The 70,574-nt window shown below is 37.5% G+C and overlaps 13 protein-coding genes across 13 annotated transcripts in view; 5 read left to right on the top strand and 8 right to left on the bottom strand.

Annotated features, from left to right (window-relative positions):
- Cbr-gck-1 overlaps positions 1-5,271 on the bottom strand; it is a gene marked incomplete at both ends in the record, with an annotated part of 6,215 nt that extends 944 nt beyond the window's left edge. The window contains 7 exons of the mRNA XM_045237925.1: positions 59-263; positions 338-435; positions 484-672; positions 748-1,175; positions 1,265-1,454; positions 1,485-1,709; positions 4,753-5,271. Coding sequence (XP_045096695.1) covers positions 59-263; positions 338-435; positions 484-672; positions 748-1,175; positions 1,265-1,454; positions 1,485-1,709; positions 4,753-5,271 — 1,854 coding nt within the window. The remainder of the gene's footprint in view (positions 1-58; positions 264-337; positions 436-483; positions 673-747; positions 1,176-1,264; positions 1,455-1,484; positions 1,710-4,752) is intronic.
- A 5,419-nt stretch (positions 5,272-10,690) lies between these two features.
- On the top strand, positions 10,691-14,747 carry CBG19137 (the record flags this gene model as incomplete). The annotated part of the gene is made up of 10 exons (XM_045237924.1): positions 10,691-10,753; positions 11,107-11,184; positions 11,235-11,336; positions 11,971-12,201; positions 12,710-12,857; positions 12,957-13,109; positions 13,207-13,741; positions 13,793-13,905; positions 13,976-14,598; positions 14,652-14,747. The coding sequence occupies 10 exons, from the start codon at positions 10,691-10,693 to the stop codon at positions 14,745-14,747; spliced, it is 2,142 nt and encodes a 713-aa protein (XP_045096694.1).
- A 644-nt stretch (positions 14,748-15,391) lies between these two features.
- Positions 15,392-18,075, bottom strand: Cbr-unc-23 (the record flags this gene model as incomplete). Its single annotated transcript, XM_002637380.1, has 5 exons — positions 15,392-15,586; positions 15,952-16,222; positions 16,408-16,559; positions 16,606-17,349; positions 18,064-18,075. 5 exons carry the CDS (start codon positions 18,073-18,075, stop codon positions 15,392-15,394), a joined length of 1,374 nt encoding a protein of 457 aa, XP_002637426.1.
- Positions 18,076-21,027: 2,952 nt separating this feature from the next.
- CBG19134 lies at positions 21,028-22,565 on the bottom strand (the record flags this gene model as incomplete). The annotated part of the gene is made up of 7 exons (XM_045237923.1): positions 21,028-21,070; positions 21,117-21,203; positions 21,247-21,424; positions 21,639-21,822; positions 22,113-22,229; positions 22,277-22,390; positions 22,434-22,565. 7 exons carry the CDS (start codon positions 22,563-22,565, stop codon positions 21,028-21,030), a joined length of 855 nt encoding a protein of 284 aa, XP_045096693.1.
- Positions 22,566-26,661: 4,096 nt separating this feature from the next.
- Positions 26,662-31,227, top strand: CBG19133 (the record flags this gene model as incomplete). The annotated part of the gene is made up of 9 exons (XM_045237922.1): positions 26,662-26,771; positions 28,406-28,526; positions 28,853-29,103; positions 29,149-29,445; positions 29,493-29,818; positions 29,874-30,027; positions 30,072-30,153; positions 30,540-30,622; positions 30,669-31,227. The coding sequence occupies 9 exons, from the start codon at positions 26,662-26,664 to the stop codon at positions 31,225-31,227; spliced, it is 1,983 nt and encodes a 660-aa protein (XP_045096692.1).
- A 376-nt stretch (positions 31,228-31,603) lies between these two features.
- Positions 31,604-32,160, bottom strand: Cbr-ttr-47 (the record flags this gene model as incomplete). The annotated part of the gene is made up of 3 exons (XM_045237921.1): positions 31,604-31,756; positions 31,802-31,956; positions 32,001-32,160. The coding sequence occupies 3 exons, from the start codon at positions 32,158-32,160 to the stop codon at positions 31,604-31,606; spliced, it is 468 nt and encodes a 155-aa protein (XP_045096691.1).
- Positions 32,161-42,931: 10,771 nt separating this feature from the next.
- CBG27173 lies at positions 42,932-43,494 on the top strand (the record flags this gene model as incomplete). Its single annotated transcript, XM_045237920.1, has 2 exons — positions 42,932-42,985; positions 43,447-43,494. The coding sequence occupies 2 exons, from the start codon at positions 42,932-42,934 to the stop codon at positions 43,492-43,494; spliced, it is 102 nt and encodes a 33-aa protein (XP_045100194.1).
- A 419-nt stretch (positions 43,495-43,913) lies between these two features.
- On the bottom strand, positions 43,914-44,900 carry CBG27172 (the record flags this gene model as incomplete). Its single annotated transcript, XM_045237919.1, has 1 exon — positions 43,914-44,900. One exon carries the CDS (start codon positions 44,898-44,900, stop codon positions 43,914-43,916), a length of 987 nt encoding a protein of 328 aa, XP_045100193.1.
- A 1,267-nt stretch (positions 44,901-46,167) lies between these two features.
- Positions 46,168-50,494, top strand: Cbr-mod-1 (the record flags this gene model as incomplete). Its single annotated transcript, XM_002637376.1, has 11 exons — positions 46,168-46,227; positions 46,375-46,512; positions 47,869-47,978; positions 48,033-48,156; positions 48,448-48,919; positions 48,962-49,064; positions 49,209-49,379; positions 49,443-49,530; positions 49,678-49,719; positions 50,132-50,242; positions 50,441-50,494. The coding sequence occupies 11 exons, from the start codon at positions 46,168-46,170 to the stop codon at positions 50,492-50,494; spliced, it is 1,473 nt and encodes a 490-aa protein (XP_002637422.1).
- A 240-nt stretch (positions 50,495-50,734) lies between these two features.
- Cbr-frpr-12 lies at positions 50,735-53,750 on the bottom strand (the record flags this gene model as incomplete). Its single annotated transcript, XM_002637375.2, has 7 exons — positions 50,735-50,837; positions 50,885-51,015; positions 51,058-51,376; positions 52,077-52,337; positions 52,387-52,478; positions 53,192-53,356; positions 53,706-53,750. 7 exons carry the CDS (start codon positions 53,748-53,750, stop codon positions 50,735-50,737), a joined length of 1,116 nt encoding a protein of 371 aa, XP_002637421.2.
- Positions 53,751-54,244: 494 nt separating this feature from the next.
- Positions 54,245-60,009, bottom strand: Cbr-frpr-13 (the record flags this gene model as incomplete). Its single annotated transcript, XM_045237917.1, has 10 exons — positions 54,245-54,412; positions 54,837-54,962; positions 55,007-55,193; positions 55,240-55,343; positions 55,716-55,853; positions 55,979-56,044; positions 57,494-57,579; positions 58,422-58,500; positions 59,288-59,378; positions 59,750-60,009. The coding sequence occupies 10 exons, from the start codon at positions 60,007-60,009 to the stop codon at positions 54,245-54,247; spliced, it is 1,305 nt and encodes a 434-aa protein (XP_045096690.1).
- Positions 60,010-61,671: 1,662 nt separating this feature from the next.
- Positions 61,672-65,139, top strand: CBG19126 (the record flags this gene model as incomplete). The annotated part of the gene is made up of 6 exons (XM_045237916.1): positions 61,672-61,845; positions 61,891-61,944; positions 63,451-63,648; positions 63,694-63,750; positions 63,965-64,105; positions 65,080-65,139. The coding sequence occupies 6 exons, from the start codon at positions 61,672-61,674 to the stop codon at positions 65,137-65,139; spliced, it is 684 nt and encodes a 227-aa protein (XP_045096689.1).
- A 201-nt stretch (positions 65,140-65,340) lies between these two features.
- On the bottom strand, positions 65,341-67,390 carry CBG19124 (the record flags this gene model as incomplete). Its single annotated transcript, XM_002637371.1, has 6 exons — positions 65,341-65,578; positions 65,818-65,906; positions 65,952-66,200; positions 66,648-66,819; positions 66,955-67,082; positions 67,130-67,390. The coding sequence occupies 6 exons, from the start codon at positions 67,388-67,390 to the stop codon at positions 65,341-65,343; spliced, it is 1,137 nt and encodes a 378-aa protein (XP_002637417.1).
- Between the last annotated feature and the right edge of the window lie 3,184 nt (positions 67,391-70,574).

The following is a 70,574-nucleotide window of genomic DNA, read 5'->3' as shown; positions in this document are numbered from 1 at the left end:
GGAATAAAACCACAGAAAGCATTTTTTACATCGGTATCAATTTTTGTGAAAAACTTACTCGGACTATAGTGCCACCAGGAGAGCCACTCGGAGATCGCCTCCCGACTTGCGCCTTCGGCCGATCAGTTCTCTGACGAACAGTTCCGTCGTCCTCGGCAGGTCCACGTGGTCCCCGAACTGTTGGATAATCCCATTTACTTGTGCCGCCTCCACCATCCGAATCCTCATCTAAATCACTGTCACTTGAAACGCCTGTCCTCGACCTGGAAAACACAATTGTACTATGTCAATGGCTTCTTTAAGTTTTGAACTATAAACAAAGAGTACAAAAACAAACCTATACTCAGCAGCTCTTTCAATCAAATCCACTAGAATGCTGTTTTTCTTTGCTCTTTTGATGAATTGATGTTTCAGAAGAGTGCTGGCTGACGGTCTCTACAAAAATAAGAATCAAGAATAGATTTAGAAAAAACTTATTCTCACATTTTCAGGATCTTTATTGAGGCATAACTCCACAAACTCCTTGAATGGCTTCGACCATTGACTTCCCGATAAAACTGGAGGCGGGTTTTTAGGAATCAAGAACAAAACTCTCATTGGATGAAGATCTGAATGCGGTGGTTCTCCGTTAGCCAGTTCGATTGCCGTGATTCCCAGAGACCAGATGTCAGCCTACAAAACAGATTTTCATCTAAAATGGAAAAAATAAAAATATACAGAGGAGACATGAGGAAAAAGAAGCGGTACCTTATAATCATAACTGGACTGTTTAATTAATTCAGGAGCCATCCAGAATGGAGATCCAACAAATGTGATCCGCTTCTTGACCGTTTCCGTGAGCTGTCCAGCAACTCCGAAATCAGCCACTTTCACATCACCATGCTCACTGACAAGTACGTTTGCAGCTGAAATTGAGGACAAAGGAGTAAGAGAACATATGGATGAAGACCCCAGGGGATAGGATAGACACGGGAAAAGGGTTTTAGGAATGACAAAAAACGGAGAAGGACAGGCAAGTACCTCGATACCGTAGTCGCCTTGTATAACTTCAGGAGCCATAAAGAATGGCGTCCCCACAAAAGTATTCGCTTTCAAAACTGTTGCGAGCGACTTTGCTACTCCATAATCACAGATTTTTACAGCCGCCGTTTGACGATCCAACAGAATGTTAGCCCCTATAATCCCAAAATCAGGCACCACAATTTTTGAAATTGATTTGATTTTTTTTGTCATTAAAGAAAGAATTTCTTTCAAAAAATCTCACCTTTGATATCTCGATGAATTTTTCTTTCACTGTGCAGATATTCGAGCCCTTTCAATATTTCCCGAAGGATCACGGCAATGTGACTTTCATCGAGCTTTCCACTTTTCGTCAAATCAAGTGCAGATCCTCCACCCAAATACTCCATTATGATCCATAATTTTGAACCCTGAAAATTATACATTTTTGACAACTACTATACATTGAAAATTCAAAAACGAACCTTTAGAAAACTACCGAAATATTTTGTCACATATTGAGAATCACACTGGCTAAGCACTTGAATTTCCTGCTGAATATCCTCAATTTCATCTTCTGCTTGCTCGAGATCGATGATCTTTATTGCCACAACACGTCCTGAACGATTGTCGATGCCTTTGTACACCTCACCGAAAGAGCCGCGACCGATGCGCTCTTGTTTCGTGAAGATGACTTCTGGATCCAGCTTCTGAAAGTATGAAATTTGTTGAAAAGAATTTATGTCTTCTAATGTGGGAAAAAACCTCCAACAATATTTTTGGCCGATGGAACATGATTCATAGTTATGAGTCGGTCCCAAGTACACAAAACCAGTAGTGAGTCAGGTAGTATTAAAAATACCGGCGAGAATAGTATAGGGAACTCGAAAAAGCACAAAACTAGAAGTACGAATCTTGAAAAAGTAGGGAGAAAATGAGCGATTTTTAGGAAAAGGGGTTTTCAGCTATTTCTGAGTTTGCTAAAATATATTTTTTTTGTAATTAAGCCCGCAAAGTGATATTTTTGAAGTGACACCGGTATCAAAATGCTGGCTGAAAACTTTCATTTTTCTCATAAAAATTATGAAGTTCGAACAATTCGAAAAAAAATGCAAAAATTTCCAAAATTCTCTCATGTGTGCAGATGATTGAATCATATATTCAGTGGAATTTTCGAAAGAGAAATTCAACAGATGTTTCGGTTTTTATGTCGAAGCGGTGGTAGGCTCCAAAATGCCAGGTGGCACCTATAAAGAGAATATGCGAGGTCCAAAAACATGTGTTACTGAGGCGACAAAGAGATACGAATTCTACTTTTGCAGAGGGCCGTACAGTCCTAGGCAGTCAGCACAAAAACTGTAATTTCTATGAAGCCAAAAAAACTTACTGAGTTAACAAACGTCATGTGAAAACTTCCAAATGAGACGTACACAACTAATACAGACTTCTCCCGAAAGTAACCAAAATATTATGTCAGCGGAACGGCGGTAAACACGGAAATCGATAGGAGAATGAAATGAGCGTGGAATGTGGTAAAGAGTAGTGATGATTCGACACGAGAGAGACACTCCTTCTACCGCCCCTAACTATATTTGCGCCTAATGATGAATCAAACACTCAACTTGCTCTACCCCTCCTCTCGTTCTCTTATCACTCTATTCTCTTTTTATGGCTTTACTTCAGGTGATTGTGAATGAACAACAGTTGACTCAACCAACAATGATAGAGTTTCGATTTTTAAAGGTATCAGGCTCGCTTTTCTAGGGAGAAATCGGGGAAATTCTAGGAGCGTTAAGCGGCGGGCTCACAAGCCGTAAAAGCACATTTTGAATATAATACACGCCCTGGGACTACAAATATAACTAGCCCTCCCGTCGTTCAATTCCTGCGCCATCATCTCTCTCGTCAAACGAACTGTATACTCTTCCATCCTGATTCTCTCCATCCATTTTCCCTCTCTCTTCTTTTTTCTCGAAAATTTCCGCTGTCACACCGAGGCAACAGCAGCACCAGCACACAGCGTGTTGTTCAAACATTCCGAACCTATGGTGAGGTCTGTATGGGGGATGGAACAGAAAAAGAGCAGAGGGCAACAGGAGGATTCAGGAAGTCCAAGCATAGCGATTTGAGAGCATCTTAATACCTAATTTCATTGGGGTTTGAGAAGAATTAAACATGAGTAGACGATAAAAAGGGCGAGGTAGCGGTGAAAAACGTGTCGATTCCGAGAAAAATACCATAAGAGTCATGAAATCACTAGATAACTAAATATGTCCTGTATGCAGTTGACACTGGAAAAAAACGTCATGATTCTAACACAAAACATACAAGTTACGGTTTCAGAAAGAAAAGTGTGAACAACTCAAAAATGAGCAGTCTGAAGAAATGTGTTAATTACAGTCGAGCATGATCAAAAACCGACGCGGGATTTTGCAATCTGCGTTCCGAGCAATTAAAAACGGTCGCGGAATGAGGGAGAGAAGAAAAAAGGAGGATACTAAACGTTTAGAGCAAACAGACTGCATTCCAACGTAACGATTTTGAAAGACTATCACAGAGAGTGCTTGTTATTTCTCACTGTTAGACAGTTTCTACTCATGAAGGATATTCCTGCATAAGAAATATGAAGTTTTGAGGATTAAAAACCGCCTCCTCCATCACCCACTGTTAGATAAAATGCATCGAAAATTGGGGGAGAAAATCGAGAGATTAGCGTATGGCAGAGGGCCGTACAGTCCTAGGCAGTCAGAACGATAGAGGACATTTTCGATTCGCTTTGGCTGCTGGTCACCTCTCTCATACATCGCGCAGTAGCGCGTCCGCCGGATACAAATTCATCGGAACGACGACGGACGGAAGAAGAAGGCGTAGACGCACTTCAGGAAGAAGAGGCAGAATGGGGACACAGTTGAAAATGTGAAAGAATTAGAAAATCTGCAAAACATTTCTGCGGTTCGCTTTTCAATGTGATGGTGGCAATGCGGAATGAATTTGAATGAAAAGCGTATCAGTTAAAAAACGGAACACTCCTTCATCTGTTGAATTCAACACACGTTTACTCTCTATGATGCTAATTGCTATGATTCGATTGAAGAGTGAAACTTGTTTTTCACCTCTAGCATCTGTACTTTTGTTCTATGTAATACAAACAATTATATTACTATAACTAATGGAAGTAGTGAGAAAAAACTAGGTAGAAATTGTAAACATTAAGATAATTACCTCGACATCGGATCCAAACGTTGTGAAATCCATCCAAGCTTTACCCGAGTATTAATTTTGAAATAGTGAGAGACGACGAGACGCGTCGAATGATAAAACTGAGCTAACAGTCGAAATGGGAAGCGGCGAGTTGATCGTCTCAAACGCTTTTTCAAAAGCATCCGTAAACACCATATATTACGACAACATGCAGACTCAGTAGCGAAACGGAACCTTCAAACTAATTTTACTGATAAATTTTTAATGGCAGCAAAAGTAGTTGTTGTGCATTTTCAGTGGAAAATTTTTAGAAAAGTTGCATTTTCAGATTTTAAAATTTAAGAAAAGTTTGTTGTTGTCGTTACGTCGCAAGCTTAGCACATTTTTTGTACTCTGATTTTCTAATATCGTTTCAAAACCAATTTTTAAAGATATTCTAATCATGGAAACTACACAGTTCGTAGGAAAGGTCTAATCATAGTTCGTAGAAAAGAAAGGAGAAAAAATAATTTTAAAAAGTCAGCTCCCGAACCAAAAACTTTTAAAACTCACACCGTTATCTTCAATTGGCTTAGCTACTTTTCGTCGTTCAGCTGGTTGTGGTGGTGGTGGTGATATTTCTGGTGACATGACATTCAGATTAACTGATAAGCTCGACGGCATAAATACTTCTGGAGACTGTTGCGGATGTTCTGTTGAGTTATAAATTCCTTGAATCGTTTTGCCAAAGTTTGACGGTTTGAAACCAGTTTCGAACCTATTCAGAGTCATGTTTTCTGTGGAATTCGTCTTAATTTCATTAGCAGAAACATATGTGATATGCTCTCTTGGAAGTGTGATTTGTGGAAAATACGAATTCTCTTCTGTTGGATAGACAATATTAGTATTAACAAATAGAGGAGCTGCATAGGAATTCAGTACTGGTGGCGGTGGCTCTGCATGCATGTCTTTCAGAGCTTCTGGTTCTCGAAAAGGAGGTGGAGGAGCAGGTGCTCGCTTCTCGAACCGTTGAATAGCAGACTGAACATTTGTGGCTCGTAAGATAGTATCAGTGAAACGGTGATCGTCCATGCCTGAACTATTGGATAGATTATACAGAAATGATGAATAGAAGCGATTCGAGGTGAAATGAGTAGAATGGAAAACGACACAGAAGGCGGCAAAGGAAAAGAAAAAACGTTAGAGGAAACTAGTGAATCGATAAGGAAGGCAGAATTATGCCATAAAAATTCCTGAGGCGTGATGCATTTCGATAACACTAGTAAAGAAAGTATCGTCTGCGAGAATAAGACGAATCAGAGGGGCAAAAAAATGACAGCTCGACAAACAACACTGATTGTGATAATATGTGGGTGACCGTTCAGAGCAAAAACGAACAGATAAAAGTGTGATCTAACTATACTCTGAGAAAACAAAAAATATTGTAAAAATTTTAGGACTTTTTCAAAGTAACGGAACAACAGCAGACATCAAACGGTCGTGCACTCAAAGAAGGCAATCGACTTGTCGAGAAAATGGGTGGTGAAATTTGATACAAACTTCTTCATCGTTCGGTCAGCAATTGTGCTGCTCAAAGCGGTCACTTTTTGCGACGAGAAGACACACGTAACGAGCCGAGAAAACTGAACAGAACCGAAAAAGAGTACAGGTTTCGGGATTATTCATATTTGTTGTGTAGGTCTCTCGCAACACCGAGAGAAGACGAGGAGAGAGTTTCTATAATCGCAACGGTCAACACTGTTTTACAATTACTTCTTTTGTTGGAATACAAAACGGAAAATCACCCCCTTCTCTCAACGGTTTCGTTTAAAACGACTCACCTCGATATAAATTCGATCCCATTGCAATGAATCATTCGTCGTCGTCGTTGATGAAATCGCCATCGAGTCGACTGAAATATGAAAATAGAGAAGATGTTCAGCCTGGACAGTTGTTGGCTGCTTGATAGAAGCTAGCAGAACGTGGTTGTTATCAAAAAAAATTGAGAAAAACAACAAAAACGGAAGCAAAGTACGTGATGACCCACATCGCACTGTTCTCGCCCCACAGTAACCTAAAAAGCTGTGGAAGAGACACATCGGTGGCAGTCTCCTACAGTCCCACAACGACAACTACAGTAGCAAAGTATATATGTTTTCAGGATCTATTTTCTCGTTTTTTGTGCGTTTTCATTAAATTTACTCGACGAAAATCAGTGAAAACAAAAAAAAATACTGTAGTTGTCGTTGTGGGACTTTCGGCCACGGCCACCGGCGTTCCTCTTCCACAGCTTCGATGTTTTGTATCAGAGTAATATCGAGACCTCACACAGTATCTAAAAAATTCGTCATTCTCAAAACTCCACGGAGACTTACATAAAATAAACACTGAATAGAGAGAGAGAGCGGCCTGACATTCCACTAATATTATATGGGTCATATCATATTTTATGGTTGTTTATGTAAACACGAACCTTCATATTGTTATACTCGATTCAGTTTGATGGTTAGAGGTGTGTAGTGTCGAATGGTAAAAAAGGGAAATCATTATTCTAGAACATTTTTGAACATGGTTTGAAATAGGTTGAAAACATGGAATATGGCTGTCTGAAACGGAAGTTACAGTTGGTCATTTCATCAGAGTTGCTCTTTTCAGGATTTATTGGAACTGATAAAAGAGATACGGGTGCCATAGGATGTTCAATGCAGAACTAGTGGTCTCAGAAGAGCCTTCCAAAATTTTTCTAATTACTGAAGGACATCGTTCTTTGTCATTGCCTGGAAGTTATGGTTTTTGTTAGAGCCAGGCATGGTTATTGTTCTGAGCCCATTGTTCGAAGATTCTAGTACTTGAAACTCCGGTTTCTAATTCGGAGTAAAATACGCTTCATTTTTTTAGGAATAAAAGTTCTTATAAAATTACAGATTTCAGATTTCTATTATGCACATCTGGGAATTGACTCCAATAGGTAAATTATCAGAAAATTCAAGGATTCACAGAGCTAAATTTGATTCGGTTGATCAACTTTCTAAATGGGAAGCAGCCAAATTATATATATTTAAAATTCAGTAATCTTGTTGTATACCGTACATATTTCATCTAGAAGAAGTACACTCAAACCGTCAACATTGAGCTCGTATATCTCATTTTCTGTGATAGACATCAAAAAGTGGGCAACGAATAAAATTTTCACTATAATATCAACATCATTTGGTCAGTTGACCACTTTTTGTTGTCTTGCACACGAAATGAGATAAACGGGCTCAAAGTTGACGGGTTGGGTCGCACTTTTTTAGAGTGTATACGGTAAGTTCCAAATGTTCCTTGAGAATATTTTGACTTCATTCATTCGTTTCAGAAGAATTCTGAAAAACACTCCAGAATGAAAAACTTGTCTCAACCAGGATGCTTGTAAATATTCATGGAATTTTCTAACCCGATCTTCAGGACATCCGGATTCCTTTCGATTTCTTCGGTGTTTCAATTTATTCAAATGCTCACAGCTGGACGTTTTATTGACTTTGATCCACCTTAATCGCCCTCTCGACTATTCTTCGGCTTTCTGTTTCTTAGATATCACCATAAAACGGCTTCAAATTCCTTTTTGTCCGTTGCTTCTCCCCTTTTGTATTGAATATCTTTCCCTTTTTCATCACCTCTCCATATGTCTCTAATCATATCTTTTTATCCAGTCGACCTCGCCCACATTCAACATTGCTGAAAAAAACCCGCTCTGTCCTCTGTATCCTTGGCTTTTGTGATAAACCTTGATATCTTAAGACCTCCTCTCTCCTTTCTCCTTCTCCGCCTGTTACGCAACATCTAGTGTACACTTTTGGCATCATCCAATGAAGCTCTCCCTAATTGGTACGATATCTTCTCTATCCACTTCCTGCCATCGAACGAACACGAACATTGCCATCAGAAGACGATTAACTTGTTTCTTCATCCTTCCCCCTTTTTCCCCTTTTTTCCTCATCGTCGCCCTTTTAGAGGAATTCACTTTCAGTGTTTCTTTTTTTGCTTCCACCCCGAAATATCTCAACTTCTTCACCTTCATTCGTTTTTACGCACTCTCTCTACAACCGATTCGCTTTCGACAATTTGTTCCATCCGAAGCAAAAACACTGAGAAATGAGATGTGAAAGTTTCGCCCCCGGACGGATTACAAAAAGTAAAAACGATCGAATTTGGCGATAGGGATTTTGCATGGTAGACAACCATGCCATTCTGGATTCTGATGTTGGTTCGATGTGTCTCACCTTTTTGATATTCTGGAAAATACATTTTTCAATGATCTCTATCAATAATTGAACTTAGCCCTTCATTCCATACCTCATTCTTTTTTTTAAATATACCGTAAACACTCTAATAAAGTTCCACCCAACTCGTCAACTTTGAGCCCATATATCTCATTTTCTGTGCAACATATCAAAAAGTGGTAAAGTGTTAAAATGGTTTTGATATTATAGTGAACATTTTACCAGTTGACCACTTTCAGATATCTTTCACAGAAAATGAGATACATCGGCTAAAAGTTAAAGGTTCGGTGGAGTGCTATTAGAGCGTTTACGGTAGCTCTTTGATCCCAAAAATCTCCTGATGGCTATTTACTTTGAGTCCATATATCTCATTTCCTGTAAAAGATGTCAAAAAAGGCTAACAAACAAAATATTTACCATAATATCAGCAACATTTTATCAGTTGACAGATTTTTGATACCTTTGACAGGAACAGAGATAAATTGGCTCAAATTTAGAAATTAGCAAGCTCTTCTATTAAAGTTTCTACGGTTTAATTTTTTGATTCCAAAAATCTCACGATAAATATGTGTCATATGTCTGATAAACTTTATATTAGGATATTTCCAGTTTCATCAAGCTAACAGATCAAAGTTCTTCTTATTATCACATTTCCTATTACATCTTTCAAATTCCTAAATCTATAGTTGCTACTCCCACATAAGGATCTCCACTCTATTTTCTGTCCAGTCCAGAAAATCCTGAATGAGTTGAAATATGGGCTAGAAATCCATCATTCCGTTCCACCCGCCTAGTTGATTGATTTAGGATCGTCTTCTGAATTCTGTAGACTTCATCATCTTCGTTCGTTGATTTAAATCATTGAATCAACAGAATGGCAATTAGTGGTCCGATATGACCACACAGCCACTTCGGATTTATTACCCGAAATTGGCTCGTAAATCACGCGTTCTTCATCATTTAGTTTTCCCGAAATCCAAAGCAGACCAAAAGAAGAACAAGAAGAAGCTAATTCGGTGTCATCATCTATCAGAGACGCTCGCTGACCGGCCAAGAATAAGAAGAAGCTGATTGGAAAGAGAAAAAAGCTTCGGGAGACCGTTGTCCGTCGAGACCGTCATTTCTTTTCTCCCCCTTTCGTTTCAACCGCTTCATGTCTCTTGCTTCTCGGGATAGAAATTTCTGTCTCTTCGTGTTATAATTGATCCGTTTCACCAGATAATATACAATTTCAACTTCTCCCCCCCCCTTTGTTTCCCTTTTTCGCACTTCTCACTTCCCCCCAGTTTCAAATGTTGCTTCTTTCTTCTAGCTTCCACAGTGACGTTATCATCCAGTAACCAGTTTTATCCCGATAAGAAGACACATCAGACTTGGCTATGTGCCAAGACTGGCATCCCATACGTTTACCTCAATTATCTTGGTTCTAGTGAAAAATATAAAATAGGTACTTGCCAGCTAGAATGTTCTACGAACGTTTTATCAATTAAATTTTCGATATCTCCCCCCAGAACACTAAATAAAGGGTCCATAGGTACTGTAGTGCCAGTGTATTAAAGAAAACTAAAAACTTTCAAAAAAGAATTAGTCAGTAAGCCCCAGCTAAAGGCAAACCGATAGCGCAAGTCCTATCATCCATGACGAATCCTTCCTTTAGTTTTGCAATACTACAAAAACTGTCCAGAAGCAGCACAGAGTTATATTATTCTTCTTCTTGTTCATCTTCTGCATTGTCGCCCCTTCCTCGGAAATGTTCATCTTCGTCTTCTTCTTCTTCTCCATCGTCCATCGTGGGGCCCCTCTGGTCATGTATCGCCTTCTCACACCGTAATCCTGTCTTCGTGTTCGGCAGTCTGCGTCTACGACTCCTTCGACAAGCTTCTTCTCTCTTTTCTTAGATTGTCGGATCGTCTTCATTCAGCCGGCCACCTTCTTCTTCTGCTTCTTCAGCTTCTCCCCTTTCTTATTTTCTCTGGTTGCCCTCCGGGCGTGTTATATTTCCTGCTGCTACTGTTTACATCTTCTCGGATTCGCTCTCTCCCACCTTATCGTTTTCGAAAAAAACCAATAGAAACTTTTACCACCACCACCCCACCAATACACTCTTAAACTGAACACGATCTGGGTCAAAGCTTGTGCTTACCACTGTTTCCTCTTTTTCTTCTGTTTCTCTTTAATTGCTTTCAAAATGCCACGTCATTTTCAGAAGTCACCAGAAGACGGCTGCCGTGTCCCGTCGCCGAGACACGATGCCCATTCGGTTACTGTCTCTCTCAGTGGTCATTCTATTTCTAGCTACGTCTACATACTCGGTAAGTTCCGACATCATCACTCTTCCCATCTCATTCATCTGTCATATTCTCTGCCCATCTAATTATGTACATTTATATTCATTCGTCCCCACCATCCACGGCAAATTATGTTTATTTATTACCTAATCGGCAAAACAACAACAAGAAAAAAGTGAACAATGCCTTTTCCTTTGCCGAAAGATCGGACGGATGAGATTGTCCAAGAACTAACGAACCGTAGAAAGGAGGCATTCCTTTTTAGTCTAAAAAACTTGCGTATGTTTAGAAACGCAACGAAATTTTTGATTGGCCAATCTAGACATAATCCAAAGAATATTTTAGATGACATCTTGAATTTCTAATATTTTTTCCAGCAACTAAACGATGGCGATGCTTCATTTGGAGATGCACCACACTCACACAGACGGTTGTACGGAATCAGGAGGCTGAGGGTTTGTTAGAACATTCAAGTATTCAAGTTTCAAAACTTTACAATTTTCAGATGCTCCGCCCCATACCTCAAGACATTGAACATTCTCCAACCCATCAGTTTGTTGATCGTAGGCGTCAACCTACCCGATTCTCCTCCGAAGATTCTGATCAGGTCAGTTGAACGTCAAGGGCTTGAAGTTGGCATCATTGAAGGGCAAAAACGTGTTTTATCCATATCCTCCCCCGCAGTTGCCATCTGACTCATTTTTTTGGCTTTCTAATCCCTTTCTACTACTACTATCCTCTGACGTCAGCGGAGTGAAAAAGATGCATAAGAAAGAGAGAACGGTAGGGATACATCAAATTCATCAAAAAGATTTGCCATCCGATACCATACGATTTGTTAAAAGGCGAAGGCCACAAAAAACGACATTTATGTGTATGCATGTCTACTTGCGTTGTCCAACACTTTCTAAAGGGACGGCATGTCATCCAGAGTTTTCGAATTGGACTTCCCGCTGGCGTCATCTCAACACAAGTATCCCCCTGTCTCTCTCCGAATCTCGAAATCGAAACCGCAAATTCTGGTTTCGTAAGCCTGGATGCCCTCTGTGTCGGTCACGCAAAAGGGAATCGGGTTGAATTGAAGAGAAAGATTGACTCCCGTATTGTGTCTCGCTTCGCGAAACTATGCCAGATGACCCCCGCGCTTATCTTAAGCATTTTGTTTCATTCCAAAACTAGCCATTCATCCATCTCATGCGGAGAAAAAGAAAATCAAGTGAAAGTTCAAATTCCATTTTCAGGATCAGGTGCTTGTCCCGAGGGCAGTGGCGCCTCCAAGAGCAGCTCGTCCAGCAGTTACATCAGCAGCTACAGAATCAGCAGAGACGTCTGGAGAATCAACGACGTATATTGTTCAGACTCCAACGAAGTTTGGAAAAAGTTTAGATGATGCTAGAAGAAAGAGAATTGAAGCCAGATGGAAGAGGTTGGGTATCAATTTCAAAACTATCAATCATCCACTTCTCAATACCGTAAGTGATTTTAAAAAGGTCTGAGCAATTACTATCACACTAGTTACTAGAATAGTTATAAGTCATAACAGATTTTGTCAATGTTTTTGATTCATAGGGTGGCGCACAATTACCAGAACTGATAAAAACGGGTATATCTTTAGGCATAAGTATGTTAGAAACACGAAAATTAGTGGAAGTAGGAATTTTCGTTTGATTCAAATCTACTGAAATTTTTAATGCGTTTCCTCAAGTCAAGGTGTTGTTATGATTGTTCAAAGATGAACGGCGTAATGTTTCTTGCACACCATTGTCATTTTCATGAGATAAACCAAATTTGACAAGTGATAACTCAGCTGAAAGTTGATAAATTAATTTGAAACTTGACCAGTTTACTGATGAACTAATTTAGCTTTTCCATTTTGAATTTGAGCCCACTACAACGATTTACTCAAATAGTGTAAACTTTAGTTCGATCAATTATGAGCCACCCTGTACATAATTTGAAAAACACGATACACTTTTACAGGATTCTGAGCTCCCACATAACTCCCACGGTCACCACTACACGATTCGCCAACTGAATGCCCCTCATAAAAAGATAGAAAAAATGGTTGAAGTTGAAAGACCACAAGTAGAACAACCAATCCTTCATGTTGTCAATCCATTGGATCAAGGTATTTTTTGTCCAATTTTGTTTTTGTGCTTTGGGTATACTACTCTTTCAAACTCATTAACTGCTCTTTCCGGTGGCTTTGAATGTAATTGTGCTTTAGGATTTGTACCGTCCGAACCACAACCGCAACTGATCCCGGCCGAGCTCCCCGTATCTGGAAACTATCACTCTCGTACCAAACCTATTCTGAAAGGTGTCAAATTTGTGCAAGAAAAATTGTCCGTTCGCCCTCGTTTGAGGATTCGTCGTCCTGGTTGGTGCTTCTTTTTTCTTTGCTTTCTTGGTCTATCCAATTCGTTTTCTTTTACTATCAAATAATATTTCTATAAATCTAACCATCTATGTTAAAGGAGAGAAAGCTGAACTTCCAATGCCAGAAGATCCAAATTTGACTCCATTCATGAACAATGCCAGAGCCAAATTTGGTTATGGAACAACTACTCTTCCACCAGCAACCACAACAGTATATGTTCCACCAACGACTGCATCCAGAAGACCAACAACGACCACAACGACCACAGAAGCCCCAGAAATAGCCTCTTTCGGAATTTCCGGAGGTGATTCTGAAATCATCGACACTGGAGATTCGGGTCTAGTTGGAAACGGAGACTCTGGTCTTACTGGAGACTCTGGTCTCGGTGGAGATTCCGGTGTGCTTGGACCTCCAGGAGATTCTGGGGCTGGTTTTGGATTCGGACCATCTGAACTGCCACCAGAGTTCCAAAATGTTGGATTTGGAGTAGGAGGAGGAGATAATGGATTCAACTTCAACGTTCCTGCAGATAAGATGGAAGCTAAAAAAGAACCAACAACAACAACAACACTAGCACCAACTACCACTACTACAAAGAAACCAGTGCCTAAGAAGCCAAAGCATGTTCAGAGGTATCACAATTATCAATAGATTATTGATTATAAAGTATCAATTGTTTTCAGAAAACAACCAAACCCAGCCGTTGATAAGGACGAGCCAGTTGTCATTCCACAAAACTCGGGACTTCGGCCAGTTTCTCCACCTAAAGAATTCTCCGGAGCTGGTGGATTCGGAAGTGAGTGATTAATTTTTTATCTATCTCTTTCCCTCTTTTTCAAAAAAAAAAAAAAACAAAAATTTCTCAGGCTTCGGAGGAGGCGGCGGCGGATTCGGAGGCGGAGGCGGAGGTGGAGGATTCGGAGGAGGCGGCGGTGGATTCGGAAGTGGATCAGGACTTGGAGGAGCAGCTCCACCAGCACCACCACCACCGTCCGGACCAGACCCAGACTTTGGAGGAGACACAGGAGCAGCGCCAAGCGAAGGAGACTATTTCACTGGAGAATCAGCATTGACAAGATCCAAGGGTCCAACTGGAGATGGGTATGGACCACCAGTATTCCCAGGAGGAGCTGCTCCACCACCAGTTCCAGCTGTCGGTCTCGGAGGAGCAGCTGCTGGAAAGTCTCCATACAGTGGACAGGCTGTGGATCAAGTTGAGAACTCAGTTACCACAGTGAAACCATCTGCACTTTTGAGTGTTTTGAGCAAGGCAGATACTGGATTCAATCAAGTCATTGATCATTTTGAGAACGGAACTCCACCAGAAGCTGCATTCATTGATATTCTGGAAGTTGCTCTTGGTTCTCAAAAGCTTGATTCTCAAGCCAAACTTTTGGGACATGTGGATAGAACCATCGGATTAGACAACCTTCAGAGGATTCAACGGTGGGCTAACACTGCTGGAGCTATGGATGTTTTCAAGGATCAGGTATGCACAATTTTATAAGCTGAAATCTTTGAAGATTTGATTTTTTTTTTCAGTTCCTGAAGTTCGCCAAAAATTTCCAACCACCGCCAGATCTCTTGCCAACAGTTCCTCCACAACTCGAGTATCTTTTCAAAACTTCAGGAAAGTAGTTATCATATTTTTCTCTTTGTCTTTTTCTCTAATTTATTTATTTTCTTCTTTTTTGTCTTCCAATTCCAAAAGAGTCTCATTACCTAACTCATTCCTTTCTCATAGTTTTATTCCCTCAATTTTTAAATTATTTCTTCTGATTTTTTTCCTAACGATCGACCTCAAAACGGGATAACAAACAAGTCTCGAGCAATAATTCGAATTTGTTTCCAAACGATTTTCCTTTCTTCTGAAATTTGTATGTTCTTGTTTTTTTCTTGGTTCTGCTCATTTCCTTTGCCATCCACTATTTATTCACTTAGACAGTTTGAAATACAAAAAATTATGAAAATAAACAATGATTATTTGTGTTTTTTGTTGAGAAGACAAGTTCCAGAAGAGAAGAGAGACAACCGTAGAAGGAATGGATGAATGACGAAATAAAGAGTTTGGAAGAATATGAAGAGAATGATCGATGAAAATGGAATAATTGGTTTTTGTGGTTTGGAAGAAGAAATCACAGAAATCAAAATAAACAACTACAAAGACATATTAATCATGTATTTGGGGAAAACTAGAAGGACAAAGAAAGAGATTCATGTCAACATTAGGCAATACTTAATACTAGAACATTATGAGTATCTACAACATTTACACGAACCATTCATTCGCTTTCATCATCCATCAAATCGGCCTTGGTCTTCTCGGCGTTCTCGATTTGAGACATGAGGTTCTCCAGACGACGTTTGATTCGCTTCTGATCATCGGCAGCGCATTGAATGATGATTTTCAGGAAGTTCTGGCAAGTAGCTCCAACTGTTTCCTCGTAAGAACATGCATTCAAGTAGGTTTGGAGGCACTGAAACAGTTATATATATATATATATATATATAGTTTTTTGCATATATGATGCCGTGCCGGTAGAAGCTTAAAAATTAAAATCGTGAGAAAAACAGCCTACCATATAATAACACTTGGCGAGCTCTACAACCTCCAATAAAAATCCACCGGCTTCGAAAGCGTTATTATGGTCCGGGCCGGCATTTTTTAGCAAGGCTGCCGGTTTTTTCCGGCCGGCCATCAAATGCTGGTCGGTTCTTGGTGGAGGTTGTAGAGCTCGCCGAGCTCCATCTATTGGTTGTTGTTTTCATAATTTCAATTTTATAGTAGGCTTTGGTCCGGCCCGTGCCGGTCCGGAATCGGCCCGTCGAGTAAAAAACCTACCAATTTGGCCTTCTCAATGTCCGACTGAATCATAATTCCAACGTCTTCAATCATAGCACTTGCATCTTCTAATGCCTTCTTCTGCTCCTCATTTCTTGGAGTCTCGACAACAACTTGAACCGTCTTCGTTCTCTTCGTCAAACGGTCTGTGATAGCTTCGATCTCCTCACGATCACACTCTTCCAACTTGAACATGCAATTATGGACACTGATTTCTCCAAGCGAACGAAGAATTTGTTCCTTCTCCATTTCAAGTTCAGCAGCTTTCTTTCTGAAAAATGAAACACTTTTAGCTTCTGAATCATCGCATACGTGCAGAATGCAAATTCACTCATCTTGCCCTACGTGAGTTTATACCCGAAATAGAAGACAGTTTCCCGCAAGTTGAATGATAAGAAAAAATTGCGAAACAATTTGGAACCGAATTTCAGTTCCCTATGACGTCATATTGCTCACCTTAACTGCTCAACTTGTACTTCAATCTTATCCAAAGCAACAATAGTTTTGGCGTTGAAATCGACGACACTCTGATTGCGCTGAAGTTTCTTATTCCCTCTTTTTGGTTTTCCCTCGGTGATTGGAGATGTCAATGGAGATGGATCGCCGTCCTGAAGTATTAATAAAAGATACAGAACCGTATAATTTTCAACTTACCGTTTCATGTTCTGGACATAACTCGCAATTATCCTTTCCAAGAATAATCTTGGCAATGTTGTCCTCGAGGTTTTCCTCTCCTTTTCCAGAATCACGACTTCCTTTCTTCTCCAGTTTTTTCTCATAAGGCAATGGAATCACTGCTGGTCTCTCCGGAACTTCAGTTTCTTTTGGCTCACGAGTACGGGATGGAGGACGAGATGTTGGTTTCGTGTTTGGTGGAGTCGTTTGACGTTGTTGTGGAGCAGATTGTTGCTGTTGCTGAGGCTGTTGATGGTATTGCTGCTGTTGCTGTGGAGTCTGATTCTGCTGAGAATTACGTCTTATTGTTCCATATGGCGATTGAGGGGTTGGACTTCTTCTGGACTGCATTTGTGGATTTGGAGAAAGTCCTCCATCTCTTCCAAACCTGGGAAAATCTGGGAAGTTAGATCCATTGTTTGCGAATCCATTTGGGAAGTTTGGGAAGGATGGGAAGTTGGACCATTCTGGATCATCTGGGAATCCAGAAAAAGAACTTTGAAATTCCGGAATTGGACTACGATGGAAGTTGGAAGAAAATCCGTTGTTATGCATATTGTTGGTATTCACAGTGGGTCCTTGTTGATAGTTCTGCTGCTGTGAAGGCTGTGGCTGCTGGGGTTGTTGCTGTTGTGGCGGAGGTTGACGATCGTTGTCCACAGAAGATGATGAGTTACTTCGACTATGCGAGTGTGTCTGTCCGAGGATTTTGATGGGGATGTTCTGAAAAATTCTAAATTATAAAAAGGTCACATTAGGAGTCGGAAAAAGGAAATAAATGATCAGTTTTCGAAAATGGGTTGGTGTCCTCTTCAATGTTTCTGTCTAACTGATAAGAGTGCCCGTCCTTTGATCAAAAGCTAAGCCCCGCCTCTTTTTCTCTTTTCTAGTTTTTGTTTAGTTACTTTTTTTCTGAAATCGAAAATCGAGTTTCGAAATAAAAGTACGATTTGGTTGTTTCTCTCCTGCTGTCCTATTATCGTTCAACACGTTCGACAGGTCAAATGGAACGTTTCAAATTTCGATGGATTAGCGATGGAAAAGATAAGTCGGTGAGAACCGATTTGCATGTACAAGGCCATTTTCGCACCCCAATCAAAGCAAACGTCCAGAACATTCTCTCTTCTCTATCTATTTTCTTATTGTAATAGTTTCAGTTATCAGTGTGGAAACATTCTTAGACGCAGACGCATTTTAAGCAGCTGTCTTTCGTCTTTTTTACATTCTTCTTCAATTTGTGAGAAGAATATAAAGAACGGCAAGCAAAAACAAAAACAGAGAGCACGAGAAAAGTTGTAATGAAATTGGGAATTTCTGAAGATATGCTCCAGATGGGTCTTACCCCTAGTCTAATATTTGCAGAAGGTTACTATTTTTTACGAAGAACAAATAGTAGTTAGAGGTACATCAATAACTGATAAAAACCGATAAACTTACCACGACTGGCATCGTTAGGGTCGAGTGGTAGGTAAAATAAAGCGGGGTTGAGTGAGTGAAACAGAAACGAAAGGGTGTCTCGTTTGCTTTCAATATGCGCCGAACACACGGACCGGATCGCCACTCTTTTCTTCTCCTTTTGCTTCTCTTTTTCCTTTTCTGGAGGAGATAGAGTTAGAAAAATATGAAAGACGAAGATGAAGCCAGACACAGACACCGAAACAAAACTTTTTGACAGTCACTGGTGGCGGTTTGACACACACGGTCTGAGTCTCTCTCGGAAAAAGGAGAAGAAGAGAGAATGGAAAAGAGAGAGTTACGAAACAATTGGCGCACCGACCACGCCTCCCGATTCAATTCTCCGCAGTTCGGGAGTCTTCGAGAAGAAAACGATCGAAAAATAGCTCGGGAGGATCAGAGACCCAGAGAAATGGTTTGAAGAGAATAGCGGCAATCAGTGAAGCGCAGAGAACGAAAGATGACACAGTGATGGACACTGTTTTTGAAAAGCATGGGTCTTGTTTTTTCAGCTTTTCAGCTTCCTCATGATATCCCAGACATAAAAAAAAGTGTTGGGGTTTTTGACATCTATTATTCCAAAAACTTTATTTCAATCTTTTTTCTGATTTTTGAAGTTCCATATTCCAGATTTTTATAGCTTCCCTTGAAAACTGGTCCGTTTGAGAAGAGAACTTTCTCGGGTTTTATCAAAAAGTTAAAACTCTAAAGTTCTTTCTCTGGACAAAAAAAAACAAACATTTTTGTAAGGAATCAAAATGATCCACAGGAAAAAGTCCACAATTTTTTGATCTCTCCCTTGTATTATAAGTGCTTTGGGTTTCAACCAAATTTCGAAATCCTTAATAATTTCATAAGAAAACACGAATTCCTGATATATCAACGTTCTAAAGTAATTTTTAGTCAGTCGCAATTAATTATGCCCAGAGGTAAAATGTTTTCAAAATTTCATTTACAGTAAAACCTGTATTAGAAGGGCACCACAAGTGTTATCTTTAATCAACTTTTCTCGGTTCCTGTCAAAGATTTCAAAAAAAAATGTTCAACCGATGAATTATTCATCATAATATAATCTATATTTTATCAGTTGGCAGACTTCTGATATCTCTAATAGGAACAGAGATAATTGAGCTCAAAGTGCATGTATAGGGTGGGCTTCTATTTGATCATTATTAATCTGTTCGTTTTTCATAACTTATTACCAATTCTTATCAGTAGACAAACACATTAAAAAGAACCACAATCCTAGTTTGTTTTATTCCTTTTTCCGAGGGAAACGCCCCAACAGGATAAGGATCGGTTGGAACGGAGGCAGTGAACAGAAACAAAGAAGAATCAAATGAATAATGGAAGAAAGAATTTGAAATATTCGGTGCAATCAGTAAAATTGTCATCATCGTATATCAAAACAGAATTTCGAGTCGTTATCTGCCGGCGAATGACTAACCACAAAGAACCGCCGTCGACCCGTCCCATGGTCAATTGATTTTATAGTGGAAAAAAGGATTGAGACGAGACGAAACAATTATTTCAGGGTGTGGTCGAGTCAACGGAGAAAAACATTAGAAAATGAGATGAAACAGGATGAGGAGATAAAGAAAAAAGAACATGTGATGAGAAGAAGAAGAAGAACCGAATGGAGGAATCGACAAAATGATGAGACGGGCGGGGTCGGTGTCCAAACATTGGCGAAGTAAGCTCACCAGTTGTGCTTTTCACTTTTTCTGTTTTATTTGAAAAACCAAACATAATCAGTTTAACGCCTTTTCCTATTTGTACCGTGCAAACAACATAAAGCAAATTTTGTATTTTTTCGTGTAGGTCGCAAGAAGCTTCCAGAATTTATTACGAAATGTAATGAAATGAATCAAGGTGCGAAAAAATGGAAATTGAAGAAATCGGTGAAAAAATCTTCATATGTAACTGTCACCTGATAGTGAGCAACAATCCTAAACAGGTTTTCCGTGGGTGGAAAGTTACAAAACAATGCCAAAATAATATTTTCCTAGTTCTGGAATCAAAAACATACCGTGGTGGTCGTAGAAGTCTCATCCATTTTTGACAAAGCAGAAAAGCAGAGAACTTAGAAATACTTTTTTTTAAAAGTGACTGATAGTGGGAGCAATAGAATTGCAACTCTCATATCATGTTACTAACGGGGTGGGGTTTCTAACCCATCGTAACTTTTCACCCAACGTGATAGTTCTTCAATTTTAACTGGAAGAGCACATGTAGATAAGCTTTGAAATTATCAATGGTGTCTTCCGTTTTTGGATAGTTTCAGGGATGCTTGGAATGGCCTTTTCGGAATTTTTCGGTTTTTTGAAAACTCTGAGTTTCAAAACTTCTTCGTAATTTCGGCTTTGCGGAATATTCTGATCGGAATTTGATTCCGGAAAAAAAAAACTTTGAAAATATTAGGACCGGAAATCCGTTCCGATCATCCCCTGTCATTTGCCTTCTTGAAAATGTGTGAGTTTTCTGAAAAATAATGATCCAAAATTTGAAAAAATTCACAGGGAAATACGCTTTGAACCGGCAACTTCGAAGTTCAAAATTTGGTTTTGATCTTGTGAAATTTCCTAATAAGGTCGTTACTGTTCAACCGATCATTGATCATCTAGTCGTTCCCCATATCGGATACTTCCGTAAGGTTTCTGAAAACATTCAGAAGTCATAACAGCCTTTGTTCCATTTTTCGGCAATTTTTCATTTCTCCTACTACCTTGCTGACTCATGATTTCCTTCCTTTTCTTTTTTCTCCTGGACAATTTTTGCATCTCTCCACCCACACGTACTTGTGTCTGCGTATGTATACAAACAATCAGTGATAGGCAACCAAAACGTTCGTCGTATTTTTCAATGTCAGAAAAAAAGTGAGGGAATACAAAAAGGGAACAACGCATGGAAAATGTTTACAGAATTGTACAAAAATAATGGATGGTTTCAAAACTTGACTCCTTCTTTGCTGAACGGAATCGAGAAATGCCTGGAAAAAAGTTTATGAAAAAGGGATTTTAGAAAATCAAAGTTACTTGAAATTGCAAGTTTTGTATTCAGGATTGTAGAAAACCAAATCAATTTTGTCTTGGTTGACGACTCGTGAGGATACCAGAACTAATCTGAAAACTATAATTTTGCAGGAATTGCAGAGAAATTGCTCACGGAGAATCCACTACGAAGTAAAGAATAAAGTTCCAGAATTTGGTCTCGTCACTTTTGTTTTTTGGCTTCGGAATGACCATGGTCAACTGGCAAACTGGGAATAGTTTCGCGAAATCTTTCTGTTCAGAAAACTGGAAAAGCTCATCCACGGAAACGAATTCGTCAAGATACAATGCTTCTGAAATCCATCATAACAAAAAACTCATTTTACCGTAAAACCTGTAATAGAAGGGTCCCACACTGTCAAGTTTGAGCTTAATGATTCTGATATTATTATTATTAACAATTTATCAGTTGAAAAATTTTTTATATCTCTGACAGCATCCGAGCTAAATTGGTTTAATATTAAAAGTTAAGGGACCCTCCTACTACAGGTTTGATATTAACCTAACCAATGTATCGACTGTTTAAGAAAACTCTCATAAGTGTATCCAAATCTACAGAATTCCTGTCTCTCCGAAGATTTTGATGTTCAAAAGTCAGTTTGAGTTTCGCACGAACCACTTCGATTTGATTGTTCTCATCAGGTGCTGCTTGACTATTCACTTTCACCACTTTGCATAATGGCCACTTTTTCTAAAATTGTGGAATCAGAGAATGTGGTTGAAATAAATGGGAATCTGGTCAAAACAATGAAAACAGACAAGTATTTTCAAAAGTTTCATACTTAAAGGATTCATATCGTACGTCCTCTAATAGAAGCCCGCCCAATACATGCTCTTTGAGCTAAATTATCTCGGTTTCTTCAGAAGATATCAAAATTTTGTCAAGATAAAATATTTATCGTAAAACTATCAACATTTTATTGATTGACTAATTGTTTATATCATTTGTATGAACCGAGATAAATGAGCTCAAAGTATTACCTTCATTTTCAACTCCAGTCTGACATCGAGCGTTGACTCCGAAGCATGCACAATCACACAATTTTCCTCGGAAGAGAAAAGGAATTGACTGTGTGACACTAATCCATCATTGTTTTCCTGTAATAAATCAAAAAGTTTTATAAAGTGTGAAGTACTTTCCTTACATTTTCTCCTGGCAAGAACAACGCCGATCTATATCCATCTCGAACAGTTTCAAAGTAAACTCTGAGCAAGTTATAAGAGCATTGATTGATGAAAACAGAAAGAGCACTGAATAGCTGAAAAAAAATCGTAAGGCAAAACGAAATCATAAAATCAAACTTCAATATTCCGTTCTCGTGTATATGGGAACAAAAGATCTCTGATGCACTTCTGCTGATCAGGAAACTGAATGTAAAAGTTCTTGTATGGCTGTAAAGTATTCGTTTGATACAAATGCAACAAAGAAACCATTCGTGTCTTACATCTACTTTTTCTAGTCTGAAATAAAGAAAAAACGCCAGTAGAAATACAACGAAATATAAGAATATAGCGAAATTCATTACTGCAGTAGTTGTATCCGATTCAATTCCACAGACACTTGGATCTACTGATTTTATCTTCTCAGCAAGCGGATATGTTTTCTCATTTTCAAAGGGTTCGCCTTCTGAAGCAATGGTGAACAATGCTTAGCGTTCACTCTGCTTACAGCTACGCTCTATCTTCGCCCGCGTGGCTCAGTTGGTAGCGGCGCCGCACTTTCATTACTCGTCTGACAAGTTCAGTTTCTCGAGAGGTTTATATGCACGAAAATTCAAGAAAGCTATTTTTTCAAGTCCCTCACTTTTAATGGAACGGTTCCTTTCCCATTCTTCCACTTTTTTGAGTCTATTTGACTTTTACCCTTTTGCATAACCAACAAAATTTGAACATGCGGAAAAGAGAAAGTACCTGTTTTATTATCCCATCCAGGTGCCTTCACTTTTACTTGTTTTTTGTTCATTTTGTGTTGTTTTGTTGAAAAAAAGAAGGAAGATCAAACGGGAACGAAATGGGAACTTGTTTCGGATTTCAAAACTTCTCCATTGTTATTACGGAAATTATGGAACGGAAGAAAACGAAATGAATATTGACAGATTTATGGTATTAGGTTTTTTTCAGGAATTCAGGAATTTGGGCACAAAAATTAAAAAGAATAGTGAAAGTGAGGATGAGGATCAATTGGGACAGTGTAAAAATGCGAGAACCAGATAGAACTTTTTTATAAATATTCAAAATATTTTATAAATATTCAAAATACAAATTGTTTGAAAATCGGCATCTGAAGCATTTTTTCCATCCTCGAAATAGAGCCCGAACTTCTGAAACCTAAAAATCCTACTGGGGAAAGACGAACAATGATTCAAAAGATTTTTTTTTCGGAAAATAGAAGTCGTTAACACAAACCTCAAGATTGTAATAGAAGAGCCCCTAACTTTCAAATTTGAGCCAGTTTATCTCCGCTCCTGTCACAGATATGAGAAAGTTTTCAACAGACAACTTGTTCATCAAAATACAAATATTTTATCAATTCACATATCTTTGATATCTTGCACACTAGCCAAGAAAAATTAGCACAAAGTTGACAGCGTGGGGGTTCGTTTTTCAGCTGATCTTTTGATTTCCAGATGTTCCGGGAATTTATCGTATCAGAAATCATCAGTTCCAATTAGGTTCACCTCTTTTGCAGCTCACCGAGAGCTCATCAGGAGCAAAACCCAATATCCAGAATAATGCGAATCCACCCTCACTTTTCCTATGACTTCTTTTCTATTCACCCAGACCTAATACCTTCGCTTTTATTTCTTATTGCCCTTTTCAACCTGCCTAATCCTTCTTTTTCTTGCATTTTTTTGCCACTTTTTTTCAGTCAAGGTCTCCAAACATCATCTGACTTTTTCATTTGTCAAACTTCGAAATGATCTTTTACGATTTTTGTTTTCTTACCTCCCCAATTTAAATCAAGTTTCTATTTTTGTGTTTCCTCGTTCAACTCAAAAGGAAATATCTTACTACATAGAACGACTGCGTAAATCTCTTTTATTCCTTTACCAACTCAATCCTTTTTTTTCTCGATACGCATCAACTGTGTTCACCTCTCTTTTCTCTATATTTCATATGTTTCTCTTCGAATCCACTGATCCATATTTCCCTTTCCGCTAACAACCCGACACGGTAATCGTTGGGATGGGATATTGAAAAAAAGAGAAATAGAAGTGACTAAAATATAGATCTCTTTTCCCCCTGGGTATTTCCTAACCTTTGTTCTGTCCAAATATTCAAGTGTTACTTTTTTCAAAACTGTCACCTTTTATAAAACTCGTTGTGATTTGTGGCCGAAAAATTCGGAAAAATTACCGGATGACCAACAGTTTTGCAAAGTTTGTAGAAAGAGTTTGCGGAGTACTACTAGTTTTTCTGGGATATGGGAAATCAAAAAGTTCAGGTTAGGCGAAGATTTATGATCGTTTAAAATATAGTACGGGTAATTGGGACAGTTTGGAAATGTTGAGTCACTAGATCTCTGCATGAAAGGGCGTTCCAGAATTTTTGAAAAGCCACTATCATCCTTTAGAAAAATAGTGGACACTCGAAAGTGGATATTTGCTCATTTTTGCCCAAACGTTGCCTATCCTAAGCCCAGTTTGTTTTACGAGAAACTTGGAAAATTGACTTTTTCCGGAAACTCCTTGAGGTCTGTAAAAAGACTTTGATTTAAAAATTTCAAAACTATTGATCCTATTTGTTGAAACTTCTTGATTTCTACCATGAAAGCTGTGATAGAATGTCAAGTTTGAGCTGAGAAAGTTTTATCATTATTCTTTGATGAATTCTCATAGAGATCCCTGATAAGGATTTTCCACTTTTTTCCAGATTGATTAAACCAAGGAGTGTCTATTTCTTCGAACACAATCACTCCACTGACATTCATTCTTTTTTTGTTCATTGTCCGCGTTGATCACCAATTACCTCTTCTTTGTCTCCTGCTTGTCCATCCTCTTTCGTGATATCCAATTTTCCTTCTCTCCTCCTTCTCTCCAATTTTACCAACACAAATATTTCAGCCTCACAACCATTTTATTATTTCTGATTCTCGTGTGTCCCAACACGTTTTGTTCCCTTCCATCCAATCTGTGTCCTTTATCGAGATGTTGTAACTTGTCTTGACCCTGTAAATGCTTCTTCTCATTCACAATAGGGAATCATCAACAAGTTGTCTTTTTTCTTACTTTTGTCCTCCTCCTCCTTCTTTTCCTTCTCCCATTTTTTCATGCCACACCTCATAAGTCACTAATGTTTTTCTAGAAAAATGGCGAGAAGAATGGTTCTTCTTTTTCTCCCGTGCGAATATTTACTTTTCCACTGTACCGAATATTGTATTATCGTCCATTATGTTGTCCCCAACCGTCTTAGAATTCCAGTAATCCGATTGTTAACAACTCTTTCACCGTTTTTTTTCAATTCCATTTCATTTCTACTGTATTTGAACAACTGTTTTTCTTGTCTACCTTCTTTATTCTATTCAAAATATTTAGATTGTAGTTTGACGATCTTTTGATTGGTCATTTTTTTTCTTGAAAAGGAGGCGTACTGTCCGGGGGGAACACCCATTCATTTTCCAATCTATGACCATAAAATGACGACGGTTGAACTGATCATTTCAAGAGACCGTTCACATTACTTCCGCTGAATTTCATTCATTTCGAATTTTACTTTACTTGAAAAAAATTCTTGGGAATCAGTGACCAGCGTCAAGGTACCAGAAGTGCAAAAATCAAACAGGTTCAATTAATAGGAATTTCTGTTATCGTAGGCTAGAGAAATTTCGCAAATCTTTTGGCCTGGGCTCTCGTTATTGCCGTAAAACCTGTAATTGAAGAGCTCCCTGGCTTTCAACGTTGAGCTAATTTAGTTCGTTTCCTGACAAAGATATGAAAAAATGCCCAACTTGTAAATTGTTCAACACAATATCACGAACATTTTATTTGTTGACAAAATTTAGATATCTTGCATAGGTGCTTAGAAAAATTAGCTCAAACATAGCAGTATGGGGCCCTTCTATTACGGGTATTTCGGCACTTTCCCTTTTCCTCAAAAGCCTTCAAATGTTTATGTATAATCTACTTTTCGACTCAATGTTTAATCCTTATCCAAATTGTTCAGAGCCATCGAGATCAATGAGGTTGAACTTTCCTATTACCTCTTTTCTCTACTTTATCAATTTCAAAAAGCAAACACTATTCTTTTTTCTTTCCTGCAAAAGTTTATTTTTCCTTCCAATCTTTATTGGACTCTTTACTTCGAATCTACTAACCAGATTTCTTTGATTTTTCGGTATGTTGTTAGTGTGTGCTCACTGAACCAGAGTATATTTAGTGATATTTGTGAAGGGGGTAGATGGCAGGAGGGTAATAAATAGAGTTCAAACAGTAGTAAACGTCCGCCTACTTCCCGACATTTAAAAAGGAGGGTCCTTCTCTTGCTCGTCATTTTTGTAGTTTAATTCTTTATCGATTTTAAAACTTCCAGAATGATCACACGTGTCGGCGACGTCGAATCGCCCAGAAGAGGGAGCCCCAGTGAAGTATTCTCTTCCGATATCAATCACATTCACAGAAATCGAAAGGAAGAAAAGAAGGGGTGAGTGGGAGTGTTATTCTTAACTGGGAGTATGGTTTTATCTAGTTTTGGAGTTTTTCGGCCTCATTTCGAAAGATAAATTTCAGCGATTCTTTCATACCGCACTTCCCCTAATAGAAGCTCACCCAACCCGTTAACTTTTAGCTCAATTATCTCGATTCCTGTAAACGATATCACAAGTTTGTCAACTAATAATATGTTAGTGATATTATGATAAAAAGTTTGTCAGTTGACAAATTTCCGATGTCTCTCACAGGAATCGAGCTAATCAAGCTCAAAGTTTGCTTTGGTGTGGGATCCTATTATAGGAAATACGCTAATATCAAAAGTCCTCATTATCAAACTATTTTTTAAAGGTTGAAATGCCAAAAATGTCTACCGTTTCTCAAAAATCTATATTAAAAATGTCCTCTAGTTGACGAGTCCCTGTAATAGAAGGGCTCCCCGGTTACACAATGGAACAAACAATCGTAGGACATGTTCTCCTGATACAGAATTTACGGTATTTTCGGAATTATAAACCGGAAATCCAATCAAGAATCTTGAATTTCCTTCTTACATTTTTTTTTTCTGAAAGTCAGTTTTCCAATACATGGCTGTCTAAAGTTACTAACTGGTATTCCTTTTACGTAGCCTCTTATTATGGCATTATTATTTGTAGATCACTGTTATACAATATGTGACATTCCTTGGACACACACAATGTGCCCACCTAACAATATTTCAACAACCTGAACATCGGTTCCTGTCTGCTCTTTTCTAAACACATGTTAATCTTAAAAAACCTTTTAAAAGTAAACTTATCTCCACCCCTTTTCTGCCAAAAGATCAAAATGTGTCCAAGAATCCCCCCAATGTTTGCTCTCACTCCCCAACGGTTTGCTCATTGTCAAAAATCGGCGAGAGACACAAATTTAGAGGGACGAGTGTGCAATGGAAACGGGAGCTATTCCCATCCATTCGCAGATATTATTAGCATGCGGATCTCTGTAGAGGAGACTGATGCCATTGTATATTACCCCAATTCGCCACGTCCCATAGACAATAATCAGTATGCGTGCTCAACGGAAACTTTGAAGAATTGCGGAGTGTCTCCTAAAACGTTTCGGACGTTTCGACGGAATTTTTACGGTTTCATTCGCTCAAGAAGGTGACTCACTAACAGTAAAACAGTAACGCATAGTTTCCAAATTTTCTGTTAATTGGGTTTGTTACGGAAATATGGTTGACTGGTCGAATGAGGAGGATTGAAAATAGAAACCAGTTGTAGTGAGGGTACCCGTCATGATGAACACGCCTTCAAAATTTTTTTGAAGTTTCATGACGAGGTCGTTCAGGATTGTACTCTTGCCACGAGGAAGAGGCTGTCGTATCTCATCCTCTTTTTTTCTCACTTGTAAGAGGATTTCAGTCGCGGATAAAACACTGATAATATTCCTACAATCCTGAATTTTTATATCACTTTTTCCATTTTTTCTTCTTTTTTTTCTTCGTATTATTCGCCCAATAGGAACTTATAATAGAAATGGGTCTAGGAGAGCCAAAGTGAGTTTTTCGTAGAAAAATTGGGGGGGGGGGGTATGCTGTATACCATTTGTTTTTTTAACTTGAAACTTTTAATTTTAATCTTCCAGATGCTCAAAATGGACCACTATAGCACTGGGAGTGATCGCCATCATTTTCCTTCTGACTACGATTGCTCTAGCTATCGTTGTCGGTATCAAATACAGTGAAGACGACAAACTGACGTCCGAGGTGAGTAAACCGATTTTTCTGTGTCTCGAAGATAATCCTTTTTTTGTTACGACTCAAAACAAATAGTTGACAAATGTATTAGTTAGGTAGTTAGTTAATTAAAATTGAAACAATTTATCAAAACGAAACAGAAAGTAAATCGGTCAATAAACGAAGAGCCAAAGCACGAGAAGACGATGACGACAACCGAGTTTCCAACTACCACTTTGAAAAGGGTATTAATAAATATTGTATTTGTGGTTTATCTAGATCAGGAAAGCAAATTAATGTCATCTAACAAAGATAATTCATTTCCTTTGTAAGAAACTCACGCATCCCCCTTTCAGGCGATTATTCAAAGAGACGAAACTGGAAAAGCTCAATTCGACTGGCCTACACCTTCTGGAAGTCTCTTTGCTCATTACAAAAAGGCAGCTGTTACTTCTGATCATGGACTCTGCTCTGAAATCGGAAGAGATGTTCTGATTGAGGGTGGAAACGCTGTTGATGCTATGATCGCATCTCTTCTCTGCATCGGAACTGTTAATCCACAATCATCTGGAATTGGAGGAGGATTCGTGATGACACTTTACAATGCGTAGGCGGCATCCTTTTAAAAATGATTCCAACAGTTTTTTTTCAGGTCTACTGGAATGTGCCAAACTATCAATGCTCGCGAAACTGCTCCGGCTGCTGCTACCGAGACAATGTTTGTTGAGAATCCAAAGGAATCTGTGATGGGATACAAATCCATTGCCACCCCATCAGAACTTCACGGCTTCTGGACTGTCTTCAACTTGTATGGATCTGGAAAAATCACCTGGGCTCGTCTGTTCCAACCATCGATCACTTTGGCTCATGATGGCTTCCCAGTTTCTTCAAATCTTGCAATGGTTTTGGCAGATAAGGAAAAATATATTCGGGAAGAAGAAACCATGAAGTGAATACAAATCCCGTTTTCCATTTAATATTGAAAACAATTTTCAGAGACATCTTTGTGAATCCAAAAACAAATCGTGTCTACGAAGAAGGAGACATTCTGAAGCGTCAACGACTCGCCAGCACCTACGCTCTTCTCGCTAATGCCACTGATCCGGTTGAGCTGTTTTATAAGGGAGGAATGGCTCAAACGATTGCCGGAGAAATCACTAATAACGGGGGATTTGTGAACGAATCGGATTTGGCGAGCTACGAAACTCTCATCGACGATGCTCCACTTCTCAGCACTCATTTGCCAGGCGACTACGAAATGTGTGGACCACCACCACCATCATCCTTCGTTATCACTCAAAGTATTATTCAAGTTATGGCTCGTAAGTACTTTTTGGTTTTTTTTTCTCTGATTTATTATTTTTATAAATTTTATAGAGTTCTACAAGGACGGACAAGTTGATCTGGATGATCCTCTCGTCTATCACAGACTAATCGAGGCTGAGAAATTCGCCTACGCACAGAGAACTAAGCTTGGAGATATCAAGTTCGTAGAATCAGCAAGAGCTTTGGTTGATGATATGATGACTGAGTAGGGAAATTGAAATTCTGAATTTGTTCATTAAATTATTAAAGGGAACACACAAAAAAGATTGCTGCACTGATCAAAGACACCGCCCAACCATTGGACTATTACGGAGGAGATAAGAAAGATATGGTGAGTTTAAATTAACATCGAAGTTATGAAACAGGGTCCTAGATTTTTTAAAACTCATCAAATTTCAGCCAGATTCTGAACAGGAGCTGCAGGTAAGAATCGGGTTCTTTAGTTTATCATATTTTCACTATCTTATAAGTTATTCAGTTTTTCTTACATAGAGAGATCAGAATAACTTTCAAAGTATATTTCAAAACGTATTCTGACACTTTCAAAAATTTCAGCCAGACTCAGAAACTATCAATAAGGTGAGAGTGCATGAAGAATAAGTATTGTAATGTGGCGGTGCATAGAAATTGGTTATTATCATTTCAATTTTCATAATTTTCATTTATAAACAAAAATTCAGTTTCAACTAGCGTTCTATAGAAAGAAATCACTTACAGGCTCCTGATCACGGAACATCCCATGTCTCGATCATTGACTCTCATGGAAATGCTGTTTCTTGCACATCCACTGTGAACCAAATGTAAAAAACATTTAGAGTTTAGAATTCAATAAAGAGGATTTTTTAGTCTTGGATCAATGCGTGCTTCTCCAACTCTAGGAATCGTCTGGAACGATCAGATGGACGACTTCTCAACACCTGGCCAGAAGAATTCCTTCGGATATGCTCCATCGGAAACCAACTTCATCGTACCTGGAAAACGGCCGATGAGCTCAATGAGTCCAATGATCATTTACAACAAAAATGAAAATCGAGTTGAAATGGTTGCTGGAGCATCTGGAGGATCTTACATCATCTCATCAACAGCTCAAACTGTGATCCGCACTCTTCTCTTCAATCAAACTGTCAAAGCGGCGATTGATGCCCCAAGATTCCATAACCAGTACCTTCCAGAAGCTACAGAAACCGAGGAAGCCATGCCAAAAGCATTGAGAGATGTTCTTGTTGAGCAATACAAGCAGAATTTCACAGTGGTCCCACGACAGAAATCAGTTGTTCAGGGTCTCATTTCGATTGAAGGTAATTCATTGAAGATCCTGATTGAAATTATCAAAAAACTTGTAGGCTTCGTCGAGGGCAACAGCGATTTCCGGCGGAAAACTGCCACATATCCAGCTGGTTACTGATCTCTCTCCCTTAATTTTCTCTCTCATCTGTTTTTGATACTTACTTGTTTCTTAATACTTAAATTTATTCAACAAATTGTGCTCCATTCTCCCCGTTTCTGTGAATATCGATCGTGTCATTTTTCGACACTCTTCTCTCTCTCCCCTTGAAAAACAACACAATAATGTTGTAACCCCCTCGTAGCTTTACACTTCTTAGACTACTTGGTGATTTGAAATCTAGTCACCCGGGTACATTCCATGTAAGTAATGGTTAGATGCATTCCATTTCCCCATTTTTGCTTTGTTAGAATTTCACCTCTTTCCTCTCTTCTCAAAATAATAAATCTTTATTTTCTTTTCAAAAAAAAAAATTGAATCCAAAAAATTGTACTCCTTAAGCAGCCTTCTCCACAATCGTCTTCTCTCTCTTCTCATTTGGGAACTCCAATTGAATATTCACAGTTCCCAAGTCATACGTCTTCTTGGCCTTCTCACCTCCGTTCACGAAAGTTTCTGGAAGGATGTAGTTGAAACGACGGAAGGCAGTCTGAAAAATTATTTTTGTTTTGAGGAGATTCCGAAAGATGGCCACCTTCTCCAACTTCTTCGGGTCATCATCGCAATGGTGGTAGAATGAGATGACTGGCTGAAGATCAGTCTCGTTCAATGGGAATCCGTTGGTATTTCCCTCTACATGGAACATTCCTTGTGGTCCGGTGTACTTTTCATCGAGCACTTGAGCAATATCTGGAACTTGAATCATGAGGTAAAGTCTTATAAGAAATACTTACCATCCTTCTTTCCTGGCTTCACACGGAACAATCTGACTCTGACATTGGAAGCTGGTTCCTTTCCACAAAGAAGAGTTCCTTTGGCTCCAACTGCTTTCTTTCCAACGATACTAGCTGCCACCACTACCGATAGAAGACACAATATAACTAGTAATTTCATTCTGAAAAATAAGTAATTGTGAGCTTTAAAGTGTTGTAAAGCAGCAGAGAAGAAATTTGGGTTTTTGACAAAAACATTGAGGAGAACGAGGAAAAGAGCGATTCGTTTGACGGGGAAGAGGCTAACACAACAACTGATAAACGAGAGGTGTTTATCGTTTGAAATCATAGATACGGAGATAGTGAGAGGAAAAGAGAGGCAAAATGCAGAGAAAACTCTATCTTTCGATTGTGTTGATATTTTGATCGGTGGTGATTGTGGTGGAAAACTTTTTCGAATTGATTGGAATGAAACAGTTGGTAGAGTTGGAAATAAAGTAGAAAAATGTGAAGGAACAAATCGAAAAATCAAACTTTATGATAAAAATAACGATTCGTGTTTCGTCTAGTTCTTGTCCGACAGTAGCATTATCTCGAAATCATATATCACAACAATACAACGCAAATTCCAGGTAACATCATTTATTGGGAATATCTTTATGAAAGTTTTCAAGCCACAACCCTCATTCATATTTTATTTGACAAGAGTTTTGAAAATTTTTGTAATATCATTTTCCTCGCTTATATTATTTCTCCTGACCCAATAGTTTTTTAATTGCGTTCTAACAAGGGAACCATGTTTAGCCTTCATCTCAGAATTTTTTCTAAATTTATCAGAATTTTTTCTAAATTTGCTCATTTATAGTTTCAAATACGGGCTTTCTTTTGATGTATTTGGTTTTCTGCACAAATTTGTAGAATCCGAGAAAAGTCCATCTGAAAATATGCTGTTTTTTTGGTCTCCTCATTCCCTTCCACTTTCCCCCCTTTCCTCTATACATTCTCCACTGTGGAAGAAACGAGCAACAGTGGCCGAGTGGATAGCGGGGATGAATAGTAATCACAAGTTCCGTCACTGTCCATTTTCTTTTTTCTTTTTTTTTCTTTGATGTTGGAGGAATGCTTTGAACTTTAAAAAAAAAATCAAAACTATGTTTGCTCTATTATTTCAGTAGGAAAAAAGCTCGAAAAAGAAAATTTCTGAAAAATTATTGAAGCACTGCTGAAAAGCCTTATCTACTCAAAATGTCAGTCGAAATCCCCCTATTTGATCATATTGGTTGCGGAACTGTCATAAATCAGTCAAGAAGTATGTATATCTATGTTTTCACAATATTTGAGTGCTATTGGGTGATTTTCGAAGGACTACGATTCATTGGAGTTTTGGAAGAAATTACTTATTCGGATTTCAAAACGGATATAGGCTACAGAATCTTGTGATATGGCTCATTTTATCAGTTTTATGCGTTTAGAATTCCTTTTAGCACATTTAAAAAATTTTCGAAAAATTGAAAATTTCGCAAAGGGGGGGGGGGCCATAGCAAAAATTTTTTCAAAAAATATTTTTTTTTTAATGAGGAAACTTTGTAAGATTGTAGAGAAAACAAATACATCAAAAGAAAGCCCGTATTTGAAACTATAAATGAGCAAATTTAGAAAAAATTCTGAGATGAAGGCTAAACATGGTTCCCTTGTAAGTGTTGTATTTTTCAAGATTTCACCAAGGATACCACAACGAATACGTTTTCTACCTCATTGCTAACTGTCACAGAGCGACTTCGTAAAACAACAAGAAGGATCATCAACAAGACAACCAGAAAAACTACCACAAGAAATCGTAAGGACTACCAGAACCAGAAGAACTACCAAAAACTAGAGAAACGCTAAGACAACAGAGACACCGAATTCCGAAGAGAAGAGCCAAAAAAACCGAAGAACCGGAGAAAAAAAACGCAGGCAAGAAAATCAAAGAAAAAAGATAACAAAAAAAGAAAGTTCACAAAGTTAGGACATCCTGGTGTTTCTGATGCATCCTGATGATATCCTGATGATTCGTCCCTAGGAACTCGAAACCTCAAATTAAAAGAATTAATTTTTAGCAGTTTTCTTTTTTGTTGTTACCTCATCGAATTCGCATGAAAGTTTCTGAAATCCTTCTGCAACTGACGTGGACGGCGTGGCTGTTGGGTATCTTAAATTACATTTTCGTCAAAACTTTTTTCCAAAATTGCTATAGTTTGGAAATTTTGATAGTTTTTTAAACTGGATTTCATTTTTGAAAATTTATCCTGAGAAAAAATATATTGTCCGGATGAAAATATATGAAAAATTAAACTTTTTGAATTTTTATTACCTTACCTTCAATTCAATTATGCGACTCCTGTCATCGGAAATCTAATCTGGCTAACCTCGGAAATTGTCCTGGAAGCAGTCGGCCTTGAAAGTTTCTTCATCCCGGACATCAAACAGCTCCTGGAATTTTAAGGCTTTTTCTAGTTCTGGATTTCCCCACACGTGTAAAAAATTTCAGTGGCACCTCTTAACTCCCATGCCAAGCAGCGCCTGGAACTTTTAATTTGAAAACTAAAAAATATCTCCTTATTCTTCAAAATTCTGGATTTTATTCTACTTTTCACTGTTTTTTTTAAAATTATAATTTTGTCATTTTAATGACAGCCCAGAAAATGTTTTTTAATTTGCGTATCAGACATTTCTAAAGGATCTCTTTAAAATGAACCTATGAAAACATGCATTTTCCGAATTTTCAAAAAACAGGACACGCCTTTCGCCACTCCTCTTATCTGAATTCCAATTCTGCTGATCACCGTAACTGTCGAAGAAGTTGTCCTCGAACTCTTCGAAGTTTGTGCATCACGAACGCCAAGCAGCTCCTGGAACCTTAACATTGGAAACTAAAAATAAAGTTTCCCTTACCTTTAGTTACTCCCGTCAATTTAATTCCAAACTCTAGCAATCCTGGAAACTGCTCTCGAAGTTGTCCTTGACGTCTTCGAAACGAGGGCACCTTCTGAGAAAAAAAGGGATATCAAGAATCTCCTGAAACTTGAACGTTGTAAACTGAGTACTAACTTTTCCTTATTTTCCTAACTACTGGACATTGTCCCCATTTTTTTAGACTTTCACGAAGGTCACAATAAACTTACTTTGAGTTCACGAGAAAGAATATCAGATACCGTAAAACCTGTAATAGAAGGGCCCTTAACTTTAAACTTTTAGTCAATTTTTTGTTGTCAACTGGTAAATTGTTTATCATAATATCAGAAGTGTTTTGTCAGTCAACCCGTTTTTGATATCTTTGACAGGAAATGAGATAAATTCGATCAAAGTTGAAGATTCGGGAGAAAATACACAAAAAATGCGAAAATCAGATGATTTCGAAACTTTATAAATTTCATTAAATTCAGATTTTCCAAAGAGAAAATATCAGAAATTTAGAAAAAAAAACCCTTTTGTATATTATTGACCAATACTGTATTTGAAAGAAAATTATTTTTCAGTTCTCCAGTGTTTCTTCCTGGTCCGATATTTGCTGATAACAAAAAAACTTCAAATTTTGACTTAACTTTCCTTTCGATTTGAAACTAATGAAACTGGAAAATCTTTTCTAGGATTTCATTCAAGCCAATTGGAAACAGTAAGGCATTTTCATATTTAGTTTTGAACTCAATACAAAAACCAAAAAAATATTGGCACCTGTGAGATAGTTTGCCCTGACGCCTACATCTCTTCCTGAGTAGATGTTTACAAAATCAAAGTTACGTATTTCCAAATTCTAATTAGTCTAATGCTGATCTCACTCTATCCCCAGAGAATTTTTGATCTTCTGACGACCTAAATTTAGACATGTCTTTGTGACGAAACAGAGCTCTTCCCACCCAACTTTTACCTCCGAAAAGAAATCTATTTTATCTTTGTCGTCCGTTGTTTCAACGTCACATCCGGGATTTTGGGCTAGATTCCAATTTATTTTCTGTAAGAGACAACAGGTGCTTTTTCATATTTTTTTTCCCCCATTAGCTGAGGCTCGACACCCCAGTGAAAGGATGTACTTGCCACTAAGAGGGGTTCATCATTTGTTGGTTTTCATGATACCGGGTGGCTCACAAGTAATGCCAGCTTTATGTCGGAAATGTCAAGGTTGCATATTTTTATGACGAAAAGAGGAAACGCATTATTTTAGCCTTCGGGAAAGTTTGACCTCCACTTTTTCTTCTCTTGTTTTCTTTTCTTCCTGATTCAGGGCATTAGAAATGGGACCAATAAACGTATTGTCATATAAAAAGTAGATTTTCTGAGGTGCACAGCTGAAGCTAAACGAAAAGCCCAACGCAAACATTCTTCTCTTTGGTCTTATTTCATTCACGCGGGTCCTTTTTCTTGATTTATTATGGGTTGCTCTTACTATTGTCCTTTTTTTATTACAAGTTGCTTATCCTCCTAAATATACTCATGTTTCCATTGTTTATGGGTGTTGGAAAACAAGAAAACTGGCATGTGACAAGTCGACTGATTACAATTTTCACACAATTAGAAGATATTGAAATGACAAACAGAACGGCTCGACAGGAAACTGAAGAAATATGACGTCCGTTTTGGATGGCTATACCGGAAAATGCCATTTTGGTCATAAAACACTGTCTATCATTGAATAATTCTTTTTTTTCCAATTCTTAGGGATCATCTAAGTTTCAAAATTTAGGAAATTTAGATTTTAACAATCATTATAAAAATGTTCAATTTTATCGGAATTAATATGAAGAATCCAAGTATCGGAGTCGAAAAGATGCCCTGTCCGGGTCCAGCAAGTTAGACTACAAGATATTCTCCCATTCTAAAAAATCCTCTACCCCCATTTCTGAAAACTTCTCTTCTACGGCCTCCCACAGAAGAAAGACAAACTGCAAATTTAACTTTGATCTACCATGAAAAAATTTGGCATTTATTACAACTTCTGGAGCTTCTGTAGTATTTTGGAGCACAATTTCAGCATCGAAAAATAGTTCTATATGTTGAAAACTTAGATGCAATTTTCTGTAAGAAAACTTGAAAATTTGCCTTTTTTAGAAAATTTTCTATATATCCATACAGGATTCTGAAACCACTGATTAATTTATTAAAAATCATTTGAATCATTTTGAATTTCTTAGTTAAAAGATGCCGAAACTTTGTTCCAGACCTGCCCTACCAAACTTTATCATGGTATATAGTTTTGCAGTTCGTATTTTTCTGGGGGAAGCGATGCCTTGGCTTAAATCTGGCTCTCATTCTTCGTTACCGACCTAAATTAAATATTTCATTTTCTTGTCTGAATTATCGCATACTGAAAACATTCATCCACATCTCAGACACCAGTTAGCTAGTTGCAAAAACTGCCAGAAACATTTGAATGTCTACGAAACACATATTGCACTCTTTTTTTCACTTTTTCGTAGATTCCAATTTGTTTGAAATTCGAGATGAACAAATCTTGTTTCTGAATTTTTGATGCGCTTTTCCGGACATCCCCAGATTTTCGATTCACTAATAAAACATTGAATTCTCATGCTCTTCTGACCTCCTGTGAGCTCTTTTCTTGTGGAACAATTGAATTAAACACTGAAACCAGAATGATGCGTGGTGTGTGTTGCTAAATCGGTTAGCTAGTACGCATCATTACAGTGGAACCAAACATTTTTTGTGTCACAATAACGAATTTCCATTCATTCAGCAGTGCCCACGTACATTGTTAGTCCATTATTCGTGTATAACAACTGAAAGTAGAGTGTTGTCACACATTATGTTAAACACTACCACCACCGCCTGTTCATGACAAACCACTCATTTGCTCTTTGGACAATTTATTACCTTGCCGATGTTTTTCGCATCCATCATCATCACTCCGGATCTCTGTGTTTTCTCGCCCGCAACTTTTTTTCTGTTTCAATCCGCGCCGTGTTTCGTTTTTTTTTTCATTTGGTGACTTTTCAACACATTCTCATTTGAATTCTTTTGAGTTAAAAAAAAGGGAGAAGGAGGAAGAAGAAGACGTGGTGATATATGGAGGAAGAATCTTCGGAAACGGGCCTGAAAAAAAAACGTGCACGGGCAAAATGAGGTGCCATCATCCAGTGGCATCCAGCCGAGCAGAGCGTTCTAAATTAAATTTCGTGGGTGCGCGCATCAACTCGAGAAGAGCTGGCTCACCTCTCTTGTGAGCTCTCCCTGCCGTGTGTGTGCTCCGAAGGACATCACAGCCACTTGTTCTTGACACATTTTCTCACGCTTCCTAACCGTATGCCTCCGGGCGATTCAAAAATCTACCGTCTTATATTTGTTCTCATTCAGTTCTTCAAACACTGACATTCACGTTTTCATCTTTACTTTATTTTTCTAGACAAAGAGATGAAAGAAAAAAGTGAAAAGTTCAAGATGTCTATCATCTTTCTACCGAAGGATCCCAGATATTCAATACCTGTCAATCAGCTGAAGGTTTTTAGTTTCTTAAAGGTCAAAATTTGGTTGAAATACGGCTGCAATAACAGATTTTTGAAGTTTCTGAAAGTCGTTCTGCAAATTCAAGCACTGTATTTCTCTAGTTCCATATTTTTCTAAACCTACCATAAAACCTGTGATAGGATTTGTAATTCTCTTTGATTATGAATTGTCTATCTGTAAGTCTATATCTGCTATTTTGAGAACTTGAGTAAATTTATTTTTGGACGTTGCGATAAAAAGAAATTTCGAAAACTTTATTAGATCTCCCCCTATCCCTGAGTCTGCTCTTTTGACCTTATAAGGTCCTTCTCCATTCTCCTACTCCTTGTACTTGATTTTGGTATCATTTTCTTCCAAAAAAGAAACTCGTGTCCTATATTTTTATATTTTTTGCTGACCACACCAGTTGAAACACTTCGTCCGTGTGCCGTAAGCCCTTTTCGTAATCTCTTTGATGGGAAGAGCCCCCAAACTTTTCGTTTTGCTCTCTCGTCTTTCATTCTGTTCAATCTTTCCTCTTTTTCTTCGCCCAAAAAAATATAAATCCGACAAAAAGAAGTCAAAAAATGAATATATAATATTCCTCTCAATGTTGCACAGACGTCCTAATTGCCCTTCAAATCTCATAAACATGCCTCTCGGGGAAACATTTCTTTCGATGTTTGACCATTTCGGATTGCGTGGCTTATACAACACTTTTTGTACTTGATTCAAACTCATCTTAAAGTCGAAAAAAGGTTGTCGGACATCTGGAAAATCCTGATTGGCAGTTTTATCGAATTAGGAACACACTGGAAACTCACACTTTTACTCTGACAGTGATCAAGTAGGAAACTCGTGAAGAGAGCCAATGACACTGAAGGATTAAGGCGAAACCTTTGAAAAATTGCCAGGGTCAGACGAAGATATAGTCTGGCTTAGAGCTGGAAATTATGTTTGTATTACAAACTGCATTATTTTAGATAAATACGATTTTTAGATTTGAAAATATATGTACAGTACCGCCCAAAAGTATATCAACTTTTGGTTTTTCGACTGTAACTTTCTTCAAAATAGAGGTGAAGAGTCAAACTTTTCTGTAAAATGTAGCAAATAACCCGAGAAAAATAATGCAAAAACATTTCAAACTCGAAAACAGAGAAAAAAAATAGGTTCTAACAAAACTGTAGTATTGATATCTATAAGGAAAAACACGGATTTCTCTCAACCGATCTCACCAGAATGACTTAAGGTTAACATTATGCTTGTTTTAGCTTGCCTCACAATTCTAAAAACCAGTGCTCGGAGCTGAAAGAGGCACTTTTTCGAGTGAAAATTGATGATATATTATAGAATAAGACTTGAAAAACGATAAAAACATAAAACGTACCAAATATTGACCACTTTAATTTGTGGAACGATAGTAGAAACTGTCCAGAAGCCGGAAATCTCTAGTTGACACTTCGAACGACCATATCATATAAAGAATTGTGTTTTTATGAGCTATTATCTGCTCAAAAGTTTGCAAATGTCTCTTAAATTATGTTGAGATTTTATATTCTATACACATAATCGCTTTCTATTTTTTTCAGAATTTTGAAAAAAAATCGTCCAAAAATCAAAATTTTTCCAAAAAGCGAATTTTGTTGCTAAAATTTTTTTCTCTGTTTTCGTGTTTGAAATGTTTTTGCATTATTTTTCTCGGGTCATATGCTACATTTTACAGAAAAGTTTGACTCTTCACCTCTATTTTGAAGAAAGTTACTGTCGAAAAACCAAAAGTTGATATACTTTTGAGCGGTACTGTATTCTAACTCGTCATTACTTAATGCTAACCTAAAATTTTTCGATTTCTTTTTGGAATGAGTGCAGTCAACCAGAATATTCCTAACATCTAAAATTATAATTTTTCAGCTTCTACGTGTATACTTCTCATTTATTTTTCTTATTTAACATCATTTCAGCAACCTGATAATCAACCTGATAAACAACAAACAAAAAATAACTTTAGAAACATTTTCTTTTCCAATCTCTCATTTTTCTTCCCTTCCCGAAATTCGGTTAGCATTCAAAATTGAAAATTTCCTGAGGCATCCAGTTCTTTGACCTATTCCGGTTCTCTCACACGCTGCCTTCAGGGGTTCTGTTCATTTGGCTCTATTAAAAAACAAAGCTTTGAAAAAAGGAAGAACCGCTCAAAATATGGATGTTTCCTTGACAGCTTTTTCTTCCATCTTTCTTCCCGTTTTTATTTTATTCCACTATTCTAAAAACGGGATGAAATGATGATGCACTTCCAAAAAGTTGCCCTATATTTTGTTATAATAATAATACTTTTTCGGAGAATCGAAATCGAAAAATAAAATGGTCCCCCTTTTCCTTCATATGTTAGTCTATTTTCTAGTCGGTCGCTTCCCTATCCCCTGAATCCAATTTCTTCATGTGCATATCATCTCCGCTGCGTGTCCAACCCAGTAGTCCTCTCCTCCTCCTTTTCGCACTTTCAGGTCTTTTTTTTGTGTTTTTCTTTTCTCTTCTGCAACTCCATGTTTTTTTTGCTGCCAGTGAACCCGGGGACCGACGACGTCAAAATCGAATCACAGTCGTCGTGTTTCACATGTCGTCTACAACCATCTATGGTCCCGATCTCCGTCTGGGTTTTCCTCAGATTCTCTCCAGAATTCTCACCGTGCTCCCCTTTCTTTTTGGGCCTCGTTCGGTAGAAATCTTTGCCTCGGGGACCTAAAACAAACAAGTACGTTTTTCTTTGTCGTTTCACTCAAAACGCCTCCTGAAACATATCCATTCTCCAGTCTCATTTCTTTCCTGATGCAAGAGATTGCCATCAGGAAAAAACACAACAAATCCCCGTTTTTTTGAATTTATTTCTTCTTCGGATCAGGATATTTGACTTGGAAATTAATGCCATAATGAAAAAAAACTAACAATTCCAATGTTGTAAACCCTCTTTTTTCATTAAATCTTCAAAGGCTGTGGGATTTACAGCCGATGGATGATCGATTTGACCTGCACCCTTTTTACTGAATCTTGATAATATCAGAAAGTCTAATGTAGAAAAAACGATATTCTGACTTCACCGGTTTCTGTTTCTGAGATTCTGAGTAAGAAGACATTTTGTCGCACAAGCTAAATTCTAAGAATTTGAGGAAAAATGAATTCCGATTTTATGTTCTTCTAAATAAATAACAAAAAACAAAAAATCAGATTGATTGCGAGTTTCGAAAAATTTCAGAATATCATTCAACCAGATTTCAAAAAAGAAGTATAATTTTCATTGAAGAATCTCCAATATTCGAAAATCAATTCTATAAATCTGGAAAATCTTCATTCCAATTTTTGTATCAAAAATTCAGAAATTTTGGTTTTCTCGAAATCCAGCATAATTTTTCTGAATCTTTATGCACAATTTTGTGATATTAACGAATCTGAATTTTCTGGAAAAATCAGCTTTTGCGTTTTTTTGAGCTGGCTAGGTTTAATTCCATATGAAACTTGACATTCATCGTAAAACCTGTAATCGAAGGGCCCTGACCTTGTCAAGGTTGAGAAAATTTTTTTTGGCTCTTATGCAAGATATTATAAAAGTGTCAACTAATGAAATTTTTTGAGATTATGATAAATATTTTCTCAACTTTCAACTTTTTTAATCTGATTGTACGCGAAACCGATGAAAATTGGCTCAAAGTTGAAAGTTACTACTTCTACCCTTAACTTTTCACATCTTTTGACCATGTTTTCGATTGTGTTCGACTCGAGAGTATTCTCATATGCAAACAGTTGACTGGTTCTGATTTATTATTCGTAACACATGACTACAGAAGTAATATTTTAGTTGCTTTATTTTTCAAATTTCAGATAATCGCTGCATCACTGATCATAGTTTGCAATAATTTGGAATCATACTCCTTAAAGGTGGGGGGACAGGAGATTTTACGGAGGATTTTTGGAGCCCGCGTGGCTCAGTCGGTAGCGGCGCCGCACCTTCAGGACTCGCCTCCGCAAGTTCAACTCCGCGAGGGGTATATTGGTACGGAATTTCGAGAGCATTATATTTTTCATATCCCCCACCTTTAAGAACTTGAGAAAACTTTTCCTACAAGAATTCTACTGTAAGATTTTGAAAAACACAGCAGGAATTTGTACAATCCCTCGAATCCGAAAACTTAAGTTCCTCGCATTCTCAGATTTTGTTCAAAGTATTCCATTTTATCGTTCTTTCAGTTCGACTTCACTTTGCAGATTAGATTTCGTGTCTCTCCGTCACTGGGGACTCATATCCCGTTAACTTTTTTCTGTAGCTTTCAATCTGAGTAGTACCATCAAATCTACATCATTCTCTCATCTTCCAAATCGACGCCATCATCTTTTCCGTCCAGATGGCCTCCCACCATTTTTTTCTATCAATGTAATTTGTTGAAAAGCATTCCTTCAGGCACTCCAATTCCAATTTGTTTGAGATGCTGCTCCTTTTGTTTCTCGCATCTTCTTGTTCGTCTTCTTTCTTCCTGTTTGTCCTTCTGATAGGCGATGAAGGATGTGTGCAAAAAAAGAAGAAGCAGCAAAAAATTTAAAGAGCAGCAAGCACCTCTCGAACAAATTGAATTATTTTTATTGCCCGTGATGATAGATGTTCGATAATGCAGATGACAACATGTACTGTAGAAACTTACGTGCCAACTCAGGAATCTTCTGTTTCCGCATTTTAACCTAGATATCCGGAGTTTTTAGAAGTAGTAGGACCCACTTGAGGTCTTTTCCTGGCTGTTCTGAAGTCCAGAGATTTCTTTTCTAGAATCAGAAAGACATTTTCGTCAGAGCAAAAAAATTTGAAAACTCTTTTATGAAGTAAAAAATGCCAAGGTGTTTGAAACCCACAATGTTCAAAAATTTTGGCCAACTCCTCTCTAAATGTTCACAGATTAGGATACTGTATTTGCTCTAATAAAAGCTCACCTTGTCCGTGCACGTCGAGCTCAGATATCCCGGTTCCCGAGAAAGTTATAAAAAATTGATTAACTGACAAAACATTCCTGATATTATGATAAACAATGTATCAGCTGACAACTTTTTGATATCTCTCATAGGAGCTGGTATAATTGAGCTCATAGGGCAGGTATAGGGCGAGCTTATGTAGAGCAAATAGGGTAACAACGACTTCTAAGCTTCAACCAGTGATCAACAGTGTCCTTATTCAAAAACTTTTAACGAAATATCCGAAGTAAATCTAACACGATTTTAGCTCATAGACACAATCCTTGAAAATTTACGAGCCAGATGTACAGGGTGGCTGAAAAGTATTGAGACACTTGTTTTTTGTTGTATTTTCAAAAATGGAGTTTCAACAAAAGAACCAGATTTATTTTTTCAACAAATGATAGTAATAGAAAAGATATCAGAGGAGATATTCGAAGTTTGAGCCTTCGGCCTTGATGCACGCCTTCAAACAGCTGGAACAGAAGCGACGGTGCGCCGGAGGTAGTCATCGTCAAGATCATCCCATGCTTTGAGCAAAGCGGCCTTCAGTGAATCCACATTTGGGTGCGGTCGAGCCATCACCTTTTCCTCCAAATATCCCCAAACGGAAAAGTCGAGTGGATTCAGATCGGGCGAGGAAGCGGGCCACATGTCCTTGCCCCAGTAGCCAGGGAAATGAGCGTCGAGAACAGCTTTCGTGGATTTCGAGCCATGGGACGGGGCCCAATCTTGTTGAAGAATGAAGGGTTGCTGGCCAAAGTGGCTAGTGACCCACGGACGTAAAACATCCATCAACACCAACTTTTGGTACACATCCGAGTTGATTTTCACATTTCTATCAATGAAAACCAATGGGACTTTACCTTCCGACGTCAATCCAGCCCACACCATCACTGACTTTGGAAAAAGTCTCTTGTAGGCCAGACGACGCTTTGGGGACTTTGCTTCGTCCTTTGACAACAATTGCCGAGCATTCTGTCGGTTCGGAAGCGGCTCAACCGTAAAAATTTTCTCATCAGTCCAAATGACTTCAGAGAGGCGGCGCACCTTGAGTGCGTCGAGCAACTTTTTCGCTTTTTCGAGCCGATTCTTCTTGGACTGTTCTGTGAGGTATTGGCCACGAAGGAGCCGATAACTGTTCAGACCCAAGTCCTTTTTCACAATGGATTGAACCGACTGTCTTGGGATTCCGAGCGATGAAGCCATTTGGTTCATGCTGACCGCATCATTTCGTGTGATTCTCTTCTTGATGATGCCACGAGTCCGGCGAGTGTTGACAGTACGAGGTCTTCCGCTTTTCTTAAGCTCCAACACATGTCCTCGATCTTTCAATTGTTGCACAACTCGATAGACAGTTGCTCTCGGAAGAAGAAGTCTTCGAGCGATGTCACCGGTGGAGATGCCGTCGTTGAACAGCTTGGCAATGGTTTGGCGATGAGGAGAAGCTCTCATAACTTCGTGAAGAGATAAAGTGATGGGAAATGGCTCTAATGTCGGCTTATATACGCTCCCTATTTTCGAAATAATACGAAACTTTTCGAAAATACGACTTGGCACGGTGCCAAGAGCCATCATAACAAGTGTCTCAATACTTTTCAGCCACCCTGTAACGGAGTGTGTTTTGTGGTAGAATCCCATTCCTCAGGTATCAATCCCAACAAACTGCTTTTTCTCAACTTTTTTCTCGGTCGACACGACCTCCTGAAAGTCTCAAAGAGCTTTTTGTTACCCTTCTTTGCATGTGACTGACCTTCTTTTTGTGCTAATTGAATCAACTTATCTAGTGTCAACATCTGAAGCTTCATATACGCAATCGCAACAAATCCGACTAACCGACCTTCAGATGATCCATGATTTCTCCTCACCCATCTAACTCCAATCAGCTATTCTGAAATGTGATGTCATGTTTCACGGAACGACGAATTCGTCCTCCACTTTTATCCCTTTTTCCGTTTCAAGTCATCTTCTCTTTTCCGGGATCCCTTTTGATTCTTCCCCTCCTCACGTTGTTTTCTCTCCATTACTAATTGTAGAAACGCATCCTCCCTTCCCGTTGACTTCTTCAAACAGCATCAGTCGAAAAACTTTCTGCTCCTTTCGTGTCCTACTTACTCTGATTGCCTTAGTTAGTCACTGCCAGTAACAGCTAACTGCACAAAGAGGGCGGAGCTTCTTGGGAGCAACGTGCGTGCTCCATGCTCTTTTCAGAAGGTCTCTCTATTCGGTTTGCTTTTGCCATTCTTTTTTTGAGGCCTGCGTCATCACAATGAACATGTGTGAGTGCATCCGGCTGGATTATTCTTTATTTCTTGAGTATACTTCATCTTCCTGAACTTTCTTACCCTTTTTCAAGTGGTTGGTTCTGGTCACGACCTAGACATTTCAAGTTATTCCTTTCCCCAGATTATATTCTGCTCCAAAATTTTTCCCAACTTGAAATTTCCGATTTTTTACTTCAACAAGCTCCCCGTTTTGTTTTTCTCTCAGTTTTTACCCAGTTCCAAATGTTGTCTTCTCTCTTTTACCCAAATTTACTTTCTGTTCGTTTTCAAACGCCTCCTACCGCTAACTAATTTATTTTTGTTCCGGTTCTCACACCTGTTTTTTCTTGTCTATATTATTCTTCTTATTTTTTTGTCAGGCAATATTGTTTTCTTTCGCGAGCCATAACAATTTCAGGTATCAGTCTGTCGATGAGGTGGTTGTGCAGATGACAATAATGAAGTTTATTCCCAAAATCACACTACTCTTGCTTCTTTTATTCGTACACTCTTCACAGGTTTGTTGCACTATATCCTAGTTTCTAGTGATTCTAGATCTTTTCCTTTTCCTTTTTCTTACTCATATACATGAGGAAAGAAAAAGATAATCGAATTGTTTGAGAAGTGAGAAGTGCAAAGATTGAGAGGTAAAATCCTATATTTAGGCTAAAGGAAAACGACGGAAATGTCCAGAGGGTGCGTGGTCGGAAGGGAAGATTATGAACACGATCATGAGCAACTATACCAAAATGTTACCGGAAGCGGAGGATAGTGTACAAGTCAACATTGAGATTCATGTCCAGGTTAGTGAGGGATGAGGTTTCTGATTGGTATGAACCGTTGTAGCCGAGTGAGAAATCGAGTGAGATACTTCAACCTCTTCAAGAAGACATTGGCTACTTGTGAATCCATTTTTCCCTATTTTTCAAAGTTTTTTTCGAGATGTGGATCAGAGTGGATTTTCTCAAAATGAACTTCTCAAAATTCCACTCTGATCTCTATCTCGCTGTCTTTAGCTTCATCTTTCTCTCTGAACACTGCCTACAGTTACGGTAAACACACTTCTCCAACTTTGAGCCAATTTATCTTGCTTTCTGTGAAAGATATCATAAAGTTGTAAACTAACAAAATACTTTTGATATTATAATAAAAAAATTGTAAATTGACTACTTTTTGATATCTTCTACAGGAAACCAGCTATATGAGGTCAAAGTTGGCAATGTTGGAGCCCTTCTCGTTGTTGGAGTTGGAGTGCCCAGGATTTAGGTTTTTTTTCTCTTTTTCCAAAATTTCGAAACTCGATTTTGTTCAACTTGTACAGTCGTACGATTTCCTAATAAACCAACAAACATAATCTGTGCTACCGTATTCCAGCAGGTCAAACACTGGAACTTTGTTCTAATCAATTCTTCCCAAACCCCACCCCTCTAATCTTTCTTTTTTTACTCTTTTTTTTTGTTTTTACTCGAATGTTTCCGAGTCGTTGATGAACTGCTTGAACTAAGAGAGTCACATGAGGATAAACTTGATGGAATGACAAACTTTTTGCTGTGCCCAGAAGGCGGATTCTCTACACTGAACTTATTTTTTTTTGCAAACTTTCAAACTCTCAAAACACAGAAGATGAGTTGGAAACAACTCAAAAGTCGGGATAATGAAAATGCTTATGGTTAGAGCATGTGCAGAATTCTGGGAATTTTTTTTTCTGAAAAGTTTTTGGAAGTGTGGAAATGAAAAGAGAAGAGTCAAAAGTCATCAATCTAAAATATGTCTCTTTCTATCTGTTTTAGGTCAAAGAATCTCTTTGAAGAAACATGCATATAAGCCTTGTTTACAACTGAAAACAATATAAAGATGGATAGATTTTTGACCAGAATCTCTACTTTTTTCTATCATAACTTTAGTTATTGTCGTTTTTCGGTTATAGTGAATCGGATTTTCACAATCTTTTCATTTTTTTTTTTTGAAATTGTAGTCCTCAAAGTTTTATTAAGTTGTCTCACACTGCATTTGATGAAAAAGTGTTTGATAAGTTTGTCGGGAAAACTCGTCCCATGGGGTCTCACTCAGTTTGGGTGGCAGATTTGGAAACATTTTCATATGAGAAAAAGGGAAAATATGGAAATAGAAAGTTGAAAAGAACAGGAACTCATTTTCAGGATATGGGAAGTTTGAATGAGATCTCGTCTGACTTTGAAATCGACATCCTGTTCACTCAACTGTGGCACGACTCTGCGTTGTCGTTTGCTCATCTTCCGGCTTGTAAGCGGTACGTGTGTTTTCATTCTCGTAAAATTCCAAAACACAGTCGTCTTAATTTCAGAAACATCACAATGGAAACTCGTCTTTTACCTAAAATCTGGTCTCCTAACACGTGCATGATCAATTCGAAACGCACCACCGTACACGCTTCACCATCTGAAAATGTGATGGTTATCCTTTACGAGGTCCGTTTTTGATTTTCTGACGTCACATGGATGTCTGAAGACATTAGCTAGGCACACCCTTGTCTTTTTCTCTCTTTTGTTGAATTATTGATGATAGACATCTCTCTAATTACTCGAATACTTACACCTTTATTCGATAGGGAGAATGAAAAAAAGAGAGTCATTTAGAAAGCACTTCAATAGATGAAATAAAGGGTGCACACATTTCTTATTAGCACTTTTTTCTTGAATTCCTTGAGATTCTAGGAACTGAAACATGTAGTAGGGAAAGTGAAATTTTGACTTTTCCAGAACGGAACCGTGTGGATCAACCATCGACTCAGTGTAAAGTCTCCGTGTAACTTGGATCTACGACAGTTTCCATTCGACACTCAAACTTGTATTCTGATCTTTGAGTCCTACAGTCACAACTCTGAAGAAGTAGAACTTCACTGGATGGAGGAAGCTGTGACACTGATGAAACCAATTCAGCTGCCAGATTTCGATATGGTACACTATTCGACAAAGAAAGAGACCCTTCTCTATCCAAACGGATATTGGGATCAACTTCAAGTCACATTCACATTCAAACGGAGATACGGGTTTTATATTATTCAAGCTTATGTTCCAACCTATCTCACTATCATCGTCTCATGGGTTTCATTTTGTATGGAACCAAAAGCTCTGCCAGCAAGAACCACAGTCGGAATCTCATCTCTTCTGGCTCTCACATTCCAGTTCGGAAACATTCTCAAGAACCTTCCACGGGTTTCCTATGTAAAAGGTTTGTTCTTGACTCTTTTCGAACAATCATGAAATATTTCAGCCATGGACGTATGGATGCTTGGATGCATATCATTTGTGTTCGGAACCATGGTCGAGTTGGCATTCGTTTGTTACATCTCCCGCTGTCAGAACAGCGTGAGAAAGTGAGTTTCCTTCCGGGGAGCTTTTTTTTGGATAATTGAATCATTTCTTATAAATATAAACGAAAGTCAATTAGGAGTGTGTGGAGAAATTGAATTTCTCGGAATGACTGTACAGGGAAAAAATGAAAAAAAAATAATTTGCAGTGCCGAACGACGACGGGAACGAATGAGAAATTCGCAGGTGTGGGCGAATGGATCCTGTCGAACAAGAAGCAACGGGTATGCGAACGGGGGATCTATCATCTCACACTATCATCCGACAAGCAACGGAAATGGGAATAACAATAGACAGGATACACCTCTGGTCACTGGAAGGTAGGTTGTTTGGATTCCATACTTTGGAACTAGGAACAGAGGGAAACATTTCGCTAATTTCAGAGGATCCCTACATCGAAATGGTCCACCATCTCCACTGAATCTTCAGATGACAACATTCGACTCTGAGATCCCTTTGACGTTCGATCAGGTAGGCATGGTTCACACAGACGGGATTCAAGCTTCAAATAATTTTCGGATTTCTCATTTATCAGTGGTTTTCTCTTTTCAAAGCTTTTTCACTTTACCCACTTTTCTGATTTAAACTATCAACTAACTATTATTTTTCCTTGTTCAGCTGCCAGTTTCCATGGAATCCGATAGACCCCTGATTGACGAGGTAACTGAAACAAGAAGTAGTCACCTGAATTCCCTGTGTTCCTGCTCTCACTCAATTCTTTTTTTGTATATTTTGTTCTTCATTTTCACTATTCAAAGTCTAAAACACACCGAGTTTCAAGATCAGTGGGAAACCTCAAAACTTCAAAAAATATGCATGATATCAAGTTTTGAGCCAGTTTCACTGACACAAAAATGCTTAATCTCCACTAGTGTCCACAACAGAATTCTATATGTCGTTTATGTTAATTCTATGTTCCCTCCTTTATGTATCGGAAAATCCTATCTGTGTACTCTCAAAACGTCCCTGTGAGCCTCAGAGTGCTGAAGTCTTCTGTACACTTATGTGAAAATGCAGCATTGTCCAAGTGTAAAAGCGTTGTCTATCTAGGCAGAACAATTTTCTATTCCAGATGCGACCTGGATCACCACCTCCACCATCTGGATGTCTTGCGAGGTTCCATCCAGAAGCAGTCGACAAGTTTTCCATCGTCGCATTCCCATTGGCTTTCACAATGTTCAATGTAAGTCCTCTCTATCCTAATTCCATTCGGTCGGGAACTTTAATCGACCGACCGACCGCAGGCCCACTTTGGGCATTTGCGTCGGATGCCGGTCGGCTAGGTCGGCGGTCGGACGGCGGCCGTCGATTTACGACAGGCCGAAATTGAATCCTTACTCTCTCTTCTCACGATACAAGCATTCTCATGTGAATCTTACAGCTCGTCTACTGGTGGCACTATCTCTCGCAAACCTTCGATCAAAACTATCAGTGATCTTGGTTCCTACATTCCGCTTGATAATACAACGTTTGCCGGTAACTTTCAATCTTCCGATGCAGTTTCTCACAGACAGGGTCCCCCAATGTATCTCATTTTCAATTTAACACTTTTTTCTTCATGTAAACTATTTCTAGAATTGTTTATGTACATTATGTCAATTCAAAAAAAACAATAAATAATGGTATTGATATTGATGTTTGATATTATCCGATTCGAGAGATCCGTGATCTCAGATCACACACTTTTGATTGTTGCATATCCATTTGATGATGTCGATTTGACCGTAACTGTCTTTGGTTTTCCTCGACTAGACGTCGTATTCAGTTCTTCCACGTTCCTGCAAAAGAAACTTTCCGTTCTATCAAAGATCATTGATCTACCTACCTGCATGAGACAACTGCGGCAATCACTTGGCGATATTTAACCGAGAAAATTAGATAAATGAAAAATGTAGACATGGAATAAGTGACAAGTAATAGATTTGATATGTGGTGGAGGACTCGGAATAGAGTGAACTGAAAACAATGTGATGTTTCAAAGTGAGTTTTTTAGCTCACCTGGAATTGTGCATATGTCTTGAAGATCAAATTAACAAATTTCAAACTCGTATTGAACATGTGGCAGGAGGCATACAAAATTACCATAACTAGAAGCATCGTGGTCGTTTTCTTGTCTTTTTGTTGCTGTGTTGTGAGCAATTTACGTTCTTCATTTGATTTTTGGAGTTGCTTGATTACTTGGATATTGGTTACAGAGATCACAGTGAATGGAATGAGAGTATCGAAGAAGATAGAGCGTATTCCATAATACAGAATGAAATACCATTTGTTATTTGCACTGTGTGAAAGACCCATATTGACAATTCCAGTGGATAAGCTGAAATATTATTCAGAGATGGTACCGCTTCATAAGATGTACAAAGACGTATATTCAGTTGCTTTTCGGCCATGCTAGCCATTTTTGGGAATCTGGAGCTCGGCTCGATCACTTTGATCTTTGAAGGGTGTAAAACAAACCTATTATAGATTGAAAACATTGCATTCATAGAATTTTTTGAAAATTCCTAGTTTTTCACATATTTGCCGATTTCTGAAAGATACCTCTTTTTGACCTATTTTTGTACTGAAAACGGGAAAAAGTACTTGTATATCTTGTTTAAAGGTGATTGCTATGTGTAAGATCGCCATAGACAAACTTTACTATGTTTTTTGAACCAAAGCAGTTAGCTAGACATTTTTTAACCGGCGTGACCTATTAATAGCTTTAACTATAATGGTTTAGCTATAATTTAAATATCGCCTGAATTCTAATTTATGATGACCTAGCCATCAGCAATTGAATCCAGCTATTATACATTTCCACCCTTTTTTCAAACTATTAATTTTCAAACTTTTTGAACTTTCGAATTTTCAAATTCCCATGTCCGTTCAAGTCTTCTATGTTCAAACTAATTCTCAGGGAAACCCCTGCCATTTCTCTAAAAGATAAACTGCCAAAGCTCTAAAACACACCCTTCGCCAGTTTTCTCACACAAAACATAAGCACAAGTCATTTTTCTTCAAACTAGCCCACTTACTCAGCAGTAAATTCCAAGAAGCGTGGAGCATTGAATACCACGGCAACTACTATTATATAGATCATTGCCCTTATCGTGTTGTTCAGTGTGCACCAGACTTGAACTTGTAACGGACGGCACACTGCGAACCATCTTTCAACGGCAATCAGTACGATGATATATTGACTTGTCATTTTTGCAGTACAACCAATTGGGTAGACATAAACAATACAAAAAGCGCTAAGAATAGTATGAAAGGAGCCAATTTTGTTGTAGCCGGGACTGCAAAAACTATATTTTTCAGGAGCATTTCAGGATTACAATTACTTACAGAAAGGGTAGTTTGTAGATGGAAAAAGTCGGAAGAGCCGCAAGAAGAACAAAAAGATCAATTATGGATAAACTGAGAAGAAGAAAGCCAACCTAAAACTTTTGAAGATTATGAATAATAAATTCATGTTCGATTTTCATGGTGCAAAACTAGCTTTGAAAGTTATGACTCATACCGTGAATGCTCTAACTAAGGTAAGGTAAGTAAGGTAAGCCCACCCCATACTTACACTTTGAGCTCAATTATCTCGGTTGCCATGAAAGATAAGAAGATGAAATTTTCCAAATTTTGAACTTTCGTTTGAATACAGACAAGCCAATAAACTACTCTGTTGATGCACAGAAATATAAGAAACATAGTTTTGTCGATTTTTTTTTGTCTGAGAATTATACTTCACAAACATTTTTTGGCAATTTTCACCATGAATCTTTATATCCCTTAAAACGCATTAAAGTGTCGTATTCAAGAGATTTCTGTGGAAATTTCTCCGGCAGACATGAAAAAGTTATTGAATGTCTAAAGTTAATTTTTTCTGTATAAAGTATACATATTTTTCTAATTTATGAAGACTTTTGAACCAGAGTTTGAAAATTTCAAATTTTAATCATCTTATATCAAAAATTGGGAAACTCATAAAATGTTAATGATGGATTGTTTAATGCTGAATGTATGATGATCGTTTAGTTGGTTACTTTTTGATATCTTTCAAAAGAGCCGAGATGATTGAGCTCATAGTGTACGTATAGGGTGAGCTTGTAATAGAGCATTTATGGTAACTTACAAGGCAGAAAAAAAAACAACTTACCGTACTCTTCTTCATATGTTTTCTGCTATAGACATATATGGAAACCGTATTTCCGAATATTCCTATTAGAATAATTGGTAGCATTATTATTGCGAACACCTCGTTCACAGTCAAACTGTGAGGACTCGATGGTGATCGAACCGTGGCGTTGGGAAGCATATACTCCTGAAATAGCATAACTGATAAATGAACGATGATAAGAGAAAATGTGTGAGTGTTGCCTACATCCGAAGATGAATTCCAGGATGAATTAGTCGATAATGAGGTCGTGATATTATTCAACATTTCTCTCCTCCGGAAATTTGAATGAATATGGAGTTAGTGGGAAAAACTGCTCAACGGGCAGAAAAACTGACTTTATATAGAGGAGAAAAAAGGGTAAAATGGCAAAGTAATGGAAGAACTTCATCATTCTTCCAACTTGGAGGTAATTACATCTCCGAAAGATAGAAAAAGAGACCCAGAGTTCAGTCTACATACTCTCACTCTTTTTTTCTTTTGTTTTTAAACTTACCAACTCGAAATGAGTTCTTCCATAGTGGTCAATTACGGGAGGCATTGTTGAAATAGTTTTCAAAGTCGTATGTGAAATTGATGAGACCCGCATCTCCAGCCTTTTTATTATTAGCTCATTTTTTTCTCGCAGGCTCGTTTTCTCTGAAATTGGCGAATATTATCGGTTTCTGGACTGTGGCCAAATGAGGGGGCAAGGAAAGTTGATGTATAAAAACGGAAAAGAAGAAGAAGAAGAAGAAGCAAGTGATGAAGGAAGTAAGAATTTATATAAGGAGAAAAAAGAAGCATGACGAGAGAAGATGATACGGAAAACTTTATACATACTTTTTATTCCTTGGTTAACAAGATGAAAATTGGCGTCGTCTTCAAAACAAAACGAGGGCGTAAATGAATTTAGGGTGGGAGAGATGAAGCAAATATGGAGACGACAAGAGGGAAAAGAAACATTCAGTGGGAATTTATTCAGACAAGAACACGGACATACTTTCTTATGCATTCAAAAAAACAACAAAGATTCGGAAAGGACCTCTTCTTTTCTCAGACGGCTTGTGGTGGATTATTCGATGAGGTGCCTTTAGGCAAGCGCATGAACAACGATTTGACTGTTGCTTTGTATTTCTCAGAAAATATCAAATAGTCGATAAATGAGAAAATCGGATGGAGGCACATGCAGAAATTGGAAATTTCCTTCCGAAGTATGGATATCTGAAAATACGAGTTTTTGGGAACAAGAGGGAAAGTTTCATTATCTGTTGACTCTTTTCTAAGAATACTGAGAAGAAACAAGCAAAAAATATGACTCTATTTTAGTCTCAAGAGAGTAGTTGTAACTACGACAATTGGGTTCCGGGAACTCCGTGAGTTTTTACAAATAACTAAATGCATCTCAATGAAGATTCGGTCTGAATTTTTTCAATTCAAAAGAGAACAAATTGGGAAAATAACTACTGAAAAATATTTTTTGATTCATCTTTTTATTATCCTTATTTCTATTGAAACAGAACCCGTTCCAAAAAGATGGTGACCTATTTTTTATATAATTGTGGAAATTGAACTCAAAGTGCAAGTATAGGATGATTTTCTATCAAAGTGTTTACAGTAAGTTTGATTGTATATCTTCAGGACTCACTTCTTGTGGCAGTTGAGTTGTCAGATTTTTATCCAGGTATTCAATCAACATACTTGGTGAATGTGTGCCAACGTAAGCCAGAAGAACAAAAATAAGCATGATAGTTGTTCGCCGATCTCTGGACGACTGGAAAAAAGAGGTTGGAACAAAATTCAAAATCTGGAACTTACTTGGCTAGTCATTCTCATGCGTACGAATTGAGAGTATTTTAGGAGTGCAATTATAGAAATATTGATAAATAGAAGAAGAGAAAAAATAATTAACGCATTGAAAACATTATCGTCAAAATAGTTTATAACTCCTATGAATGAGTTTTCAGTCCAATTTTTGTTTGGAACTGGTCTTCCATTGTAAGGACTGCAAATATTCAAATGAGTTTATGAGTGGAACAATATTAACCTACTTAATGATTTGTTCTCTAAATCTGGGAATTGATAGAAAAACTGATAAGATAAATGAAAATAGTAGTGCCCATCTTGTTCGTGTCATACTGCACAACTCTCTGACCTAAAACACGGATTTCACTTCGAATTTCATTTCAATTTTCAACCTGCATTGGAAAAAATACAGCAATCCATTGTTGAAGAGAAATCAGAATAGATACGCAGACACACATATATTTTGTAACATGAGTGAAAGGCCAGATATAAACAAGAATGTACGCTTTAAATTTTGGATATTCGGTGGAACATGTTCTGAAAAATCGTAATGGTTGTTGCCGGAGTAAAGCAACTCTAAAACCGACAATGATGGGAGGTAGGCAATGGAAAATGATGGTAGTGCAAAGAACAAGAACGAAAACTCAAAAATGGATAGAAATGCGAAAAGATATCCAATCTGAAAGGACTTCAGTTTAAAAACTTTCTATGCTCGGCTTACTGTAGTTTTCCGTTGCTCAGGCCGCGTGTATACAACAATCGAAATACCAGTAAGAACCAATCCTGCCAAAATGAGAGGTAATGAAACCATTGCAAATATGTGTTGTGAGTTCAAGGAACATTGGAAGGTCATTGAATCCTGAAAACAATTATTGCCATTAGTCCTCATTTTGTTTCCAATGAAAGTTTTTTAAGTGATAGAATAGTTTTCATAAATCGACAAAAAGAGCAAATGCGCTTTAAGAAAAAGAAAATGTGACTCACATCGACCTCTGCCGAAATGATGGGTTCTTCTATTGCTTGCTCGAGTTTTCTCTTCAGAAGGGAGGGCTGAAATCAGATTTTCATCTAATTTAATTAAAGGGAAATAGTCACAATGCTTTCATTAAGCAAGTCCACTTCCTGGGAGTTGTCGACCATTTTAGAAGTCGTTGAACTTTTTTCTTCTTTTTCGAAAGTCTTCTTGCAATAATTAAGAGCACTTGAAATGGCACACGAGAAGGCGCAGCACGGGTTCCTCACAGCTGAATAAAAAATTTGAAAGACTGAAAAACAAAAAAAATTGACAGGATGTACGAATGTTTCGCTCCGGAAATTGTGTGTGACACGTGACCGAAAGATCCGGAGGTGGCGAGAGTCTTTTTGGCTTCAGTATCCAATATTCAGCATGGATTAAGCTGTAAAACTTTCTCTTCGCGAGGATAAACAAACATTTTTGATTTTCGAGATTGAGCCAATAGGGCGAAGCATACGTCAGGAGGTATACTAGAATTTTTTTAAGACTCTTGTGTCCTTTAACATTATTCCGAAGAATGAGAGAATAGAGGGAATTTCAATTAACCTTGATTGAATGGATAAGTGTGCAACACGAGAATTCGTAAATCAGAATGAAACGGAAATGTTGTGAGAAGAGCCAAAGTTCACCTGCCCACTCACTTTCCATGCAAATGGGATAAAGATCAAAAGTTTTAAATAACGAAAAAAAGAAGGCCAATAACAATAAAGAAAAATACCAATGTTGTAAATAACGAAAAGATAATATCTTCTGAATCATTGCATTCCTTCGGGAATCCGTTGAATATTTTTTGTTCTTATCAATTCTTGAAAATTGTTCTGATATTATCAAAACAGACAATCGAATTTCAATCAAACAAGAACTTTTAACAAGCAACAGCAGCATACGCACCATTTGCTTCAAACCCACAGAAATCTAGCCCTCGAGCACATAAAAACCAAACTTTTAAAAAACAAACTTTTTAAAAAGTGAGGATTTTGCTAAGTTTACAGGAGGAATAAAATCAGAAAAAAAAAATACATTCAGGTAGAAATCACCAAAGGAATCTCCAGAACTTGGACCATTCAGACCGAAGAGAAGGCCATAACAATAAAGAAAAATACCAATCGTAATTATAAAAGTGAAAAAATTTCTTCATCATTATCAATTACTATCCATGCTCTGACCATTTCCACAGTGTCTACAGTATCCCACACATTGTCTTTTTTTCTACAGTAATCCAAGAGTTGAAGCCTTTGAGTCTTCAAACCTTCACACATTCCTTCTAGAATTTCCTTCGGTTTTCAACCTTCTTGATTTAAAAATACCTCGAATTGATCAGTTTTCGCTTCCAAAGTGTCCAGTAATTTTCGAAATTCTTGGTTTGTTCTGTCAAAAAATAAGCAAACGGATATGTCCATTGCAATGTTTTTTGAGATTCCCGCAAAAATTCGTTTGTCTGCAAAAAAAAATAATTAAACCTTGATTGAAAGTTCCCGACTTACAGTCTTTTCCAACTTCTTGAAATATTTATCCGTCATAGTAATATCGCAAACGATAGTCATTTCGACGACGATTCCGATCTTTGACTCTGAAATTATTTGTTGGGTGAACATTAAATTTGACAATTCTTCAAATTTTAGATGTGACAAAAAACTTTTAGGACTGTTGTTTAAACGAAAGCGTCCAAACAAAATGGAAAAATCTTTTTTTTTCACTGAAATGTTCTTTCATAATAATGTGTTTTTTGTTACCAAAAAATTAACTTACGGTTTACAAAAATGAGGCGTTATTGATAAACTTCTTTCAACTAAACAATTCCAACAAAATCGTAATTGACAGTTTGAGCATCTCACAACATCACATCCATTCTCTCGTTCAATCGTTACATAGCAATTCGGAAAATCTTTTGTGTTGAACATGATCCATTGCATCGAAGGATTTTCATGAAACTCCCGGCAAACTTTTTTTCCATTCTAACAAATTTTCACATGAAATTGGGTCGTGGGGTTCGTGGAAACATTTTGTGCACATTTTGAGACCACATAGACAAGTTATATAAACCTTAGGTGAGAAAAATCGTACGATATTTGGACATTTCGGACAAAGAACCATATCTTTGTGTGATTTTACATAACTGCTCAGTTTTAACTTTTCATACAAATCTAAGTTTTCAGTATGGTTTGCCAGTAACTTCTCAATTATTTCATCTGAAATCAAATGTTCACATTTCAAACATTCGATTGTTTTTGTCTTGTGATTAAAGACTTTTTCAGCAATGTAGCAAACCCAACACTCTTCACAAGCCACAAGGCAACTGTACAGAATAAGCTCCATCTTCGATCGTGGTTAATGGGGATATTATTATTAGAAATTTCTCCAGAAAATTCTTCGAATCGCAGTTTTCCTTCTGTAGCAAAACCCTGCAGTAACCCGTGGATATTGGAACTTTTGATTGGATTTCTACAATTTTTGAATTCATTTGAAGTTGGATATCCGATGAGAAGATAATCTGAAACATTGATTTTAAGTCTCACCACAGAATATTCTCTATGGACATTACTTGAATGGCCCAAAAGTATCTGCATCTTGAAACTTTATACAACTTTCATGGAATGTGAAGTTTTAGAAACTTTATTTCTAGTTAAGTCAGTTATTTTAAAAATTTGGGCCTCACCACAAACCTAAAATTGATTTTGTGAATTTCAAGAACTTACCACAAATTTATTTTTGTCATTTTCGATCGATTCCTCCATTTTCTGTACAAATGTTGACTCAGAAAAAGTACCGATGATTGGAACAAAAAAGAAATGAATGAGGAATCAAAAAGAGGAAAGTCAAGAACCGAAAAACATTGGTCCCAGGGAAGCAATCAAAAAGGCGACAAGGGAGAGGATTTCGTGGTGAGACCCCTACATTAATTGTTTCCCTGGGACCAAATGTTTTTAAGTTAATGATTTTTACACCAGTCAATTTGCCTTTTCTTTTATGTAAAAATTTGAATTTCCAAAAAAAAATCTTTCACAGACAGATGAAGGGATTAGGAAAATAAAATGGCCCATGTAATAGAAGGGTCCTTTGATAATCGTTCCGTTTGAAACGATGCATTGCTTCGTTCAAAAACATGAATTCAGCACATTTTCAGAAAATAAGAAAATAATATATTGATTTTGGATTCAAGGTCTCCGGATTCTGCTCATCTCAAAAGTTTTAAAGGAAAATAAAACCCAATACAGGACTTGAAAAAAACTTTCTGCAAAAAAGTTAATAGATTCATGACTGAAAAGTTTCGAACTTACTGTTTTCTCTAATTTTTTAAAATATTTTGCGAACCCATCATAGTAATATTGCAAACGAAGATCACCACGACGACGATTCCGATCTTTGGGTCTGAAATTTTTGTTGTGTCGACATTGAATTTTGACGGGTTCGAGCTTTGAAACAAAAGTTAGAAAAGGTGGGACAGCAGAACTTTTAGCAGACAAACAGGGAGTCCGTATTGTGCTATTTGTAAAAAAGGACGAAAAAAAATGATAAAATGCAACTTATGGGTGAATTAGAGTACTGTGGTTGGGGGACCCCGATAGTCTAATTTTTTGAATTTGACACTATTATTCGATAGCTACAGTGGGATGAAACGAAACGTCACACCCCATAATCATGAACAACTCATGGAAAATTCGCGAAAAAATTTCAGTCGACAAAATACTGAAATCAGCCATAACCACAAACACTTTCACTTTAAAAAAAAAGAAACTCACTTTATACACAATTGGGGTATGAGGTCACATCTTTCAGCAAAACAGTTCCAGCAAAATATGATTTGACAATTCCAGCATCTCACTGCATTGCGTCCTCCAGTCTTCTCAATCGTTAAAAAACAATTTGAGCAATCTTTTGTGTTATTCATCACCCATTGAATTGAAAGACTTCCATTAACCTCCAGACAAACTTTCGTCCATTCTGACATATTTTCACATGAAATCGGATCATGGGGTTCGTATGAACATTTTGTGCACATTCTGGTACCACATAGACAAGTGATATAAACCTTGGGAGAGAAAAATCGAATCAAATTTTCACATTTCAAACATTTAATTATTGATGTTTTGTGATTAAGGACTTTTTCAGAGATATAAGAAACCCAACACTCTTCACAAGCCACATTCTCCGTCTTCGATGATGGTTACTGCGGCCATTGTTTTTAAAAATTTCCTCAGAAAGTCTTCTATATCCCCAGTTTCCTTCTGTATCAACACCCTACAGTAACCCGTGGATATTAAAATTTTCGATTGGATTTCTTCGATTTTTGAATTCATTTGAAGTTGGATATCCGATGGGGAGAGAATCTGAAACTTTGAAGAACACTTTTTAGGTCTCAATTTGAGACTCTCAAATATTATCTATGGTCAAAACTCTCCAAATGTTGGAAATCAGAAAAATCGTCAATTAAACTCGCATTTCAGAATATTGTCTTTAATGAATTTGGTTGTTTCGAAACTACACGAAACCTTCATAAAATCGGAGTTTGAGAATGTTGAGTTACAACACGAATTTCTTCCGTTGAAAGATTTTAATGCTTACCTCAAATCCTTTTTCGACATCTTCAATCAATTTCTCCATCTATCTGTAAAAGATGTATTCAATCAGGGTTGACGAAATATGTATTTGGAACATACAGAGAAGAAGAATGCAATGGAAGAGTCGAAAAGTCAATAACCTAGAAACATTTGGTCCCAGGGAAACAACTTATGTAGGTGTCCCACCACAAAAACATCGCTGACTTGACACCTTTTTGATTTCTTCAGTGGGACGAAATGTTTTAGGTTATTGAACTTTCCACTTATTGGTTGTTTATGCATTTACTCTTTGCTCCAGCTATTGGTATTTTCTCTGAATTAAACAAAATTCTACAGAAAAATGAAGAAATTGAGTGAAAATGTCAAAAATCAATTTGTTTCAAATTAACAAAACGAAATAGAAAAGAAGCCACTGTGTGGCTTCTTTTCTATATCAGAAATTAGAGAGACGGGATATGGTAGACACTTTAGAAACGGCCAGGTAATGGATACCCCATTAGTATGTTGACGAGATTTTGGAAATTATAAATCAGTTTTTTTCCATCATCAAGGCTAATTTTTCTAACGTCATAAACGAAAAAAATAGAGAAAACTCGATGATGTGATGAAAAGTACAGAAACCAAAAATCCCATTTTTTCCGATTCGTTCGTGATTTCATTAAAAACGATGAGTTAGATTTGTGAATCTGAAAACATTAAAAAGGCATTAATTTACTTTCCAATATTTTTCAAGCAACTTTATTTGATTAGCATGGATTGACATTCGGTATTCAACAAAATCACAATCCTTTCCCGTTTTTCAGATCAAAACTGCAAGAAAACAACAAAAAATGAATCTGAAAATCTGTACCCGGAAAACGTTATCGACAGATTTCAAAAACTTCCAGGAACTTTTCAAAACGAATCATCCAATTTGTTTTTCTATTCTTCATATTTTCTGTCCTCCGATTTCTGCCTTGTGCAGTTCCGATAGATCAACTTACTGATTTTTAATCAATTCGACTGATTTGATATGAGGGATAGAATAACATCTGAACCAAACTTTGGAGTAGTTTTCATATAAAAGGAACCTTGAGAATTTTGAAAAGACAAGGAGTTCAATCATGAGAACGCTCCCAATTCTTCTCTTCGTGGTTATTGGTGCCGTCTACTGCTATCCATATCAGAATGGCAACGTCGCTTCGAACTCTAACTTGGCTGAAATGGAAGGAGTTGATGTGTTGGAAAAAGTGAAGAGAGCTAGCGATCAGAAATTAGAGAGACATTTGGAGAAAATTGTGAGTTTCCCCAACTAGAGTTTATTTCGAAAGTTATCCTTACAGATGAAGAAAGTGGAAAAAATTCAAGACAAGATTGAGGAAAACAAGAATAAAAGGGTGAGATTTCATTTCTATTCCAGTTTGAATTTTTTGATTTTTCAATTTCCAGGAGCGCAAGAACAAGAACAAGAACAAGAAGGATGAGGATGAAGATGAAGAAGAGGAAGATAAGGACAAGAAGAAAAAGGATAAGAAGAAGAAGGACGGTGATGATGATGAGGACAAGAAGAAGAGAAAGAAGCAAAACAGTGACAGTGAGGATTCAGAAGAAGAGGATAAGAAGAAGAAGAAGAATAAGAGAAAGAACTGATATATTTTTAAATTTGTACACATTCATTTTTCATGCACTAATAAATTTTGTCAATCCGAATGAATAGTTTTTTCGAGCTCATAAACTTTTCTGATAAAATTGATTTGTTAAGAAGCTGTACAGTATAAAAATCAAATTTCAGAAAGTAGCGAAGATTTTCAGAGCTATTCGGATGTTTTTAGTTCGGACTAGGGATGTTCGGAATGACCTTTACAAAATTTCTCGAAATGTCGAAAATTCGGATTTGGAAAATTTCCGATTTTTAAAAATTCGGAATCTCGGAATTTCAATACATTCCAATTTTAAAATTTTTCGGAATTTCGGAATTCTAGGAATTTTTCAAAATTCAAATTTTAAAGTAGAAATTCCATTGATTCCCGTAAGCAATATTTACATACCGTAGTCCAAAAGTCTCTGATCTGGATAAATTCCGACCGGAATTTCATTCTTAATTTTTTTTGGAATTTTTTTTGGAATTTCCGTTCCGAACATCCCTGGTTCGGACCCATATACAAAAAAATCAGAGATTACTGAATTCCGGTAACCGAGAAAAATCGTTTACCGTATTATGGACTCCGTTTTTCAAAAACCTCATCGCGATTTTCGATGCTCCGAATTCCTTCAACAGTTGCCGTTCTCCCTATACTCTTTTTTGAAATACTTTTAAAAAGAGTCTTTCAAAACTATTCTCTAGTTCGCCCAAAGTTATTTTCTAAAAATCACGAAACATGTCAACGTAACAAAAATCAAGGGATAGAGAATCTTCTGACTATGAACGACTTGAAACCTGGATTCTCTGATTTTACAACACTCTCTAGCTTTGTCCAACACGTGTTTATGAGAAGGATTTCTTCTGAAGAGTTCAAGAGTTTGAAACCATCGTACATATTTCTGTTTCACAGCAAACCCAGGGATTGACATTTCAAGGCTGTATAAATAGGTCCGCAAAACCTTCACAACACTTCAGATTCTGTTTTGTTAAAATAGATTGAATTCTTGTTCTAGATTTTTTTTAATTCAAAAGTTTCAGGTCAACTGTTCGGAAACAAAGTATTATGTACTTTTTCTTTATCAGTATCACTTATCAAAAATCGAATATAATGTCGAAATTTGTGTCTTGTGCGCGGTTTTTGACGAAGACCAAAAAAAATTTTTTTCCCAAATGATTCAAAATGACTGATCTGATACCATTCTTATCAAATCGTGATGTTCTCTAAAAAAGTTTACTATAAAAGTTACTTTCAAGTTTTCAGGAGAGACACTTCCACTCAAAAATGCGGACGTTACCCATACTTCTTCTGGTCATAATTGGCGCTACTTACTGTTATCCATACGCCAAAAACGAGGAAATTGGACAAATTGCTGAACAAGATGCTGAAGAAACGGAATTGGTAGAAGTGGATCGAGTCAAAAGAGACAGTGATGGTTTGGCGAAAACAGTTGAAAAGATTGTAAGTTTTATAAATTTCCTCGCGAAACTAAAAATATGATTACAGATCGAGAAAGTAGAAGAAATGAAGGACAAAATCAAGGAGCACAGAGAAATGAGACATGTAAGTTTTAAAATAAATTTATGAGCCTAAGTCTCTGAGCACATGTAGCTATAGCTTAGTTTCAGGGTAGACATGGTTGGCACGGTAGACATGGAAGAATGGGAAGGGTATGAACCTAAAATGCTTTGCTTTAATGAAACGCTAACTTATCCCGAAATACTCTTATTGTCACTTTCGCTTTTTTTTTCGTTTGTAACACAGCTATTCTTTTCAGGGAAGACATGGACGAAAGAACAAGAAGAGTGGATCGGATTCGGATTCTTCGGATTCGTCGGAGGAGAAGAAGAAGAGAAAGAAGAACAGAGACAAGAAGAAGGAAGAGGAAGAGAAGAAGGAGGAGGAAGAGGAAGAGAAGGTTTGCAGAGAAATCGTTCCTTTTCTAATTCAATTTTGAAATTTTACAGAAGAAGAAGAAGGATAAGAAGAAGGACGAAGATGAAGAAGAGGAGGATAAGGATAAGAAGAAGGACAAGAAAAAGAATGATGAGGAGGATGAAGAGGACAAGAAGAAGGATAAGAAAAAGAAGGATGATAAGGATGATGATGAGGACGAGGAGAAGGAAAAGGATAAGAAGAAGAAGGATAAGAAGAAGGATGACGATGATGATGAGGAAGACAAAAAGAAGGATAAGAAAAAGAAGAAGGATGATAATGATGATAATGAAGATGAGGAAAAGGAGAAGGACAAAAAGAAGAAAGACAAGAAGAAGGATGACGACGACGAGGAAGCCGACAAGAAAAAGGACAAAAAGAAGAAAAATGATAAGAAGGATGATGATGAGGATGAGGAAAAGAAGGAGAAGGACAAGAAGAAGAAGGATAAGAAGAAGGACGACGACGATGACGAGGAAGACAAAAAGAAGGATAAGAAGAAGAAGGATGACAAGGATGATGATGAAGATGAGAAGAAGGACGATGATGTAGACAAGGATATGAAGAAGGACAAGAAGAAGAAGGTTGGTGTTTTTGAAGCTTAATTTTGGATAAAGCAAAAACAACAGCAGCATTTTACACATCATTTTAAATAGTTCAGTTTTTGAATTTCTTTTTAGAAAATAACTGTTTGATTTCAAAGTCCATTCTGTCTCAGAAATTCCGCTAAAGCACGAAAAAGTCGTAAATCTGCTTAAGACCCGCATGGGAACTTTTCACCAGTGGCTTTGTCATACCGTAGTCCATCAAGCTCTAACTCCGAAAAAAAGAATAATTCGGATCAAAATTTCTGGAAGTTCGGGAATCTCGAATTCCGTTCCGAACATCTCTTCATGATATCTGAAATCACATATTTTGTTAAACTCCTTTTCAATCTTAGTCTTTGAAAATTTTCAGGATGATGACGACGACAAAGAGGACGAGGATGAAAAGAAGAAGGATAAGAAGAAGAACTGATCATATTATTTGTAGATTTTTTTTCACATTCAATTTTTTTACAATTGCCATTCATGACTACTAATAAACTTCTTTAATGAAATAGAAAACCCGGAAAATAAATGAACAAACACATGGGATCATAAAGCACTTATGGAATGAAACTGAGAACTTGACTAACAGCAAAATAGGAATTATTATGAAAAAAATTTTCGAAAAAGGCTAAACACTATTTGATAACTGTCCTTCAATATAAAGCGGTGGAGCAATGATGATTCTGGATTGATCGGAATCCTTTCGATCTTTTCGTAGTCCGAGAAAAGAGAACAGTTGGTGACGGATGGCAGGATTACAGTAGGTGTAGATCAAAACTCGAATGGCAGATGAAATCATGTAAAGAAGACTGACAGCATCTCCCAGGAGAGTGTACAGGTTCGAAGCCTTGTACGGATCGTGCTCACTGAAAATGGTTGAGTATGAAAGAGAAAAGAAGGTAAGTTCAAAAATCAGTTCATCCTTTTCTTTTTTTTCTTTTAACCCATAACCCATAAAAATTTTCTAATGGGCTCCATGTGTTTTTCCCCTCCTGACGCCCGGTTTCTTATTTGTTTATGACTCTTCAAAATTTTGTTCTATTTTTTTTGTTCCGCCCTTAATTTTTTTTGACGTAATAAACTTCTTTAAAACTTCCTCACTTACTCGACTAAAATCGAAGCTTTTGTCACTTCCAGTAGAGTTAGCAAAATATGTAACGAATTTGAGATCAAGTAGGTAGTTACAATTGCCACCTGAAACAACGGATTTAAAATTTCCCTCTTTCTTTCATCCCTTACCATTGTGTAGATCGCATTCCTCACTGTAGAAGTTATTTGAATTTTTCCAATCCGTAAAGAAGATAAGATCCTTGACCTCTTTCGTTTAGTTGGACTATCCTTGATTTCTTTGGTAGGACATTGTTGAGCATCGAGCTTTGCCAATTTGTTAACGATTACCAAATTGAGAGCCATTAGGCAGAGAAAAGGACAGAACGTTTGAAGGCAGGCAATTCCATATACATCGTATACCATGTACACCGTGCTCACCTGGAATTGATTTCATTTATAGTTAAATATTTACAGAATGAAACTATTTTTCTGGATCACAGTTCTTCTACTCCTTGTCTCCGAACTTCATGCTCAAAGCGCAAACCGTCATAAAAGGTGGTCTATTGTTGTTTACGTAAGTTAGAGCTTCAAAACTCTTAAAAGGGCATTTGCATTGTTTTCAGCACGCAGAACAGGTTCTAAAAAAACAAGCCGAGTATGAAAGACGGAGGACAGAGGAAATGCAGAGACGAGTGAAAATAGTTCTGCCAGGCGTAAGATTCTTTACTTTTACTAGAGGAATCTTTAATTTTCAGGACGAGGTTCTCCCTGTCACATCGGAAAACTACTTCTACTGATTGCTCTTTGTCCAACGAACGAACCCCTATTTTCATAGTTCAGTAGAAATAAAGGGTTGCTCATGTCAAAATATTTCAATAAATTTACCTGTGCCCACTCCTCCACATCTACTGCCAGAGTTCGAAAAAAGTCGGGACACTTTCGAAACTCTGTAATTGTCAGAGCCATTGCAGATGGCACTCGAAGCAATATGGCTCCTAGAAGAAGACCTCCAAGGGTGAACGGACGGTACTTTGGTTGCAAAATAGCCATTTTATTGCTGAAAAGAGTCATATTACTTGTCTGGGGAGTTTCTGGCTTCAGATTTCTGTGAATCACTTTTTTCCTTTTCCCCCACTCATCTGACTACTCATTTTTCAATGTTTCGAATGGCACGAATTCGTTGGAAACTCACTGCTTATTATCGATCCATGTGTACCTCTCAAGTGTACCCAACATTAGTAGGTAGGGAATTAGAAATTGTACCAACTTGGCAGTGATGAAAGTGATGATAATATAGCGGTGGAATAGAAGGAAGAGGTACTGGAAATGGCATTTTTTCTAGATAGTTCGGAGGTCGTTTCTCTTACCTCACTCTTATTGTAGATCATATTGACATCAACGACGAAAATCATAAGAAAAAAGAAACAAAGGAGAGTATCTAGAAATGCCAGAATGGCTGGATAGAGTTGCGGAGGAGAATTGGCGAGTTGTCGAAATGTGAATAGGTAAAGAAGGAGAAGATTGAAAACACATCCGAGTAGCGCAATGATTCCTCCAATCGAAATATAAACAAATCGAGTAGTGGAGACTTCTTCTGTGTACCCACATATCACTTCCTCGTCTGTCATTCTGCAAGGAACAGTTTTTTCATGGTTGCAGAAAATGGAAAATCCTAAAATATTCAAAGAGAAATGAGAAACAATTGGATGGGCGAACGGATGACTAAAACCGAGATATATTCAATTCAACACGAGTCTCCATTTGATTGAATTTCAAAGAAATATTTATAGGGACGGATGAGTATTATCTTTTTTTCGGAAATACGTCATCGTTCTTTCTTCGGTTTTTCAATTGAGTAAATTGTGAAAAGAAAAAAACTATATTGGAACGTCGAGAAGGGACATATTTTCAAGTTTACTAAAAATAGAAAATGCAAAGAACTGAAATTGAATCTGAAACTGAATTTCGAAAAGTTTGCAAGGAGATAGAGAACGAGCGAACATTTTTTAGGAGTTGATTATAGGATTCAGACGACTTGAAAATTATGTACTAGAAGTTGAATTCTACAGGGAAAAAAAGAGAGACAAGATAATGACTCAACAAGTAGGAATTTCAAGAAATTGAAGCTCTTGGGAAATGCCAAAATCCATTGGAAATATCAATGTTTCGTAGTTTTTGTGCCCGACATTTGAGGTTTGTTCTTGGGAATACGGTAGTCTGAAGTGACTGGAATATTCATTCAAATGCTATAAAATGAATACGAAATGAGAAAACAAATTATTCTAGAAACTCTCCGAATTTCTAGAAAATCCAGACATCCAAGATTCCAATGAACTAATATTTGTGTAAACAATCTCGAAAAAAAATTCCCAAAGAGAGAAGATAAGATGTACCAAAAATTCCCGGAAAGAAAATATTATCAAATCTGGAAAGGACAGAACAAGGTCGAAGTGCACCAGGATATGATAATCTGAAGGAGCGAAAGAGAGAGAGAGAGAGAGAGTGTGTGTAAAAAAATGAGATGACGCGTACAAATTGATTCGAATAAAACAGAAAAAAATAGGAAATTAGAAGACGAAGAAGAAGAAGAAGGAAAACGGACGGAAGAAGAGCATGTGCAGCTCCTCAATCGACTTACTCAAGTCATAAATTGATATCCGGAGAAGGAGGAAAAAAGGGACTGAATGATGCACAATTTTCAGAGGATGGGCCGCCAAAACAACAAGATGTGGTGATTTTCTAGCCAGTCTGGACACAACTTAATTTATGGTTCTCTTTTGAGGAAGTGAGACAAAGAAAATAAAGACCTAAAAGTTGTTAAAGAAATTAAAATAAATCAGTGATTAGAAAATGACATTTTTCATCGGAAGTAGGAGAAATAAATCGAGCGAAAATCATCGGAATCCTGCAGTTGGAAAAGTGTGGGATGGTTCGGAGTTGACGAAACGTGAGATCCGCCAAGTGCTCATCGTAATTTTCGATGCTACACTCATTATGAATTCGCGCGACACTCTTAAAGTGATACAACAAATGAGAAGATAGCAGAAAATAAGTTTTGATGATGTCTCATGAAAAACACTTTTTTGGAAGAGAAGGAGATGATTTTAAAAGGACATTTTGAAAAGATCAATCAGTTCAATTAGACATAAACCATCGTGGGAACTTTTAAAGCTGTTTTGTTCTATAGAGAAAATTTTTGAAGATCTAGAAGAGACGGGGCACTTATTCTGTTTACCACCCTCGGAATATGAGAAAATTGTTTTTTGGGTTTGCCATGAAAAATGAACTTCTTATGCATACTTTCCAGTTTTCTAAAACAAAACAATTAAAAGGCTCTGACCAAAATGTTTTATTGCATAAAATTTTCCAAAAGTTATGTATTTTTATAATGTTATTGTGAAAAAAATATCGAATTCCCCGGAAAATGCCGTCGAAAGTGAACATTTTACTATATAGGTTGCGACTAGGGACGAGGATTTGTATTCCCGAGCAGTGAGAAACCTAGGCCACGGCGGCGGGACGGCTTTTCTGAGTGGCCGACAGTGGTTTGAAATCGTAGGTAAATGCGGGAAAATCCAGAAAAATTGCCATGTAAAAAGTTTCTCGCAGCGCGGGAACTCAAATCCTATTTTTTCAATAGCATTTTCAAGAGATCTCAGTTTTTACATTTAATAATATTAGGAAAATAGATAACTTTCGATCATTTTAATGCAATAAACAATTTTGGTCAGAGTCTCCTTTTGAGTGAGAACGTGAAAAAACGGAAAAGGCTTTTAGTCTGACCTAGTTTGATTATAGTTTGGCCTAATAATTTTTAACATTGTTATCCGAAATCATTCATGAACTAAACAAGTTTCAAAACTGAATATTATTCTCGCATCATTTTTGAAACCGGAATGTTCATTTCATTCTGAGAACTAGAGCCTACTTCTTCTATTACTTGATGGGCATCAGATTGCAGTATAGACGACATCAGGGGGCGGAGAAAAAAGTGAGGGTGGATCTTAAATATTTTCTATTGCTCGCTGCCAAAAATAAGTTAGAATATGACCCGAATAAGATAAATGAAGTCATCGAACAACTCAAAAATAATTACTGAGTCAAGAGATATGGGAGGATATCCCGAAAGAATCGAGTAAGTTTTGAACTTTGCTCGACTAACTGAAATGTTTGTTTTTCAGACGGAAACCTACTTCTAGGAACCATGAAATTCTTTGTATATAAAGTTGAAGAGTTTGTTTTGACATTTTCAAACTCAAAGCTCCGGGTTTATGAAATCCCACAACTTCAGAGAGTCTTGAAATTTAATGTGTTTTTTTCTCACAAAAACATTTTGACACCCATTTTCAGAGAGCACAAAAGTTCGGGTAGACCTAAAGAGTGGCTCTGTGTGGGAGAAAACTGAATTATTACGGGAGATTTCATTATGAGAATTGAGAATTCATGGAACTTTGAAAGGTACAAGAACCAAGGTACTTGATCATTTATGTTTTGTCGTTTAGAATCAAAACTTTAGATAATTGGATTCAAGAGCTATAAACTCCAGAAATCAAGCACAAAGGACGATCGGTGGTTTGGACTCGAGTCTACCACCCACTAGAATTAGACTAATTACAGAAAGAATACGGAAGAGGAACCTACATATATCCTTGTCCATATCCTTTCTTATCCCTCCAATAATAGAAAGTATAATTACAAGAAAAAAAGGTTTGAGTACAAACTGAACTGTGTTGTTTAGCGATTCATTGTTCTTTAAGCGGAACGTCTAGCCGCGGAGGTCTTGAAATAGATTTTGTTTTTGAAGATGTTATG

The sequence above is a fragment of the Caenorhabditis briggsae genome (genome assembly GCF_000004555.2).
Source record: "Caenorhabditis briggsae complete genome, chrV, whole genome shotgun sequence".
In the NCBI taxonomy this organism is placed as follows: domain Eukaryota; kingdom Metazoa; phylum Nematoda; class Chromadorea; order Rhabditida; family Rhabditidae; genus Caenorhabditis; species Caenorhabditis briggsae.
This window is presented reverse-complemented; position numbering and strand designations above follow the sequence as displayed.